Source organism: Lolium perenne, chromosome 7 (genome assembly GCF_019359855.2).
Source record: "Lolium perenne isolate Kyuss_39 chromosome 7, Kyuss_2.0, whole genome shotgun sequence".
Classification (NCBI taxonomy): domain Eukaryota; kingdom Viridiplantae; phylum Streptophyta; class Magnoliopsida; order Poales; family Poaceae; genus Lolium; species Lolium perenne.
Window position 1 is genome coordinate 13844402 of NC_067250.2, and position 72089 is coordinate 13916490.

Sequence of the window (72089 nt, forward strand, 5' to 3'; positions counted from 1 at the left end):
ACGGTGAGCTCAAAATTTGGGCCGACTCATCCATCCTCGGGCCTGGGCCGGCCGGTACGACCGTCCACCAATGTCTTAATTTGAGGATATAATTTTCCTTAGAGGAGCAATACTGCTAGCATTACATTAGGATAAGGTGAATATATGACTCTGTTTAAGGTATTTTACATTAATATATCAAGCAGTATTGAGTGATTATTGAACTTGTATTCCACTATAAGAAAATAGGAGGAAAAGGTGAAACTATTCTTGAATGTGGGCATGTTCATATCTAGTTTTGTGGTTCTGTTCATACAAATAGCACACTTGCTTCATTTGGCTGATCAAAGAAATTCATGGTAAATATGTAGTTGGTGTTAGTGTTGTGCTTGCTAGGTTGCTTGCTGGCTGCTGCTGCTATATATGTGCTTGCTTGCTGCTGCTGCTTCTAGGTTGCTTGCTTGCTTGCTGCTGCTGCTAGGTTGTTAGGTGCAGGAATACTCTCTGTAATTTTGATTTCACAAAAGGAGTTCATAGGAATGCAGCTAGTTCTTTGTAGTTTAGTTTTACCATTTATTTTGTTGCGTATGTAGCAAGCAAGGAAGGGGAAAAGATGTTTTAGTTCATAAAAAGAACAAGTTCATTCTCTGGTTTAGTTCACACTAATTAGCAGATACCTGGAGTATACTGACTTTGAAATTTAGTTCTCTGGTTTGAAATTTAGTTCTAACCGCTGATGCTAACAGTGTTCATTTTGATGTTTACAGCACTAGTTGTAGCAGCACCTGACCGCCACGTGCACCTTGGAGCAGCAGCTGGAGAAGCACGCCGCGCCGCCCTCGATCATCATAGCTTCTTTTTTTTAGAGGTGAGGTGCTGCTAGGTGCATGTGCTAGGTAACTCTTTTATTTTTAGAGTTCAAAGCTTACTGAATTTTTATTTTGAAAATTTGCAAGGGTTGGAGCAGGAGCAGGAAAAGCACGGCGCCGTCGCCTCGATCGCTAACGCCGCTGCAGAAGACCGCCGCCGCATCCTCCAAGGTAGCCCGTGACTTCGCGACTCACGGTGAGCAACACCTTAGGTCTCCCCGCTTGCCGGTGCTGGTGTGAGCTGCTGCTGGTGTTGGCTGCTAGCCGCCGCCGGCTGATGTCGCCGGTAGTTGTTGCTGGTGTTAGCCGCTGCTAGCTACTAGCTGTTGCTGCTTGTTGTTGATGCATGGTGCTAGCTGCTGCTGCTTGCTTGCCGTTGATGCATGCTGCTGCTTGCTCTTGATCTGTTGCTGCTGCTTGCTTGCTGTTGGTGCTCACTGGTGTATATGGTGTCATATTCTTGTGCAGGGATCGACAGAGTTGCCCATTATCGCCGAAATGTTGATTCATTTCCGTTTCGGCGAAATGGGGCACTCATATGTCCATAAATTAGCATAGGTCATGCCCAATTTTTCCGTGAAATCTTGCGCTAATTTTATGCATTTTTTCCTACTTAGTTCGAACATGGCCAACAACGAAGAGGCCGGCGGCAGCGGCAGCAAGCCGTTCTGGATGCTAACCGATGAAATTGAGGTGATGGAGTCACAACCTCGCCGCGACGACGGCGAGGATGATGGCCCCGATCCAGAGTACCGAGCGGACGATGCCGCCGAGGATGACACCAGTGATGGTGCCGCCGAGGATGACACCACGGATGGTGCCGCCGAGGATGACACCGGCGCACCGAAGAAGCTACGGAGGGAGCTGTCGCCCGAATGTGCTCAGCACCGTGAAGCAAGCATTCACCGAAGTGAACGCCACTGGCATCCAACGGCGCCCGATTTAGTCAAAGGGTACTGCCCAACTCGGGTGCATCCTCCGGAGCACGGTCTCGATCAACACCGAGAACCTCAGCATCCCGACCGAGCGAATTTGCGCACCCTCCTCTTCAAGAAGCTACACGAACGATACGAGTTCCCGGTGGACTGCTCGTAAAAGCGTCTCATGCGGAACAAAGTGCACAATGCCGCCCTCACGAAGATGAGCACCGCCCTCGCTAGTTGGAGGACCCGAGTGAAGAAAATGATTAATAATGGTGAGAGTTACGAGAAGATCAAGGAGTCAAATCCCTCGATCACCGAGCAAGACTACGCTGATTTCAAGATCAAGTGCGAGAGCGAGTCAACGTCGGATTCTAGTCAGTGGGGGAAGGACATGCGAAAACTGAACTTAGGCACCCACAAACTTGGTCCCGGCGGTTTTAGGGTGGCGCAACCGAAATGGGACGCCGCGGATGAGGAGCGTGTGAAGAACGGCCTCGAGCCCCTCCTCCCGCAATACACAAACAAGCAAACCAGGAACTTTCTCCTGGCCCGGTACCGTATTGACCCGAAAACAAAGGAGCTCACCACCACTCCGGATGTGAAGGAGTTTGAGGCTCTTCTGGTAAGGAATGCACCCGCTTAATTAGCTCCTTTATGGTTGCATTCTTATTGTTGAATCCAAATTTCTAAATGGTTCATGCATGTTCCTCCCGTAGGCTAAGGAGATCGCTACGGAAAGTGAAAAGGAAGCTAGTAGCGGCGCGGGGTCCACGAGCTCCTCGCAAGGTGCCCCTTGGGACAACCCTTTAAATAGGGCGTTGAATGCCCACAAGAAGAGGGATCCATTGAGTAAGCCGACGTCGGCTGGTCGTGTGGTCGGCGAAGGATGCTCTATGAAATGGTCGTAATACTATAAGTCGGGGAAAAAGGAGAGAAAGGCCACCATCGATGAGAAGGAGGTCGCACAGCTCAAGGCACAAGTTGCGCAGATCCCGACATTGGTCGAGGAGCAAGTGCGGCAACAAGTGCAACAAATCGTGGAGACCCAACAGAGGACGCAAAGACAGCAAGTGGAGGACCAAGTGGGCACGACGCTTAGCTCCCTCATCCCTACCTTGGTTGCCGGTCTGGGCGCGTGGTATGAGGGAGGAAAAAAGGGGCCTCCCCCGGTTCCCAGTTTCACGGGCAGCAACTCCCACAGCGTGGCGCCATCGGTGAGTCCGCAGGCGGCAACAATGGTGTCTCCGGCGGCGCCAACATTGGTGGCTCCGGCGGCGCCAACCTTGGTGGCTCCCGCGGCGCCAACCGTGGTGGCTCCCGCGGCGCCAACCTTGGTGTCTCCGCGGCGCCATTACTTCAGCTCAATGCACCCGTCGCTGCGGATAATACGCCGCCCGGCACCGCGCCAACAAGCGGCCACTCCATCAATTGCACGCCCGCCGCCGGGCGGTGCCTCGACCTTAGCCGAGCTGGACGCCATCACGGTAACCAACCCTTGGCCAATGACTTCCATATATATCCTTGCCTTTGACTAGCTAGCCATCCCTAACGCCCTACATGTTTTCCGCAGAGCTCCGCCGTCGACGTCCCATGCACTCTCCTGCAGTTTGTGAACGGCGAGTTGATCGATGTTGCCAAGGCCAAAATTGTTCAACCGAGCAACCGTCGCTTACACGGTAAACCCATGCAACCCGACGTGTATAGGATTCAACCGGTTCGGTGCTTAGCGGCTACGACGACGTGCTACCTCCCTTTCAACCCCATGGTGCCGACGAAGATGAGGTCCTTACCCTCCAAAGCATTGCTTCAATTGGTCCATGGTTTGGCCAAAGAGCCGTATTCGTTTGGGGGCGAGGGACACCACCCCACGTACAAGACCCCAGCCGTGCCGGCGCCAAGCCATGGCAAGACCACCCCAACGGTGCCGCAATCAGCTGATGTGGACATGGCTGATGTGGACATGCAGATGGCACAGATCCGAACGATGGTCCTGGACGAGGACAAGACGTTCGCCAACCTGGACTGCAACTTCGATTTTGGGGTGATGGACTACGATCTCGCAGCCAACCCTCTCAAGCTGCCGCCGAGGGGAAAACCTATTACAACAAGCGGCGCCTATTCTGTTCTCGTGAGACGCCTCCACCGCCGATTTCACCGAGACTCAGCCGATAGCCGAGGTGAGAAGTGTTATCAGTCCTAACACACTCGAAGAAGGCTTGCGAAGAGGAGAATGCAGTCCCAAAGAAAATGAAGCCGAAGGGACGGAAAAGAAAGAAGAAGGATGACAAGTCTGCCAGCCAGCCGTTACCTATCCGTGCTCAGGACGGGCCACCAGTGCCCAAGAATATAGAGGCGAGGGTGCATGTGTCGGGTGAGCGGATGCTAGTTCAAAGATTGTACGATGCTGCACCCGGTCCTATGCGATCTCTGGTTGACGGTGTTATGTTTATGGAGGAGCGGCGTCTCAGGGAGAAAGATAATGGATACCCAAAGGTATGTTGCCAAGGTGCCCTCGGGCCATGGCTTTGTCGATAGTGGCTTCGCGGAGAATATCTTCCTGCGGTATGATGACATCTTCGCCATGCTGAACAGCTTATCCGCTGCACTACACCTTCATTCGCCTATACTCGCCAGAAGGCGATGCGGATCATTAGAAACAAGATCCCGGACATCGCGATAGCCGACCCCTTCTACATGCGTGCCGTCCACTTGACCACCGCCGGAGACCGGGCAGTCGCGAGTGGATACCTCAAAGACTTCTTTCTAGCGAACCAGAATAAGTGTAACATCCTCCTGCCTGTATTTCCCGAGTAAGTCACCCCGGCCCTCACCGTACCGTTCTTAACTCGTGATTTTTTTAGATTTCAATCGTCATGTTCTTAAACATTATGTGTTCTACGCAGAGACAAAACCTGCACACTCATCTCCATAACCCCGAAGCATTCCGTGGCCACATACCTCGATGCGGACGGTAAGTCAACCACGGACTACACGAATGTCAAGGCCGTACTTGATGATGCTCTCAATGGCTACGTCAAAGCGAAAGGCAACATGCAGAGGCCAAATGTTAGGTACGGGAAGCATGTGTTCAAGCACCAAACAAAGTTTCCCTGCGTCAAGAAGCCGCCTTCTAGTAACAAGGATGCCTACTACGCCCTCTATCACATGGATAAGTTCATACGGGACCAGCAGCAGCTTACGCTACCTGAGCATCTCGTAGACCGGGCCAACAAATTGGCGCGGGTCCCTGACGACGGCATCAAGCAAGACTTCTTCCGCATCCAAGTAGAGTTTTGTGAAATCATCCATCAAGATGTCGTTAGAAGCGCGGGGGAGTTCTTCGCCGGCTATCAGCCGTCAAACAGTGACATAGACACAAAGCTCCAAATGCAGGGTGACGACTACCGCTCATGGATGTGCTTGAAGAAAGGCGGCGGTTTTATCCACGCTCCGAGAAAGTCTTGATGTGCGAGCCTAGTTATGTAGTTGTGAACTAAAGACGAGCTTCTGTTGTAATAAACTTTATCCAGCACTTTACTTGCTATTAATTACTAGTTCGGCTATGTTTGTGAACTTATATATATGGCTCTGTCGTTTTCCGCACTTGATTTGGTCGTTAATTTTGTTTGCATATGCCGATGATTAGAATGGTTGGTCACTTGTACACTTGGGGGTGGAGCGAGCGAGCCTGGTGTGATGGCACAAATATCCATGTCTTGTGCATCCTACCTGGCCTCGCTCACTCCATCCCTGAATGTTAAAATTTGTTTTGACCAACAATGTATGAGGCATTCCATTTAGTTCATAGTAGCTACTTATCTCTTGTTTGAGTTGGCACTTCTTAATTGCATTTGGCCGATGATTAGAATGTTCGGTCAACTATACACTTGGAGGAGGGGCTAGTGAACCTGGTGCGATGACACAAGTATCAATCTCTTGTGCATCCTACTTGGTTTCGCTTACCCCTTCTCTAAATGTTAATATTTGTTCCGGCCAACAAAATATGAGGCATTCCATTTAGTTCATAATAGCTACTTGTCTCTTATTTGAGTTGGCACTTCTTAACTGCATTGGCCTTTCTTCCATTTTAGTGCCAATGATTAGAATGTTTGGTCAACTGTACACTCCGGGGTGACGCCAGTGAGCCTGGTGTGATGGCACAAATATCAATCTCTTGTGCATCCTACCTGGCCTCACTGACGCCATCCCGGGATGTTCATATTTGTTCCGACCAACAATGTATGAGGCATGCCTTTTAGTTCATACTACTTGGATCGTTTTTGAGTTTGCTCTTATTCGTTGCAAACATCTATGAGCGCGTGCACTAATGTTTCTTTAGCTTGTGCATATGTACGCAGATATGACGTGGTATGTCGTGTACAAGGGCAAGGTTCCCGGAGTCTACAACGACTGGGAGGAGTGTCGGAGACAGGTTCACCGTGTTAGCGGTAACAGCTACAAAGGGTACACCACTAGAGCGGAGGCCGAAGATAGATACGCACGCTATTTGGCGGGAGAGAGGACGGAGCGGAGGAGGAACCGGATGAAGACCACTATTATCGGGATGGTGCTAGTAGTGACTCTAGCTCTCTTCTATGTGATTGTACTTTAGATGATCGATCTTGTCTAACCACTAGCTCATTTGCGACTTTGTAACCCCGTAACTTGCATTGTAACCTCGTAACTTCTCTAATGTGAAATCTTGTGAATCATGTGGGGCTAATGTGAAGAATTATGTATGGATAAGTTGTGCTGTTGTTTATATGTGTTATGTATCCTGTATTGTGCTATTGTACTGTGATATACAACCTGTATAAATACCTGTCAGGATACAAAAAAAAAATTCGAAATTCGTAGCAGTGGCGCACTAGTGGCCCATCAGTGGCGCACGTCCACTAAGTAGCAGTGGCGCACTGCGCTGGATCCAGTGGCGCACTGCCCTGTGATCCCCTCCGAGACTGGCAGTGGCGCACCAGGAACCTCAGCAGTGGCGCACGTCCTGAAGACAGCAGTGGCGCACGTCCACACGCAGCAGTGGCGCACCGCCTCGCTGAAACAGTGGCGCACGCGAAACAGTAGCAGTGGCGCACCTCGTCTAGATAGTGGTGGCGCACTGCCCTTGACCAACAGTGGCGCACCACTTTGGAGTAATAGTGGCGCACTGCTGGACATCTCAATGGCGCACCACGCAGTGCGCCACTGGTATCCAGGCTAGTAGTGGCGCACCCCTAGTGCGCCACTACTAAGAGTTAGCAGTGGCGTGATAGCAGTGGCGCACTAGTGGTGCGCCACTGAAGGCTATATGTGGTGCGCCACTGATTGCCTTTTTCCTAGTAGTGTCCCAACGGACGCGTGCTGTACGCGTATCAAGCTCTTTTTCTGGCGCCGTTGCCGGGGAGATCAAGACACGCTGCAAGGGGAGTCTCCACATCCCAATCTCTTTACTTTGTTTTTGTCTTGCTTTACTTACTACTTTGTTTGCTGCACTAAATCAAAACACAAAAAAATTAGTTGTCAGTTTTACTTTACTTGCTATCTTGTTTGCACTCTATATTAAAAACACAAAAAAAATTAGTTACTTGCATTTGATTTACTTATTTCAACATGTTTCCTTTTAATTTCACCGTAAAAGATATACCGGTGGGGCAAGGGTCTATAATTGGAAGAGATAATATAGAAGAATTTTTCACCCATGTTAGTATGCATGAAGATCTTAAAGATATACCCCTTGCAAAAGCTATCCCTACTTATGAAGATGCCTCTGTTTGTTTGGTACGCATGATGGAAGCTAGATTTATTAGTCTCAACCCCATGATACAACACATGTTTCTTACACTTTCTGATATGGAGAGGGGAGATAAGAGAGATTTTGTTCTAAAAGTCTTAGTGCGAGAATTTGCAGATATAGCTAGAGAAGCTATAAAAAAATTTAGTAAGCATGATAGGCTTGGCATGATCACCGATTTTAAAAGAACACTTGAAAATATGGATATGGATAGAATTAAGTATACTAATAATGTTAATAATGGTGGGGAGATTAAAGCACCAATACCATGTAAGCTCCTAGCAATGCATGAGGCACTAGAAAATAACTATGCTTGGCTTGTTCCTGAAAATTTGTTTGATGAGAGTAGCAAGCCCAAGACTAATGAAAAGGGAGCTGCTGAAACTTATGTATCCAATATACTATGCATGGTTGAGAAAACTCCACACCCCGCTGTAGATGCACCATCTCTTGACAATACTTGATATACACTTTCTGCGCCTAGCTGAAAGGCGTTAAAGAAAAGCGCTTATGGGAGACAACCCATGTTTTTTTTTACTACAGTACTTTTATTTTATATTTGAGTCTTGGAAGTTGTTACTACTGTAGCAACCTCTCCTTATCTTAGTTTTGTGCATTGTTGTGCCAAGTAAAGTCGTTGATAGTAAGGTTCATACTAGATTTGGATTACTGCACAGAAACAGATTTCTTTGCTGTCACGAATCTGGGCCAAATTCTCTGTAAGTAACTCAGAAAATTATGCCAATTTACGTGAGTGATCCTCAGATATGTACGCAACTTTCATTCAATTTGAGCATTTTCATTTGAGCAAGTCTGGTGCCTCAATAAAATTCGTCTTTACGAACTGTTCTGTTTTGACAGATTCTGCCTTTTATTTCGCATTGCCTGTTTTGCTATGCTTGATGGATTTTTCGATACCATTGACTTTCAGTAGCTTTTTGCAATGTCCGGAAGTGTTAAGAATGATCATGTCACCTCTGAACATGTAAATTTTAATTGTGCACTAACCCTCTAATGAGTTGTTTTGAGTTTGGTGTGGAGGAAGTTTTCAAGGATCAAGAGAGGGAGATGATACAACATGATCAAGCAGAGTGAAAGCTCTAAGCTTGGGGATGCCTCGGTGGTTCACCCCTGCATATATCAAGAAGAATCAAGCGTCTAAGCTTGGGGATGCCCAAGGCATATCCTTCTTCATCGACAACATTATCAGGTTCCTCTAGTGAAACTATATTTTTATTCCATCGCATCTTATGTACTTTGCTTGGAGCGTCGGTTTGTTTTTGTTTTTGTTTTGTTTGAATAAAATGGATCCTAGAATTCATTGTGTGGGAGAGAGACACGCTCCGCTGTTGCATATGGACAAATATGTCCTTAGGCTTTACTCATAATATTCATGGCGAAAGTTTCTTCTTCGTTAAATTGTTATATGGTTGGAATTGGAAAATGATACATGTAGTAATTGCTATAATGTCTTGGATAATGTGATACTTGGCAATTGTTGTGCTCATGTTTAAGCTCTTGCATCATATACTTTGCACCCATTAATGAAGAAATACATAGAGCATGCTAAAATTTGGTTTGCATAATTGGTCTCTCTAAGGTCTAGATAATTTCTAGTATTGAGTTTGACCAACAAGGAAGACGGTGTAGAGTCTTATAACGTTTACAATATGTATTTTATGTGAGTTTTGCTGCGCTGCTTCATCCTTGTGTTTGTTTCAAATAAGCCTTGCTAGCCTAAACCTTGTATCGAGAGGGAATACTTCTCATGCATCCAAAATCTTTGAGCCAACCACTATGCCATTTGTGTCCACCATACCTACCTACTACATGGTATTTCTCCGCCATTCCAAAGTAAATTGCTTGAGTGCTACCTTTAAAATTTCTATCCTCTACCTTTACAATATATAGCTCATGGGACAAATAGCCTAAAAACTATTGTGGTATTGAATATGTACTTATGCACTTTATCTCTTATTAAGTTGCTTGTTGTGCGATAACCATGTTTCTGGGGACGCCATCAACTACTCTTTGTTGAATATCATGTGAGTTGCTATGCATGTTCGTCTTGTCTGAAGTAAGGGAGATTTACCGCTAAAATGGTTAGAGCATTGCATAATGTTAGAGAAGAACATTGAGCCGCTAACTTAAGCCATGATCCATGGTGGAAGTTTCAGTTTTGGACAAATATCCTCAATCTCATATGAGAAAATTAATTGTTGCTACATGCTTATGCATATAAGAGGAGTCCATTATCTGTTGTCTATATTGTCCCGGTATGGATGTCTAAGTTGAGAATAATCAATAGCGAGAAATCCGATGCGAGCTTTCTCCTTAGACCTTTGTACAGGCGGCATAGAGGTACCCCTTTGTGACACTTGGTTAAAACATGTGCATTGCGATGATAATCCAGGTAATCCGAGCTAATTAGGACAATGTGCGGGCACTATTAGTATACTATGCATGAGGCTTGCAACTTGTAAGATATAATTTACATGACACATATGCTTTATTACTACCATTGACAAAATTGTTTCTTGTTTTCAAAATCAAAGCTCTAGCACAAATATAGCAATCGATGCTTTCCTCTTTGAAGGACCTTTCTTTTACTTTTATTGTTGAGTCAGTTCACCTATCTCTCTCTCCACCTCAAGAAGCAAACACTTGTGTGAACTGTGCATTGATTCCTACATATTTGCATATTGCACTTATTATATTACTTTACATTGACAATATCCATGAGATATACATGTTATAAGTTGAAAGCAACCGCTGAAACTTCATCTTCCTTTGTGTTGCTTCAATACCTCTACTATGAATTATTGCTTTATGAGTTAACTTTTATGCAAGACTTATTGATGCTTGTCTTGAAGTACTATTCATGAAAAGTCTTTGCTATATGATTCATTTGTTTACTCATGTCATTTACATTGTTTGGATCGCTGCATTCACTACATATGCTTACAATAGTATGATCAAGGTTAAGATGGCATGTCACTCCAGAAATTATCTTTGTTATCGTTTACCTGCTCGGGACGAGCAGAAACTAAGCTTGGGGATGCTGATACGTCTCCGACGTATCGATAATTTCTTATGTTCCATGCCACATTATTGATGATATCTACATGTTTTATGCATACTTTATGTCATATTTATGCATTTTCCGGCACTAACCTATTAACGAGATGCCGAAGAGCCAGTTGTTGTTTTCTGCTGTTTTTGGTTTCAGAAATCCTAGTAAGGAAATATTCTCGGAATTGGACGAAATCAACGCCCAGGGGCCTATTTTGCCACGAAGCTTCCAGAAGACCGAAGAGGAGACGAAGTGGGGCCACGAGGTGGCCAGACAATAGGGCGGCGCGGCCCAGGTCTTGGCCGCGCGGCCCTGGCGTCTGGGCCCCTCGTGTGGCCCCCTGACCTGCCCTTCCGCCTACAAATAGTCTTCGTTGCGAAACCCCCAGTACCGAGAGCCACGATACGGAAAACCTTCCAGAGACGCCGCCGCCAATCCCATCTCGGGGATTCAGGAGATCGCCTCCGGCACCCTGCCGGAGAGGGGAATCATCTCCCGGAGGACTCTACACCGCCATGGTCGCCTCCGGAGTGATGAGTGAGTAGTTCACCCCTGGACTATGGGTCCATAGCAGTAGCTAGATGGTTGTCTTCTCCTCATTATGCTTCATTGTCGGATCTTGTGAGCTGCCTAACATGATCAAGATCATCTATCTGTAATGCTATATGTTGTGTTTGTTGGGATCCGATGGATAGAGAATACTATGTTATGTTGATTATCAATCTATGTGTTGTTTATGATCTTGCATGCTCTCCGTTACTAGTAGATGCTTTAGCCAAGTTGATGCTTGTAACTCCAAGAGGGAGTATTTATGCTCGATAGTGGGTTCATGTCTCCGTGAATCTGGGGGAGTGAGAGAAACCTCTAAGGTTATGGATGTGCTGTTGCCACTAGTGATAAAACATTGATGCTATGTCCGAGGATGTAGTTATTGATTACATTACGCACCATACTTAATGCAATTGTCTGTTGTTTGCAACTTAATACTGGAAGGGGTTCGGATGATAACCTGAAGGTGGACTTTTTAGGCATAGATGCATGCTGGATAGCGGTCTATGTACTTTGTCGTAATGCCCAATTAAATCTCACAATACTCATCATATCATGTATGTGCATGGTCATGCCCTCTCTATTTGTCAATTGCCCAACTGTAATTTGTTCACCCAACATGCTATTTATCTTATGGGAGAGACACCACTAGTGAACTGTGGACCCCGGTCCATTCTTTTACATTGAATACAATCTGCTGCAATACTTGTTCTACTGTTCTCTGCAAACAATCATCATCCACACTATACATCTAATCCTTTGTTACAGCAAGCCGGTAAGATTGACAACCTCACTGTTTCGTTGGGGCAAAGTACTTTGGTTGTGTTGTGCAGGTTCCACGTTGGCGCCGGAATCCCTGGTGTTGCGCCGCACTACATCTCGCCGCCATCAACCTTCAACGTGCTTCTTGGCTCCTACTGGTTCGATAAACCTTGGTTTCTTACTGAGGAAAAACTTGCCGCTGTACGCATCACACCTTCCTCTTGGGGTTCCCAACGGACGCGTGCTGTACGCGTATCACCCAGCACCTGTGCGGTGTGCTTGCTGAGCAGGGCACCCTTGCCCAGTTCTCGTGTCCCGGCGCCCATGCTCAAAATGGTGTCGCCGAGCGTAAGCATCGTCATATTCTTGAGACTACCCGTGCTATGATGATTGCTTCCTCTCTTCCGCCGCATTTCTGGGCTGAGGCTTTCGCTACGTCGACTTACCTCATTAACATTCAGCCTTCTGCTGCCCTTCAAGGTGGCATTCCTCTCGAGCGTCTTTCTGGTTGCTCTCCAGATTACTCGACACTTCGTTTATTTGGTTGCGTTTGCTATGTTCTTCTCCCTCCTCGCGATCGCACCAAGCTGACCGCTCAGTCTGTTGAGTGTGTTTTTCTCGGATACAGTGATGAGCATAAGGGCTATCGCTGTTGGGACCCCGTTGGTCATCGGATGCGCATCTCTCGTGATGTCACGTTTGATGAGACGCGTCCCTTCTATCCTCGTCCCACCTCGGGTACTTACCCGGTGGATGATATCTCTTTTCTTCTTTTTCCGGATGCACCCCCTGCTATCCCGTCTCCTCCCCCTCCTAGTCCTGATGTACCCCCTTCGGCGCCATTCTCTCCTCCGTCTAGTCCACCTAGTACTCCTCGTTCTCCAGCTTCGGATCCTTCTGATGCTGTCCCTTCTTCCTCTTCTTCTAGTGAGTTGTCCTCCGTTGATGATCTTCCCCCTTCACGGCCTATCCGTCAGCGTCGTGCTCCAGCTCGTTACTCTCCTAGTCAGTATGGTCTCTCTGTCGTTTCCGAGCCGACTTCTTATCGGGATGTCGAGCGTCATCCTGAATGGAAGCTTGCCATGGCTGAGGAGATCGCTGCGCTTGAGCGCACTGGCACTTGGGATCTTGTTTATCCCCCTTCTGGTGTTCGTCCTATCACGTGTAAGTGGGTCTATAAAATTAAGACTCGCTCTGATGGATCTCTTGAGCGCTATAAAGCGCGTCTTGTGACTCGTGGCTTTCAGCAGGAGCACGGCCGTGACTATGATGAGACTTTTGCCCCTGTGGCTCATATGACTACTGTGCGTACCCTTCTTGCTGTTGCTTCTGTTCACCGCTGGTATGTCTCCCAGCTTGATGTTCAGAATGCTTTTCTTAATGACGAGTTGAGTAAGGAGGTTTACATGCAGCCTCCTCCTGGGTATTCTGTTCCCGATGGGATGGTTTGTCGTCTTCGACGTTCTCTCTATGGTCTCAAACAGGCCCCTCGTGCCTGGTTTGAGCGCTTCGCCTCTGTGGTGACTGCTGCTGGTTTCTCTCCTAGTCTTCATGATCCAGCACTTTTCGTTCACACTTCTCCTCGTGGACGTACTCTTCTTCTTCTTCTCTATGTTGATGATATGATCATTACTGGTGATGATCCTGAGTATATTGCCTTTGTCAAGGCTCGTCTTCGTGACCAGTTTCTTATGACTGATCTTGGTCCTCTTCGCTATTTTCTTGGCATTGAGGTTTCCTCCACTTCTGATGGCTTTTCTATCACTCAGGAAAAGTACATTCAGGATCTTCTTGCTCATGCTGCTCTTGGGGATGAGCGCACAGTCGATACTCCTATGGAGCTTAATGTTAAGCTTCGTCCTACTGATGGTGATCCTCTTCCTGATCCCACCCGTTATCGCCATCTCGTTGGGAGTCTTGTTTATCTTGCTGTCACTCGTCCTGATATTTCTTATCCTGTTCATATTCTGAGTCAGTTTGTCTCAGCTCCTACCACTGTTCACTATAGTCATCTCCTCCGTGTTCTTCGTTATCTTCGTGGCACGATCACTCGTCGCCTTTTTCTTTCCCCGTTCCAGCTCTCTCCAGCTCCAGTGCTATTCAGATGCTACGTGGGCGAGTGATCCTACGGATCGTCGTTCGCTTTCTGCTTACTGTGTGTTTCTTGGTGGTTCGCTTGTTGCTTGGAAGACGAAGAAACAGATCGCAGTTTCCCGTTCGAGCGTTGAGGCTGAGTTGCGGGCTATGGCTTTGTTGATTGCTGAGGTGACTTGGTTACGGTGGTTGCTTGCAGATTTTGGGGTCTCTGTTACGACACCCACTCCACTTTTGTCTGACAGTACAGGTGCTATCAGTATTGCACGTGATCCGGTTAAGCATGAGCTAAGCAAGCACATCGGTGTTGATGCTTTTTACACACGTGCACAGGTACAAGATGATGTTGTTGTAGTTCATTATGTGCCTTCAGATTTGCAGTTGGCGGATTTCTTTACGAAGGCACAGACTTGAGCGCAGCATGATTTCTTACTCTCCAAACTCAGTGTTGTGGATCCACCATGAGTTTGAGGGGGGGGGGTGTTAGATGTATATATTTATCTATTGTAGTTTCCCCATATGTTAGGGGGCTTTCTGCATATGTTCACCTGTACATGTACTATATATTGTGGCCTTTGGCCCCCTGGTAATACAACAAGCATATTGCCCTAACATGGTATCAGAGCCCCAGGTCTCAAGTTCAAATCCTGGCTTTCACATGGTTTTCGCAATTAAGCCTAAAAATTGCTGTTGCCCCCCTTTTTAGCCACCGCTGTTTCGGTGTGCTCTTCTTCTTTCACGTATTGACTGTCTCTTCTCCCGTCACACACGAGTGAGGGTGTTGTGAAGTGTATATGTGGATTGCCTAGCCCTTTCCATCAGTTCGGACTTTTTGGTTCAAGTGGCTAGTGCATGAACCTTAACAGTTGCCTCGGCGTACGAGAACCACTTGGGCTAGTCGCCCACCAACCTTGACGAAAGAGAAGCGTCACGCTACAACTACCTGTCGACTCTCCAAGGCAACACCCTCATGAGGGAAGACATAGACGCCTCCGTCAGCCAGTCAGAAAAGCGGAGCTTAGGTTTTCACCCGGATAGCCCAAGCCATTGTCATTGGGAGAGGAAGTGGAGCTCCCCCGATGATGCCTCCAAGGAGGGTAGCGACGTTAGAAGACGCCGCCATCACCGACACCGACCCGAGGTTGAGGCTAGGTTTTCACCTAGATCAAAACACGTTTGCAGATCTAAACATACAAGGCATCCAAACTGAGCTCGTTGCGCCGCAAACATTTGTCATCGACCACCAAACAACACCGGTGGAGACCCTGTAGAACACCTCATGGTGTGAAGAACCACCAATGCAACAACCATTAGCGTCTTCGTGACTACCGGAGGATCCCTGTCCATTTTGGAGCCCCCCACCCCCCCGAGTTGCCAGAGGAGGCAATGTCCACGAGTAGCGCGCGGTCCATGGGCAGTTATGATGGCCTTATATATACACACAAAATGTAGTTCATATGTATCTTGCAATATGAATTATTTGCCTTTTGATAATTCTAGAAATATGAATTCAATATATGTGGCATTACAATTGGCAGGGGGGGCAAAACGACTAAACACTGTTGAACAGTTCTAAAAATGGCTCCCGATGGACTCTCTTAACAAGCAAGAAAGCTCTCCCCCATTGAAAAAAAAAAGTACATACAGAAAGCTCTGTCAACCTCATTGAATATAACGTTTACCTTTTCTTGATAGATTCGGGATGTTTTGTATGAAAAAAGAAAAAGAATTGGCAAATGGCTTTGCACACGCCGGCGCGGCGCCGACCATGGCAGGCAGGAGAAGGCGCCAGCACGGCCACCCAATCCGTGGCCGGCACGTCACCACCGGTGGCCCCGCGGCTAAGCAACGACGGATCCTTCCTCCCTCATATTCGAATCAAATCGAAGTCCCCGCTCCGGCCCCTTTCCTTTCACCCAAACAGAGGGAGAGGTCTTCCCCCTATTTAAGCCGCCCTTCTCCTCGCCCCACCTTGCTCTGTTCCGTTCCATTCTCCCGCACGCTTTCCCTTTCCTTTCCCGTCGCGCCGATTTCGTCGGAACCGGCCAACCATATCCGCCTCCCGACCCTACACGTGCGTCCCGACCGGCTCCGGAGAACTCGCGCGCGCCGGCGGCCCGATCCCAGCCGGCCCCCGCGCCGGCGGCGGACATGGCGCGCCGCGGCGCCCTCTTCGCGCTGGTGCTCCTCGCCGTGGCTGGGGCGGCTGCGGCCGAGCCGGAGCGCGCGTCCGAGGAGGCCTCCCAGCTGCAGGTGCTGCCGCGCCCGCTCGTCATCGAGCTGCCGACCGAGGAGGACGCGGCGGCGGAGCTGCGGTGCGCGAGCTGGAGGATGGCGGGCGAGGCCAACAACCTGGCGCCGTGGACCGCGCTGCCCGACGAGTGCGCGCCCCACGTGCGCCGCTACCTCGCGGGCCCCGCCTACCGCTCCGACCTCGACCTCGTCGCGAGGGAGGCCTCCGCCTACGCCCGCGCCGCCGCCGCCGACGCCTACAACGCCTGGGTGTTCGACGTCGACGAGACGCTGCTCTCCAACCTCCCCTACTACGCGCAGCACGGATACGGGTAAACTCATCCACACCCTCCACGGTTTTCAAAATTAGTACAGGGCAGGGAGTTCGATTCGTGAATTGGGGATTGCTCACAAACGTGCGCTGTTCGATTTGAAATGGTCCTGCAGGCTCGAGTTGTTCGACCACCTGGAGTTCGACAGGTGGGTGGAGCGGGGGGAGGCGCCGGCGATCCCCTCCAGCCTCACCCTCTACAACGAGGTCCGCGACCTGGGGTTCAAGACCTTCCTGCTCACCGGCCGCAGCGAGGGCCACGAGGGCGTCACCGTGGACAACCTCAGGAAGGAAGGGTTCCACGACTGGGACAAGCTCATACTCAGGTACTACATCGCGCGCGCTTCACCGTCCTGCCTGCTAATGTTACCATTGCACATTGCTACTTTTCACCCAGCTTTGGTTGGAGGAATTCGGCTAGCACGTGATGATTATCTTCGTAACCTGACTAGCTCATGGCCTTTTGTAGCACAACTAGAGACTTGCTCCTCAATGCTTCTTTGGCATTTCATTGACATGTGTTATGTTCCAAATATTTAAGTGCTGTGTATGCGCTCTTCACAATCATTAATGATTAGGACATCCACTGAAATACTACTACTACTCGAAAGTACCTAAATTGCCAAATTCAGTCTCTGCCAAAAGAAATCCTTGTTGCATTCTTTCACTTGTTCGTTATGCTTTATCGAGTACTAGTGAATACTGCTAGGTCGTTGCTTCAGGCCTAAATTTGGTGCCAGCTCAGCCCTTTTATCCAAATGTTCATATCGCGCGCGTTACGACAACCTGAGAATAACTTAAACGTCCCTGCATAAGCATTCTTTTAGTTGTTGATTATTTTCTAAGTACTGCACAGTGAGTCCTACTAGGTATAGGTTCGTCAGATCTGTATTTAGTGACAGTCCTTCCATCCAAATGTTCATATGGCATTACGACAACCTGAGGAATAAGTTAAGTGCGAAATTTGTATGTTGTGTTGCTGAATTAACAACATTTTATCCTCTCGATTGGGTCAACTGAGCATTCGACATCCAATTTGTTTGCTTGAGCCCAACTAGTGTTCCTCATTTCTGCATAATAATGGAATTCTGAAACATCTCTCTGCAATGTCCAGGGCACCAGCTGACCGGAAGAAAACGGCGACGGACTACAAATCAGAGAAGAGAAAGGAGATGGAGGCGGAGGGGTACAAGATCCTAGGGAATTCCGGCGATCAGTGGAGCGACCTCTTGGGCTACTCCATGAGTGCCCGTTCCTTCAAGCTCCCCAACCCGATGTATTATATCCCCTGACGGAACGGACATGCTGGGCGTGTGAGAAATGCCGTGTTTATTTGATGCATTTTCCATGCTTGCCAGATTGAACCGTGTACTGACTGCGAAACAAAATTGAACATGATACTGAGATGAAATGTATACTGTACAGAAGCTTCACTAAATTTCGTGTAGCACACATTGAATTTGCAAGCTGAAATCTAAAGGATGAGATGTGACTTTGAGGACACATTCTATTAAAAAGGCGTCGAATCAATGGAACTCTTCTGTAAAATATTCAATGATGTTGATCAGTAAAATATTTGAACTGGTCTAATATATTTCTAAATCTCCTGTGCACATAGTTTACCATAAGTTTCCCTACCTCCGCCAAACAGTTGTTCCGAAGAGATTCGATTTGATGGTCATCAGCACGGCTTGGATGCTATGGAAGCAAAGGATCGCTAGGGCCTTTGGAAATGAGCGTGAGCAAAAGAACCTCCACCAAATGTTGGTGGAGATCAAGGAGGAGTTCTAGCTTTGGGAGATGGCGAAGAGAGGAGAGAGTAGCATTCTAGCGCGAGAGTAGGCCTTAGGCGGAGGTGAGGGGTTCTTGTGTGAGTGTCTCACAGCCTGTTGTTCGCAACAGTTCAGCTGTTCTTGTAATTGTTTTGCTTCTTCTTCTATATAAATATAAGGCACGCTTTGCGCATGCTCCCGAAAAAATTTATTTATACTATAGCACTGCACCGTGCAGAAGGGGACCTTAAATTTAGGAACACTTAGGATGGTATGAGCGAATTGAGGGAGGAGGCTAATAGGATCGACACAAAGTTAATTTCTTTAGATGTGGAACCAAGTGAATTCATGTGTATGACACCAAGCAAGATGACAAGTAAGCAACGATACAACAAGTAAAGGATAGAAGTAGTCGCAATGGAGACATGGAGACATGATTTCCGTAGTTCCTTTCTTGTTAAGAGAAATATATTAGGACATGATGCCAATGTGAATATTTTGCATAACATTTGTGAATGATTAATTGCTTATAATTATGCCATTATTGTCTGAGAGAGAAAAGATAAAGTGCACCCATGAATCTAGGTCCATTGCTTAGGTGACATGTAACTTTCGCTCCTATCCTCTTGCAATTTAGAGGATCGAGACATCTTTACATTTATTGTTTACTTTCAAGTAATCAACCTATCTCTTTATTTAAATTGTTCAATGCATAGATAACTAAAATTATTCTCATGAAGTTTGATACATATTACTTCCACTTTAACATGTGTTGTTTCAATTCCATACACTTGGGGGTTATCAGGCGCCGGCGGGATGACATGCCCCGGCGTGGCGCTCAACCTGCCATCATGGAGCTATTGCTCGCCAGTCTTCGGTACCAATTCGCATGGGGGCAACCCATCGCCGAGGAGCTCGACGTGGCGTTCGACATCACCATACAGGGGAAGGTCAAGCTCATGATGCGCGGTGTGGAGCATAGTCCAATGAAAATTAATGATTTCAGCTCAGTCATACTTGATAGCATTTTTGTGAAGAATTTATTTTAAATCACCATACTACTAGTTTGTTATTTTTTCATAACAACTATATCACATATGTACAATTACTCGATATGAAAGTTTTCTATTTTTATGGTATATCCAAAATTGTCTTAAATTTGGCGGCCATTTCGGTTCTGCCTCACGAGCTCTACGAGATTTTCTTTTTTGAGAGCAAACACATATTTCATTAATAGAAAATCAAGTTACATAAGTAAATAAACTTGGAAACTAATAGGCGGACGGGAGAAAACATGTGTAACTTTCCATAAAACTATCCCTAGTGTTTCCTACACCCGTTGAAGCTAGCAGCCGCCGCCAAACTCCAACGCCGCATAGACGCGCGTTAGAAGAGACACCGAGGCTCCAACATTGCCATATACAAAAGAGCACCATCGCCAATGATGATTTGCATTGTGAGTCGATGAACAAGCCCGCTGCAAGCAGCGAGGCACATGTCGTTATGGCACGTTGACTGGGAGACGTCCCCGTGCTACCTTGAACCAACATCTGTCGCATCCCATCGACGGAGTCGAGGAATAATGACAAATCCATCACCTCCAGACCAACATCCTCGCTCTAGAGCATCCACCTCGCCCCACCCCCAGCGCCGCCGTGGATACCGATGAATGCCAATGACACGCCGAGAAAGAGATCTCATTGGATCCAAAGAAAGACGAGAAGACCAAGCATCCCATCTGAAGGATCGAAAAGCACACGATGTTATCAACTCCAAGACGCTGATGTGAAGGTTGTTGCTGGTAGGGGAGTTGGGTTGAGCAAGATTCATTCGCCCGGACGCCGCTCCTACCACCCAACGACACACCACATGAGACAAGCCCTAACTACAAACCGAAAGAGCGGGGTCCCCTCCCCTCCTGTCGTGGAGCAGCAAGCAGAGGGAGAGGGGGCCAACGGTCACACCAACGGTGATTTGGGATCTGGGTTGCCGCCGCCCTCTCGCCAGACGAGAGAGGAGGGAAGTGGTTAGAGTCGATCCGGGCATATGCAAATTACAACATTTTCTGAGAAAAATAAATTATTGGAAAAGAACCACCAAATTAATTATGTGTGAAAGAAAAACAATGCCGTTATTTGATTTTTTTTAAAAAGCAAAGAACCACCAAATTGTGTGCGGAAGGAGAACAATGCCAGCATTTGATTTTTTTTTTAAAAAAAAGCCAAGCGTATATGTCATACGCTGAGGGTAATCAGGTGACAATGATTTTTAACCTTTGATCATTGTTTGAGTTGCTTATCGTGCAGTGCCGCACAATCAGCCACCGTCTCACCATGGTGTGCTCAATCAAGAGCACATCCACATGTTCATCTCCCTCGCTTATAAACAAGGGAAAATATATTCATCTTCCCGATGTGGGACTAAATACTTTTCAATAAACATAGTTCCTCGAGAGTATGGAGCCAGGCAACGTGATGGGCTGCCTCCTGGTATGGTCGCTTCCTGGGTTCGTGGAGTATCGGACGCTCGAGCGCGTCCCTGGCAGAGCCCGGCCCGTCTCAGATCCTATGTTAACATAATAATGTCTTTACCCTAAAAAAAATACTGTAGAATAATGTTTTAAATTTGTTTTTTAAGAAACACGGTACAAATGCAAACGTTCATATACGAGCGCATACACTCACCTTTATCTTAAGTGTCTTATGAACGCGCGCACACACATCCTACTCCTATAGGTATCTTCGGAAGACTGGTGGATTGGATCTTAAAATTAAAGAAGTCACCACATGCGCCTCGCTATCGATGGGAACGTCACATCCCACTTAATGAATATTTCGTCTTTATGAGACACACAGATGTTAAACCTGGGGTTTGAACTCTAGTGAGCTGGGGTACAACCACCCTTCTAACCACTCAACCACAAATTGGTTCTCAGGTTTGTTTAAATTTTTATGTACAAATACAATAGACACTACTTACATATATTTGATAGTGTTTTATAACTTTATATATGTTTAAATTTAGAAAAATCTAAAAGATTCTTTTATGGAGGGAGGGAGTAGTAGTAGTTTTTTAAGAAACTGAAATTATGAAGAGAAAGCGTGCCGTGCGCTGATAGGAAGTTTGGCGAATGGAAAAAAATAGTTGCCAGGTTCAGTTTGCGGTGGGCCTGACAACTTTCTTTTCTTTTATTTAGTTTTGTTTTGATAAAAATTACGGCCTTTGGTGGTCTGGATGATGGGTTCAGATCCTATCGCGTTGGCGTTACAAAATTTGGACGTTTTGCACCCTAGCTCGGTCATAAAAAATGTATTCTAGTTCATGCAGGGATTTCTAGATTTAGCGCCTTTTTCCTCTCGTTGCATATGCTCTTGTTATTTATAATGTATTTTAGACACATTTTTGAATATACGAAATAAAATATTTGCGCATAGATCTCTATATCGTACATTCTCACAAAGTCGCTTAATGAAAACTTAATCTTTATGTGATCGGAAAAAGAAAAAAAAATCGGTACCAAAATAAGGCTTCCACGAGGTTTTTTTTGTTCTTTTTTTTTACACATGCTACAAAAACATCGTTTTTCCACGAAATTTCACATGCACACGTAGAATGTGAGAATCTTTCGAAATTTTGAGTAAAATAAACATATGCACCATGGAGCTAAAGTGAGTTCGATATATGTATGATACTTATCTAAGTACTCGCGTTGATATGCGCCTCCGCTCTGTCATCGCGGGTAGCGGAAACCATGGACCGCACGGAAGCCCTAGCAGAGGACACGCTCGCCGACATCCTCGGCCGCCTCCGGCCGCGCGACCTCGCCGCGTCCCGCTGCGTCCGCAAGGCATGGCGCGCCATCGTCGACGACCACGGGCTGCTGCTCCCTCACGTCCTCCCGCGCTCGGTGCGCGGCCTCTTCGTCAATTACAGCGACCATGTGCGGCCGTGCTTCTTCGCCGGCCCCTCGTCGACTCGGCAGCTGCCGGCGACCATCGACGGTGATCTCAGCTCCTTGCCCCATTACGGCGGCGGCGGCGGCTGTAAGCCAATCGTGGATCAATGCAACGGCCTCCTGCTATATCGTGACCTGAGGACCCTCTGCGTGGTCAACCCCGTCACGAGGCGTTGGGATGATCTTCCCTGGGAGGATGTCGGCTGCGATGCGTACCTAGTGTTCGACCCTGCTGTGTCATTGCAATATGAGGTGTTCTCGATCCCGCACTACCCTCAGAAGGTTGTCCTGAACTCGCCCGAGCCAAGTGATGATTCTGAAGACGACTCAGAAGATGAATCCACTGAATCATCGCCTGAACTGTACGGGGACAAAGATGATTTGTCGACGACAGAGAGTAGCGACGATCAAGAGGACCCACATGATCTGATTGAATGCCCACCATCATCATGGACGCTGAATGTGTTCTCATCCAGTACAAGACTTTGGCAGAAGAGGTCGTTTGTCCGCGAAGCTGAGACACAAGGTACGGTTACTAATATGGTACTAGATCCGTTAGAGCCAAGACCTTTGTGGTGGGGACGCCCGGCGTGTACATGTAGTGCCTATTGGCGAGGATCACTCTACGTGCATTTTTGTGGTGCCTTTGTTATGAGGTATATAATATATTATAGTGCATCGTCGTAATTCTTATACGAGTACTAGTTCTGTTTCTGGCATGGAAACGTTCTTAACATTCTTTATAAAAAAAAAAAATGAGACCCCCAGGACTAGCCCTTGGCGGCATTGTATTAAGTTTCAGAAGCGCACAGAAGTGCCACGGTGCGTACGCACTCGCGAGTGAGTACCGAGACTCGAACTCGAGCGGGGGGGCTTCCCAGGTATCATCACCCTGGTAGCCATCTGGGCTAGGCCTCAGTTGCTAACATTCTTTATGAATGACTTGACATTTTTGCAGGTTATCTTTATCAGACGGGAGGTATCGAATAATAAAGACTCCAATAGATATCGAGGAATGCAAACAAGCGCGATCTTACATTGGGAAATCGGAAAATGGGGTGTACTTTGCAACGATGTGTGATACATATCGACTTCAGGTTTGAACTCTTATGGAATCAAATGAACGGGTAGACTGGGTGTCGAAGCACAATATTAATGTTAAGCCAGCAGTAGGCTTGCACCGGTCAAGTAGTCTAGTCAGAACTAGAAAAACTTGGCTCTTACATGATGATAATGACGCTGAGGACAAAAACAGAAGTCTTATGAGAGAAAATTTGGATTGGGACTCCGATGATGATAACGTTGTGAATATTGAAGAGTTCAATGAAGGCTATGCTGGCTTTCTTGGGTTTCACCCGTACAAAGAGGTTGTTTTCTTGGAGTTGGAATCATGGTCCAGAGCAATAGGAGTTGCTTACCATTTGAATAGCTCAAAATTTCAGTATCTTGGTAAACTACACCCTAGAGGAAGTGAGCCTAGCTCAACTGGTTGGGGGAGTGGATGTACAAACCCAGCACCTGAGTTCAAATCCTCACGGACGCGAATTAAGGTTCCTATTTATACTTAAGGCCCAGGCTGGTCCTGGTACTCATGCAATTTATCTTGAGGACTATGCTTTAATCTTAACCAAGATTAAAAATCTTAGTACTCATGCCAAATGGCTGTGTGCATCCCTAGTTGGTGCAGAGGCCGGGAAGTGAAATTCTCCCCATTTTTAAAGACACCGCTGAACATTAGCTTCAGACGGGTGCTATCTGGTAATAAGTGGACATCATGGTTACACTTATGCCAAAGATTAATGATGGTAAATTTAAATGATGAACCAGACTGTTTTATGTGGAAACTAACAACTAGTGGGTTGTTTACAGTCAAATCTATGTATGAGGATCTTATGAATGATCATACACCATACTTGCGGAAATATCTTTGGAAAATGAAAATCCCCCTGAAAATCAAAATTTTTATGTGGTTCCTGAGTAATAAGGTGCTTTTGACAAAAGATAATTTAGCAAAGAGACAATGGATTGGGTGTACTAAATGTGTTTTTTGTGGAGAGCAAGAGACGGTAGAACACTTATTCTTAACATGCCCTTTTGCTAAATTAATTTGGCGAACTGTTAATTTTACTCATAATCTCCCTCCGCCAACCAATATTACAAATATGTTTGGAAATTGGTTAAATGGAGTTGAGAAACAATCCAAGGCTTTAATTCGCATTGGTGTATCAGCCTTATGTTGGTCAATATGGAGATGCCGCAATGATATAATCTTTAACAACAAGAAAAATTTCAATTTTTTACAGGTTATCTTCTCCATGGTGCATTGGATCCAACTTTGGGCTCTCCTATCACCACCAGAGCAGCGGGATGTCATGGCTTCTGGATGCACACGGTTCCAGATGGTCGCTCAGGATATCTTGTGCCGGGCTGGCTGGCAGCATATTAGTCGACTAGAGGATGCTTAGTCGATTCATGTTGTTCTCCTTTTTTCGCTGGTTGATTCTTGTATCGACTTTACGCGATCCTTGAGATGTAATAAGTACTGAACAAAGACTAATGTTTCTCAATAAAAGGCTGTGTGCATCACCACGATGCAGAAGCCGGGTTTTTCCCTTTTCAAAAAAAAAAAAACTCATCTGGCATATGCGGATCATTTCCTTACACCCCTTGCTTGACTGGGCATCTTCTGAAACACTTCTGAGAGTTGCATTCAGACTGCAGATAGTCTAGAGAATTATCATTTTCGCGGGTTAAATTATGTACCCGAAAAGATTAAGATTAGAATTCAGCTGTGGACCTCTCGTGGATATTTGCTCTCTGTTCTTAAACACGCAAAAATACTTTTGTGTGCTTGATTCGACAGTATGCCATGTATTTATCTACCCCAATTGCTTAGTGCATGAAGGGAAAAGTGTGAGAGTGCAGGCCCTCACACTTTTTGACTTTCTCTTTTTTATATCTCTCAAAATATTACATATTTTGATTTGATTTTTTTCCAAGTCACTAAAAAATAACAGATGGAATGGGACAAAAATAGTTCGGAATTTTTTTGTGCAATTTCAAATTTCAAATAATTTAAAATTCAAAAACATTCTTGAAATATATATATACACAATAAAATAAAAAATCCAAAATATTTTTCCCACGTTCCAATTGTTATGTTTAAGTGATCAGAATTTTTTTTGTTCAAACAATGTGTGGTGTGAGAGATACAAAAATGAGAAATTGTTTGAGAGGGGAACAAAAAGAATTTGCACGAATCTTGATGCAGAATACACGGTATGGATACGGGTGCTCACCAAGCACCTGCTCCAAAAGTCCACTCTCGTGCATGAATTATATTTACTCTTAACAATGGCGCGGTGCAATGCAGTGAAAACTGATAGATATTGCTCTGGTTTTCACTAGCCATAGATATCAGTTTAACTTAGAATTCGCGATGCAACCGTTCTGCAATATATAGGGTAGCTCCTTTCCACTTTTATAATGGTCTAGCTCAAAATTCGCATGATTTTCCTTCAAAGCTTGAATTCTTAGTTGTATATTTATTTTCTCCTTCAGCTGGATCGTTTTGCTTTGCATAGTGAAAGAGGAACGTTGGGTGACATTTTGTCCGAATCACTAATCCGTCCGGTTGGTCTTGTTGGAATTAATCATCTAAGATTTTGAATGAACGCGATTGATTTTTTTTGCATCTTTCGTGTAGTCAGTTCTACTTTGCAGCAACGATTCTACTGATCAACCGACATTTTTTTTCATTAAATACTTCCAAGAGATGTGCTTATGTGCTTTCCAACATTAGAATTTGCACAATTTCCAAAGCACTTATAGTTGCCTAATTTGTAATATTAGTGCATTATAATGGTACGACTTTTTTGCTTTTTTATGAAAACGCATAAACCATTTTTTGAGGTAAGAATACATATATTAATAAACAGCAGCAGGCCACCTCATTAAAAATCTTTCAGTCTCCTTAGGTACCCTGATAAAAAAAAAGTGCGTAAGAAACCTGCTGCTCAGAGATTACAAAGTGTTCAAACGGTCATACAATCATTTGCTATCAAGTCCAACACACATGCTGGAGGAGCATCACGTAATATACCACTAAAGCCCGATTTACCGAATTGCACCAACACATGCGCGACACCATTGCTCAAGCGGTCCACCTTCGAAACTTCAATATCTTGATTGATACGGCACCCGACACGGTATACTGTAGTGTATGTACAAATGTTTTCCACGATATTGAAGAGCAAGTTTCTGTTTTGCATTATTTTGGTGCTAGAAGAAATATGCAGGAAGGTTTTGACATGTATCTCGTTTCACATTCACTAGTAGAAAAAGGGGTTTTAGTTGGTTGGTAACGGGCTTTAGTCCCGGATTCGCAACCGGAACTAATTATGCGAGACTAAAGGCCCCCCTTTAGTCGCGGTTGCTTACGAACCGCAACTAAATGCCCATCCACGTGGGCTGCGTACGTGCGTCGGGGTGGTGTACCTTTAGTTCCGGTTGGTGTGACCTGTGTGCAGTGTGCAGCCCAGCTTTTTCAGACCATTATCATATCCTGGGTACAACGACTTTTTGCGATCCTCTAACATGCGATCCAAATTCTCCCTCTCTTTTTCAGTTTCGTAGCCTCTCCGTGCATCAGCAATGGTCCGACCAAGATCATCAGCGGGCTCATCACGTGCCTCTTCTTCACCTTCCCCTTCACCATCCCCTTCTGCTTCCCCTCCTTCAGCATCCTCCATGAAAGTATCACCGAAATGATCATGATAGTTGTCATCATCCCCCTCTTCATTTTCTTCCATTAACCCCTCTTTCTCCATGCTTGGTCCAACAATTATAGTTTGACATGAAACCGTGCCGAAGCAGGTGCACGTGAACGACTCTTGAGTAAGAGTAACCCTTCTTATTCTTACAGTCAGCACATGGACATATAACAAAAACCCATGCTTGTTCGTATTAGCCACTGCGAGGAAATCATTCAAACCCGTAATGAACTCGCCCGAGAGTCGGTTACCGTACATCCATTGCCGATTCATCTACATTATTATTATATAAAGTATATAATTAACCATCATGTATTTGTTAAACTAACTAGCTAGAAATAACAGAAATTAAACTATGAACTACACATGCATATTTATCAATGACACATGAAAGGTTCAAGTTGCTAACCGCGATCGAGGAGGAAAAATAAATGAGAAAGCTTAAGTGTGGCTCGGACACTTCATATCATGTTTGTTTTATGTGAACACAAGTGGCATCATGCTCTCGGGCATTTCATCGAACACCTCTTGTGCATAAGAGGAGAAAAGTCAAACCCACCACCCCTTGTGAATAAAAGTGGAACACCAAGTGGCTCACACTTGTGCTGCATCAGTATTTATAGTTTTAGTCCCGATTGGCCTGGCCAATCGTGACTAAACGTTCTCGGGCCAGGCCTGAGCACCTTTAGTCGCGGTTGGCCAGACCAACCGGGACTAAAGGTCCGCCCGTACACCAGCTGTCGATCGAGACCGTTGGGTCCAGAGCTTTAGTCGCGGTTCTCCTGCAGAACCGGGACTAAAGACCCCAGTAGTAGCGGTTCAAAATGTTTGGAGACTAATGGATGGTATGGAAGCCCTATTTTCTACTAGTGATTGCATTTGCTGCATGAATGGGAGTACAAGAGATAAGCCCAGAAATTACATATTTGATCCAGCCATATGCTACCAGGAGAATACTTCAACTTGGGATCTAAATCTACACTACTTAAAAAGAACGAAGTTCCTCCGTTTTCTGCCACCAATTTCGTCGTCGTCGCCCTCTTGGGCCTGGTCGAGCTTCATCTTCGCCCCTTGGGCCTGGCCCATATTCATTCTCCACTTCCTTCCGAGCGACCCCGCCGCCGCTCCCTCCTGCCATGGCGCGCCGCCTCCCTCCGGTCCCAAGCCGCTGTTCCGCCGCCTCGGTCCAACCATTGTGGCCTCTCGTGCAGCCGTGCAGGGGGTGGCCGGCATCCTGCGGCGGCACCCGCTGCCCACGCTGTTCGCGTGCGGGCTGCTGCTCTTCATGGGCGTCGAGTACACCATCCCCGATTCCCCATGGTCCCGGCCGCCGCGCCGCCGCTGAACCTCGGGTTCGTCGCCACCACCACGATGCACGCCCTCCCACGAGCTATCAACCCAACGAGCTAGCTACGCCTCGGCCCCTACCAGCGAGATCCGCTGCCGATCTGGGCCCCTGTGCTGCTGCCTCACGAGATCCAGGTCTCCACCGCAAGGTCGAGCGCCGGGCGCCTACAGATAGAGGAGAACCAAGTCGAGATCAAGACCTTGAACCATTACGACCTCAATTGCTGAAGTGTGGAGTCAAGACGGTTTAATTGCTATTGTGGATGTCACGCTTCAATTACTGCACGTACTTGATCTAGGCCTCTAGGGAAGACGTCAAGGTAGAAGCATAGAACATTATACCGGCGATCAACTCAGTCAACACAGGATACTGAATTCAGGTATAAGCCAATCGAAAGACATGTTTTCAATTTTTCAAGACTTCGTCCAAGTGAAGTTTTCATTAACGTGATTGAGCAGTCTTAACCGTATAGGAATCATACATAAACAAGCAGCAATGTCCGACAAAATTACACGTCCAGGAATCATTGTTGCTAGACTTTTAATAGAGTTTCCCTTCTCCATATTAATGCGCCTGATTTGTGTTATAGATGTTTTGGCTTGACACTGCCTTCAATTATTTTTAATACTATTTTCTTTGCAAAGCCAGAAACAGGCTTAACTCAGACTATTCTAGCGTTGGGGTTGTGGCCGGCTGGCTGGTGCCGCATCATTCCAGGTTTGACCTCCTCCGTCGAACCCCCCGATGGATCGCCCAAAGTAGTGTTTAATGTTGTGATTATTCTTGGAATTGCGTGGTTTGATCGGGTGGGTGGGTGCAACGGCGCTGGACTACAAGGCGAACAAGCCGATGGTGATCGACGACATGTAGGTGGCACCTCAGTAGGCCAGCGAGGTCTGCATTAAGATCGTCTTCACCAAGCTGTGCCACACCAAGAGGTCCATGGCGAGGTGGTGGGTTTTGGTATCTGCAGGCTGAAAGGATCTTGCTCGTGGAACCTCTTTCAGAACTGTTGGCTATAAAAACTGAAGTAATCTCTATCATGTGTTGCAGATTCGGCCATCTATCATTTTCTTTGTGCTTGTTCAAGGTGTGCAAACAGGTAGGCCCAAATTCAATTGATTGTCAAAATGCTTTACCATTAGCTTTTGTCTCGGTTTTGTTTCTCATTCTTGGTTACATGTACATCTTTTGGTTCTAATTCTCAGTCTTGAACTAGCTCTGATTTCATAATCTTCAACTAGCTCTGATTTCAAACCTATTCTTACCAGGCTATGGGTTGTATTCGTTAGTTCACAAGAGGTATTACAGAAGACTATTGTGTTTGTGCTGATGCCTAGATCAGGTACTTCCAATACATTATTGGTTTGCAGACTGTAAGTACTCATGTTTGTTAAACCTGTAGAAGTGTAAAACTTCAGAAGAGGGTGAGTGCATACAGATGGAAGCGTCATATCCAATGTTGACTTGTTATGTTTCTTGGACCATATATATAAATTTGTTCTTGCTGGTATGTGGATTTCCTAATATTAGGTGCTAATTTCTTGGTCATTAGTGTTGTATAATCTGAAGAGAAACAATAATAATCAGCTTTGCTATATTTTTTAGATTCTGCAATGGTGCATAGAGGTGGTCCAAATTTACTCTAATCCTTTCTCAATGTATACTGATGGCGGGCAGATTAGTTCAGGGAAGTAGTGATTCCAGTGATGCTGATGTCAAGGACATATTGGATGAGGGGACTATTGGGAAGAGTGAGAACGGATTGAGGATGAATTCAGGTGGTGATACATATGCCGAATCTATTTTACTACTTCAGAGAGCGCAGGAATCTCTTGACAATGGTATGTCTGAATTCTCACCCAGTTTATCTTCATTCATTAACCAATTCCTGAATAGTTTGTTCATTCAGACAAATGTGGCATGCCAACTGTCTATATGAACCAAAAAAAAATTGGGTGCAGTTCATCGTCCTGCGTTTGTAAGAAGTGTAAGATCAAACTGATATTTATTCTTGATGCTTGAGAAATACAAGTCATGCTTCAGTTATTCTGATGTTTTTTATTTCGTTTTCTGGAAAAACCTAAATCTGTTATATGAACCATCAATAATTGACGTTAGAAATGATGCTGGTAGGGAATTTGTATTACTTAAAAAATTCTATGTCTAATATGATCTGTTTGTTCATAAATCTAGTTGATTTGATAAAGCAACCCAGGAAAGGGTCTTGTTGTTGTTCGTCGATTCTGCAGCAAGGGAGCTCTGAAGCTGCTCCCGGGAGTGCATCCATGGCAGTTTTTCTTCGGCTGCCATCCAAGATGGTCGAAGGGCGACCACTCCCACCCTCTTCATCGGCAACGGTTCTCTCCGGCCGACGATTGAATGTGAAGAACAACCTACAGGCTGCCATGCCAAGATGGAGGCACATCTGCTCCGGTACAGTTAGCTCCCGATGCTTCACCCCAAGTGGTTGGAGGTGCATTTGGCTGTGCCGTGGTGCTCCGTCCTCCGCGTATATTGTCTGGACCTATTTGTAATTTCGACTTTTAGTGGTCCTTCTTGTATTTGTTGCACCACCGCTATGAATGAAAGCTTCTAGGTCCCTTTGGGACCTCCCCTGTTCAAATTTTTTTTTACCTCTGCAGAAGGGCTCCTATGCTAATCATTGCTCCGTTGTGTATTGCAGAGATTCAAAACTCTGTGGTGGTCAGGAAGGAATCAACTGATGATTTTGATGCACATGATGATGGATGGAGCGAGTTTCTCCACCTTGAGGAACCTGTGGAGGAGGGAAAGGGAAATGATCTCGAGTCAAAACTGGAACAGGCATCAACACTGATCAACGAGAAAGATTCAAGAATACTTGAACTGGAAGCCCTCGGCAGGACAAGGGTGTGGAGATGTGCAATACAAAGTATCAACAACCTGATCTTGATCAACTTCTCCAGGAGAAGATGGAAGCCAAGATTCAGTGCATCATCCTGACGAGAGCTTCTCAACCCTGGGCACCCTTGGCCGGGGACCGAAGAGCTCTCTATGAGCAGCAGAAATGTCTGCTCAGTGACTACAAGCAGCTCGAACTCAAACTAAGTCCATCAGAGAACCGGGCAGCGATACTAGGAGAGATGGTAGAGAATTTGGAGGCGCAAGCCAAAAGAGCTCTCAGCGAGTCTTGATTTTATTTTTGGTTCTCTTCTAACATTTTTATGATCTTTTTTTACCTTGTTGGACTGTTGGAGTACAGTTGCTAAATAGTTAACAAATTTGATTAGTTTGATATGTGGAATTCAGTGGCGTAAATATAAGTTATCACGATTTTTTTTACCAAATGATGTGTTTATTGGACCGAGTCATAATGAAACACTTAGCGGTTGCTTATATTTTAATAATAATTTAAAAATATTTTACCAAATGATGTGTTTATATTTTAATAATATTTTGGTTTGCTTATATGCATCGTTGTCCCGTGGCAACGCACGGGCATATTACATCATTGCCCTTTGAGAGACACATGAAATATAACGTAGACGGATTATTTTGCACAAACATACTGAGTTGTACCATGCTCTACTCTGATAGAATATATCGCAGCGAAGTCTTCAACACTTGACTTCAAGTTTGTCCCCCAACAAGATTTGATATGCACAAAGTATATATAGAGCTGAGTCCAAAGTAGGATTTACGAGCTCGAATTGATTCCTTACAAATGGCCACAAAACCAAATTCAAGATATTTGTTGTCTTGATAGCCTTGAGTGCTATTTACTGAGTGATATGGCATTTACTTGTGTGGTTATTTCAGATGTTCTTCACTTGGCATCCACATTGTCGGTGCCTAGGCAGCATGAATACGAACTGGATTTTAAAAAGAATTTTCGTTTCCTAGCACAAATCATATGTTTTTAATATTTTAATTAGTTCAAAACTTATTTAGCATTTGATGCAACGCATGCAAATATAGTGAAGTCAAATAAAAAGTCAAGGACGTATGATGTTAAAGCGTTTGAATTCTATCTGTGAAGGAAATTAAATGGTTAAATGGAAAAGTCTGATCAGTTGAAAAATTGAGAGAAAAAATGCTTAAAAATGCTTAAAAATGCAAGCATTGAAAAAGTTGAAGATATCCAAGTTATAAAATATGTATTGCGCCAAGTAGTTTGGAAGCCTCCGTGAGACAGATTTTTTCTCTCCCGTTGCAACGCACGGGCATATTTACTAGTCAAGAAAAAGATAGGTAATCTCGTTTCAATTTTTATGGAATTTGTTCACCACGACTGGGAGTATTTTCGGCATGTACATCTGCATGGTTCTTTTGGAGATCACGTCCACCGGAAGGAATAAATGGAAATGAGCCAGAGATTTGCAAGGAGAATCCTTTCCTAGTGTGCGGCGGGATGGGGACCACTTGCTGAAGCAACTAGATTTAGATGTGCGCCTTGGCGCACGACCCCATAAAATTTACGTTGCTTTACATTTTATAAAAATAGAAATAAGATCAAAAAATGGTTATACATTTTGTACTGGTTTATTTTCAAACGCATCAAGAGAATAAAGTTTAAATGATCTGTAGACAGACCCTGAGAGGTAATTTTAGTTCTAGTAGGGTCTCCATAAATATTAGTTAACTCACGCAAGCTTACTAACAAACAAAAAATATGACATAGCCACGCGGATCAGGAAATATCATGTAAATTTTACGATAGAACCAAAGGCAGGCAAACAAAAGTCAGTTTGCGTACAGACGCGAAGGAAACATGAAAATATGAGTAGCTACTCGCGAGCCAGTTTGAAACATAACATATATCGATAAATAATATTTTAGGTACATAAGTTTTTCTACTGGAAATAAGCCAGCGATGTGTTATGCACGAGACGCTAAACAGTAGAGGTAGAAGTTCTTTTTTTAGTTTTGCGGGTGGGGTAGAAGTTATATGCAAAGAAATACAGCACCAAAGGTAACCAACCAAATATAGATGCAGCTCATCACAAGAGCACTCCTTGGCGCACAATCCCGTGATCCCATGACTTCACACCAATTTTTATTTTATAAAACACTAAAAAAAATGTGGGACACCAATAATTTGCTTATATCTATCACAAAACAGTGGCAAACTTCACACCAGTCTTATATTAGGACAAAAGAGTGTATATTACAGTTAGCATTAATGTATCATAAAACAGTGGCAAGCTATTTTTGGCTAGGTCATAATCTTCTTTATCCATGAAGAATTCTATAGAATAAACTGAGCCTGCTTTTAACACATCCTTGAACTGGTTATATAGTTGCATTCACCATAATTAAAGAATGTGCAGTTTGGTCCACCGATGTAGTTGAACAAATCAAACAATCAAATTATAGGGGTAGGCTATGGTCCACCGCTGTCATTTTAATCAATAAAATATTCTTGATAACCACACAGAAGTGAAAACAACGCAAACTACAATGAGGTAACTAAACAACAGTCTAAGTAACTTCATAATCCCATCTTTGACAAGTAATCACCCCGCAGCAGATGTAGCGCCTTCAGCACAAACCTAGAACGCTGAAATGTGCCCTTTTTCTTCTGGGGAAAGAAGATAAATCCTTGTATAATGTTAGATGATGAATGCACAGAAGGCTAATGCAGCGCTGGTATGTATATGGAAGCTGAATATTAGCCGACTGATACACAGATTCCTTGATGTGCTCAGCAACAAAGATGCACTTGGCGTTCCTGGTCCCGCTCAACACAAATATCCACTTGCACATGAACTCGCCATCCTGGATAACCAACCCGCAGACCTCTATTTCTGCAAGCACAAAACAAATCCAGTTTTGTTCATTAGTCCTCCTAAACTCTCATGGACTTGCACAGTACTCCGGCAACCTAAGTTGTTTGCAAACACTAACCAAACCATAAAATTTGTTTTCCAAAAATGCAGGCAGCATAAAAGAATAGACACACATCCAATCTTTGTTTCGCAAAAACAAACAGTAAAGAGATAACTGAAAAGAAAAGAACAATGGTTGACTTTGAGAGAAAACGACCATTATCAGGCCAAATATGTGTTGGACAAAACTAAATATAGTGAGATACTTGCAACCAAACCAAATAAAAATCATGTCGAATTAATTAAAGCCAAGGACTCCATTGGAAAGGTACTAACTGAGTGCGGAGGAAGCGAAGATTGCAGATAATGCCGAGAAGGGTAGAATGTTAGGGTTACTTCAAAGCATCCTCCGCCAGCGTGCTTGTTGTCGTACTTGGGACATAGAAGACCCAGCTTCTTTAGCATGGCTTCCAGAAGCTCATCTGTTGGAATCTTTACAGTCTCCATGTAAGCTGTTATGGAAATACAAATATTATTTGATCATGAAGCAGAACGGCGAAAGAAGGTAGAGCAACATGAAGTTAGGAGTATGTATATGAATAAGTATTGTAAGAACTAAAGAACACATGTTAAGAAGTTTAGGATTGAAATGGATAGAAGTAAAAGTTAAAAGAAGATGAGTTAAGTATTGTCCAGCAGCGTGCTGACTTGTATATACCATATGGTTTTATCAGCTATATAGTTTTGTAGGACGCAAACTTCGGATATATTAAATCGGTACAAATCGGTTCAAATTACTGATGTGATGTTACTATGACACAATTGAATATTTACCTATAGCTTAGTTTTGTTTTTAATTTCTGGAAATGCTCAGATATGTGTTCAAGATTGTGAGTTGAAATTGGTTGCTGCATTGCTGGACTATATTAAGGGGTGCGCCAGAAGAAGCAGGAATGTTTCGTGGATGATAAGCAAGCAAGCGATGAACAGAATCTGACATGCGAAGGTTTCCGTGAAGCTCGATGAAGGCCTCCGTGTCTTGCGCGGAAGAATCGACCTGATGAAGCAGCACCTGAAACAGTAGATGACGGTAAAATTAAGAGAAGGCGCTAAAAAGTAAGAATGCGACGAATATATAGGCATATTGATCTTCATAAATCACAAATAACAGAGTCCAAGTTACACGGCGGAACTAACAAAAGAAGCAAATTTCAGCGAGATTTCAAAGGATTAATGGATACTTCAAGTGTAAATACAGAGTCCAAGTTCTGAGTGGAGTTTCACTCTTGTTTGAACAACAAAGTACAAAGGTGAGTAATATGACATAAGCAATTAATAATGAATGATAAAGTAAACTTGTGTGCAAGAAAGCATTATGTAAATTTCTATTTCGAATTTTGAAATGCATCTTTCTAATTTCTTATTCCGATTGTACTGAATTATAAATCATGTAGCGTACAATCCTTATTACTCGCTATTCCGTCACGAACAAAAATGCATTTCAACCTCTCTATATAGTAATATGTACACACTGTGTTACGATCTCTAGCGCATTATATAGCTTCTGATATTTTATTGGGTCAGAATTCAGGCAGCACAAGGTACATGTCGCCTACTCAGTCTCTCTTCCCCATGACCTTGATGGTGTCTCATCAAGCAAGCTACAACGGAGATTCACCTCTATGAAAACAACGTTCAACAAAGCTTGTAAACATTCAATAGCTCTAGCTAGGGCGAGCAGAACTTGGTAGCAAAACTGGAATATTGAACAATTTAAGAGCTAGCAGCTCACGTACATGTTCTTGATTGCTACTACCTCGTTCAATGAGCTTTTGAAACAAAATCCAGCAACGTGACAATTTTTCCATGTGAGGTATATAGTGTAATAATTGACCAGCGATGGTGCAGTGGAATAGTCTTTTCAAGCCAAAAAAAATCATCTTTCCTGGATACTGTACCCTTTTTAAATTAACCTGCAAAAGAAGCAGCAGTAACTTTCCATAGTTTAGTATCTTAAAATTGGTAGTAAAAACAAATTACGGTGGAAGAATTAAATACAGCTTCATAAGTCTTTGATCAGGTCATCAGGATCACCTATGAGGCAGCACTGATGATACCATCGCTCGTGCCTGGTTGCTCTGCTTCCTTCCCGATCTGCATCTTCTGGCAGCACTGCTCAAAATAGCCTCTGAAAATTTCAACAAATTCAAATGTTGATGGGCCCCATATGGAAACCAATGACAAAAACTAAATTGTAAAGAGAGGAGAACAAAGAACTCAAGAGGAAAAGAGAAGGAAAAAATAAGAAACAGAAAGAGGAGAAGAAAATAATCATCAAAGAGAGAAATAGAATAAATGAAAAGAACATCACCTGAGCCAAAACAATCTGTGCTGATGGGTGGCATCCTCTGGCGGCAAGGGTGGAAGAAGCACAGAGGACCAGATAGTTGTGCTTCTGGTAGATGAGGACTCTGGGAACTGCAAGATCGATTAGCATGTATTATAATAAAATGAAGTGACATTGGTATAGCCTGTGAAATAGAAGGAACCAAAATCCATGTTTAAATTCATAAAGAATCATGAAAAATGAACGGACTGGACAGAAAATACAATACAAATCCAAGTTCGATTGTTTTGGTGTTCATCCTAAACCTAGAAGATTTAGCAGAAGACAAACAGGTGAATCACCATAGGTGAGCTGTTATATATGGTGATCAATTCACCTTATGCTATATCATTACCAATTGCCCTTAGTCACAATGATTGTTAGTTAAAAAGGGCTATGAAGGTACCGTAGCACCACATGGGAAAGCACTAAACTTTTGTAATGAAATTGCCAGAATAAAAATGCTACCAACCTAAGCAAACAAACACATATTGAAATTGAAGCAAGCAGAGAACACGGGGACCATAGGAACTCCATGATAGTAAAAGTGAGGTGCATCCACAGGAACATACACCTGAACGACGTGGCTTAGAAGAAACTATTAGTGCTAGAGAATAACATTAGAAGGTTACCTGAACATACAGACCAACAAGAAGTGTTGTAGTAAGATCAGCAACAACTCCAATGCTCAACACAGTAACAAATCTCAACCTCTCAGCAATGTATATGGTACCATTCCAGAAATCACCATGCACACAACAATGTATATAGTATGACACATACCAGAAGACTCCCTCTAGAAAATTTCGTTTCATTATCAGTAACGATTTTTTTTGCATGAGTGGAAAGAATATTTAGAACGGGTTATGATAACCAAAAGGAAGATCATTAAACTGTGAGAAGAAAATGAAACATGAAGATAAAAAGAATAATATTTAATGAGAATTGCTGAACACTTCAAAATTCTAAGAATCAAATGGATTATGGTGACAAAGGAGAAAACATCTACTGAAAAATTGGACAAAATTTTCGAAATTCATCGAAGAAAATGAATTATGATGACAAAAAAGACCTAAAGGTGATAGTGTGAGAAAATATTGAATTTACCAGTTGTCTTTTAGCTTTCTTGGAAAAATTAGCAACTGCATCAAATCCAACATGGGCAAAGAACACTACTGTGGATCCAGATAACTTTATGCATCACTACAGCAAGTCCAGCACACAAAAAGTACAAGAAAATAGTCATCTGAGCATATCATGACTGCATCGTACTGAAATAGTTTGGGGAAAGTACCAATCAATGGGAATAATGCCTCATATCACAAGAAATCCAAGAAACGACAATCAATCTTCATTGGCTAGTCTCCAATGAAAATATGCAAATCCACCACTCTAATCTATGACAGGCTTGAAGACTATTGATGCAAGGAAGAGTAGGCCACAAGATTGAGTTGGTACCTATGCATACGACATGGTGGCATGGAGTGATAATGCCGCGCTGAAGGGGTCATGAGGGCGCATATTTCCAACAGAGTAATCTGCAGCTGTAAATGGGATTAATCAAAATTTGATGACCTCCCTTGCAGGTACAACATTAAACATGTATAATTAATCTTCTTCACATAGTAGTAGTAGAAGTGATTACCTACAATTGTAACCTCTTGCAGCTTCTGCACATTACCAATCTGTACAGAACTAAAAACCACCAAATTACACAATAAGAAAGTGGGCACTGACAAGAGCATGAGCGTCATAAGTATCACTACAGTATTTAAGGTTTTAAACTGTGGGCTTAACAGGTCATTTGGACATGATGGAATTTTCTAAAGATTAGTTAAATTAAAGTTGAAGACAATACAAAATATAGGTTTCATTAGAATTGATAGTGATGAAAAGGCAAAGGGCCATGCAGCAACATTCTGATGTAAAAGATCTTGCATTTTTAATGCTTAATTTCTGAATTTCTTCAAGCTTGGTACAGAGGCTGCATGTAGCATTTGCATCCTGGTTCTCTCATACCTGCATGAGCAACAAATGATAAATCTAAAATGTGTAACTTAGAGTTTTTGATCCAGAACTTTGACAATATGAAATATCATTTTGTTTTCACCTAAAAGGAATCTACCAACGGAGTAATAAAGTGTATGAAGTTCTCTCTGACAAGAAAAATAGGCAAAATGGAATATTTACCATGCATTGATGTAACATGCTACATATTAGGCCTTGAAGTGCTGCCACACAGAGAACTTATCCATAAAATGGACCTCATATCTCTAATGAGAAGAAAGCCAACACAAGAAAGCCGTTGATCGTATTTAGTACTGCATCTATTGTCCATGTTACAACCTGCACAGAAATATGTACGGAATTAGCGCAACGCCTGCAACAACAATACCCACTTGATGAGAAGGTCCACCGCAAGATATGACTATGCCATACACGAGTAAAATTATGGAACCGAATAAGCAACTAAACTTGTTTACCTTTCTATAGGCACAATATAGGTGTATAGAAGTGCTAACCAAAATATAAAATTTGTTGACCAAACAACTCGGTATTGATTGTGTATCTCAGTTCAACCAAGAATCAGAAAACAATGAAACAAAATATAACATGAATCTTCTTGGAATTTCGTCAAACACCTTGAAGGCATATGTGCATATAATCTGCTCAAACATATATGATTCTGGGAGAGAGGGAGAGAGAGAGAGAGAGAGAGAGAGAGAGAGAGAGAGAGAGGAGGAGGAGGAGGAAGAGCATACCCTAGGCACCTGAAGACATGACATCTCCTGCCACTGCAGGCCGCCATGGTAGCCTAATAGGAGAGCTTGGAGGCAACGACCTGAGTTCTTCTTGTTGCCACCTCAAACCCTAGCACCTCTGTCTTGTGCAGGATCCTCATGGCGCCCTCCATGACGAAGAAGAGGCAGGTGACAAGGTATCAACTTGTCAATGCCTATGGATTGTAGGCTAGGGTTTAGTTAGAAGTAGAGGGCAAGTAGATCTCGAAGGTTTCAGCCGAAAAGTACTCGACGATTATGAAAACTAGGGTTTGTAACAATGATTCAATTGCCTCTTCGTCCCTCGACTCCCCTTTTATATAGGAGGCGGAGCCGAGGGTTTCGTTTTGTACAAGTTACAGAGTCCGGGACGGTAATTAACTCATCCCGCCAGTTTTACAAATAACACTTCCTATTACAACTCTAACTTTCCTTAATATATCTTGAGCTCCCGAATCTTCTTTATTCTTCGGGTATTGGGCCTTCAGTAAACCCCGGGTACTATCTTCGGCAGGCCCATTTGGGATGCCTATGTCAGTAGCCCCCGAGATTTTGCTTGAATCGTAGAGTCAGGGAAAATCTCCACTGTTTATTTTTACTCGAGAGCTTTAACTTTTTTATATTTCTTCACATAAAATTCTATATTGTACAGGGATACTGGTAGTTGGGGCTAGTTCATCTGACGGATCAGGTACTAGTTAACTGCTCTAGTGGCAATCCGCAAAAACCTACTTCGAGATCACGTCCCTGGACATGATTCCGGGATACTGGTGTAAACTTCGACAGGTGCCGCTTAAGGTCTTACCATTCTGTCGAGTCCCAGTCAAATTTATCGAGTACCTAACGCGTCCGTTAGGATTTTTCTTCGTATCTGTTGATACGGATAAAAGTAGCAGAGCGCAGTCTTCGGCGATGCCACGCCCAGCAGAACGGATCTGGGGTCTTACCTTCGCAAATTTGCGGCATTCAGAAATTGATCGCAACTTTGGCGTTCTGAGAATATATTGTCGAGTGCTTTTCCGGCTGTTGGAATGGCACATTTTATCGAGTCAAATATGACTTATATTGCTCTCCCGATGGGAGTATATGTAGAGTTAATTATAACTCGAAATATACTCTCTTGCTTTTCTATCTTTTCTTTGTTAATTTCATCGGGCACGCGAACAGCGTTCCCGATGGGAGTAGCCCCCGAGGCTACAACCAAAAACTTGTGCTTGGTTGTAGGCTCAACATTTTAGTCCACCTTGTCGCTATATTGTCATTATTTCCCAATATGATCTCTCTTCTTCTTTTTTTTTATCTCTCGGGTGCGCGAACAGCGCTCCCGATGGGAGTAGCCCCCGAGGCTACAGCCAAGAACTTGTGCTTGGTTGTAGGCTCCCGCAATTTCTATATTGCCATACTCGAAATTTTACTTTTTATCGAAGTAGCCCCCGAGCATTTGGGCAAAAACTTGTATTTGATCAAAGGCTCCCGAAGTATTTAATAACTTCTCCTGTCGCCAATCTTCTTTTATTTTTCTTGTCGGCATGCTTCCCTTAACCAAATTTACTTCATCTCTGTTAATAGTCGTGATTTTTCTGCTTTGTGGGTCCATTGTTTCCACCACGTTGACACGTCGTGCAAGTGGGGGACACACGTCCTCCGCTTTTTCTGGCGCACGTACAGTAACGCCTATCTCAGTAAAAATACCTTTTTACCCTTTTATCTAGAAGATCTTTTTTCACCACACGATTTCTTCATCCAACGGTGCATTGCTTCGCCTGATTCTTATATAAACCTTTCTTCAACCTCCGTTCACTCCTTCGCTTGCGCCGCACATCTGTTCCCCTTTGCAAAAACTTCCCCTGCGCCCAACTCTCTCTGATCTTCCGCACTTACGAACATTGCTTTTTCCATTGCCGTTGATGCCACCGCGCACGCGGCTCACTCGCCACAGCACTCCAGAGTCCAAGATGGCCGCCGAAGATCTTGAGTGGGAGAGATCTAAAATCTCCAACCAGGATGTCAACACGCTGAAGAGGCTTGGCCTGATGAAGAAAGAAGACGCCATCCGCTTTCCCAGCGAAGAAAGCTACCCCAACCCTCCAATGGAGTACCGGGTTAGTTTCGTTGATCACCTCATCCGCGGCCTTTCGGCCCCAATTCACGATTTCCTCCGCGGCCTTCTTTTTGTTTACGGGATTCAATCGCACCCGCTTGACCCCCAATTCCGTCCTTCACATTTCCATTTTTATCACACTGTGCGAATGCTTCCTTGGAATCCCTCCTAATTGGGCTCTGTGGAAACGCATTTTCTGCCTCCGCCGCAATGGCTCCCACAACGCCACCTATAACATAGGCGGCGTTGTTATCTGTGTCCGAACTGACGTTGATTATTTCGACGTCAAGTTTCCTGATTCTGTCCAAGGATGGCGCAAAAGATGGCTCTACATTCACGAAGAAAGTGCCAACTCTGTGGAACACAACATAATCCCTTTCGACGGGAGTGCCAAAATTCAGCGCCGCCGTTCCTGGGACGCTGAAGCTTCCGAAGAAGAGAAAAAGGCGACAGAAGCACTTATGTCTCGTATTCATCAACTTCAAAATACTCGAGGCAAAGAACTATCCGGTGTTCAAATCACTGCCTACTTCCTTAGGATTAGAGTGCAGCCTCTTCAGGCTCGCAAAAATCCCCTTTGGACGTATTCTGGTGAAAACAACGCCAATAGAATCTCCAGTGATCTTTCTGCAAAGGACTTGGAGAAATTGATTCGAAGAGTTTCCCGCCTGGCCAAGAAGGATCCTATTCCCTCCTCTTGTCGCGTGGAACCATACAGCGCCGCCAATCCTCTTCCCGAGGTATTTTGTCTTTTCGAGTTTCTGTATTGTTCCGAACTTTCCCTGCATCTCATTAATTTTCCTGTTGTCGCTATTTTCCTGCAGAACCATCCTACTATGGCTTCCCTTCCTCCTCTTCCTGAGGATGGAGAAGTCGAAGAACAGGCTATTGTTGCCGAAGACAACCAAGGTTCTTCTCTTCCTGAAAGTGAAGTCGCAGGTTCTCACAAATCTGCGGCTTTCCATGAAAAAGAAGTTGAATCTGAAGCCAGCGAGTCGACGCAATCCCTTCCTCCTGCTGTTTCCCCAAGGAACAAAAGGAAAAGGAATGATGGCGAGGATTCTGGCACTTCTAAGGCTGAAAAAGTTATTCCTTCTCATCCGAAGGCAGCTTATGATCCTTATATTGAATCCCTCGTCAGCTCGTAAGTCACCTTTATTTCTCCCTTTTTCTGTACTCGAGGTGTTTATCTTGTCTTGCTTTTTATGCTGCCGATTTTTGATCAACAGTGATGACGAGCAAGAAGTACCAACTGTTGACGTGGCTCCTCGGACAAGCACGTCACATACTGTACTTGCCTCAGACACGCTAGTTGAAGGAGAAGAATCGTCGCCTCCTCAACAAAACGTCGTCACCACAACTCCGCCAGCAAGCCCCCTTGCTCCTTCACCAAAAAGGACAAGGATTGAAGCGATTGTTGAACCTGCCCCTCAATTGGGCAGCTCGTCGACTCTGCTCTTAGATGATGTAAGTTTGTCGATATCTATATTTCCCCTATTTTGCTTTTTTCACGCCTTCACTTTCTTTTTCATGCCGATGTTTCTTTTGCTGTATTCTTCTTTGACAGCCCATGATCAAAGAGCTTATCCGCATCGGATCCCAATTTATTGGGTACCGTGAATATGCTAGCAGAGCCGAAGGTAACAACTTTTATACTTGCCATTTTTCCTTGACTTTTTGCTCCCGTTGCTTGTCGCGGTTTTTGATCTTTCTTCTTTTTTTTTATATTTCGACAGAGAAACTTGCAGAGGCCAACAAACGTGCCGACGCACTTGCTCAAAAACTTGAGCAAAGTGAGGCGGCTCGTAAGAAGGCCGAACTTGTTGCTAGCGAAGCCAAAGCCGAGGCTGATGAAGCCAAAGCAAAGGCTGCTAGTGTCGAGGAACTGCAGAAAAGACTTGAGGATACTGAATCTGCCTTAAACGAGCATAAAGCTGCACAAGCTTGTCGTGAGCAGGGGATCCTCAAACGCCTGAAATCACAAAGTCGACGCACTCACAGTAATATTATTGATCCCTTCTATTTTTTATGAGAACCGCTGTTTCTTGTTGTTGACCAACGTTTTGTTTCCTTGGCAGACCAAACAAACCAAGATTTTGATCTGGAGAATCCTGTCAATGACCCTCTCCTTGACGCACTTACTTATCTGGAGCTTCATGGGTCCGAAATTCGTGAAGGCGTGGCCAATGCAAATGCAGGATTGTCGGCGCTGTTCCCCTACTTCTTCCCGAAGAAAGAGGAGCCCCCGACTTTCCTTACCCTTGCCAAGACTTTCAATTCACCAGAAGATCTTGGACTAAAGATGCGTCAGAGAACATGAAGATTCTTTGTCGAAAGCACTGTTGCTCTAGTTGCTGACAGCCAACAAACTGTTGATTGGACGAAAGTTGGCGACACCGAGCAAATAGAGCAATCCAGATGGAGGTCCCTGATTAAGGCAGCCAAGCCCAACACGAAGAAAATCTTGGCTTATCTCGGGATCAAACCAGCTTCGACTCCCAGCTCATCAAGGCCGGAGGTCTAGTTGCATGCCTCTTTGTTTTTCTCTCTGTTTCTTTTGCTCTTGTCGCCAAAGTAGTTATTTGGTGACACGTACTTCGTTAGCTCCACTGTAAGGCCTTTGTAATTATTCCGAAAGATTAATGAAAACTCTATCTTTTGCTTGTTGATTGATGTTGTCTTTTAAATTTCAGTTGGTATTCGATAACTACACTCCATCTTCCACTCCTTCCAATGTTTCGCCTTCTTCTTCTCGCTCAAAGAGAACTCTTGCTGATGCTACACCTGTCGAAGATTCCTTGCCGCGAGAATTGGATGAACTTCGGCAGCAACTTCAGTATGCAAAGAAGCAAACACTTGTGATGATGGAAAAATCTCGCAAGTCATCTGAAGCCGAAAAAATTGCACTTCAGCAAGCTCGTGAGGCCGTAGCTGCCAAGGAAATCGCTGCTTCCGAGGCTGAAAAGGCGACTACTCGAGAAAATTTCATGCTCGAGTTGATGAATGAAGCTAGTGCGGATATGTCGGGTATGCTTGTTTCAACCTCAATATCTTCCGTCTTCATGCTACGTCTCTTAAATTTTTTTGCTCCGTTGTTTTAATAGGTTCCTTTACTGATGCTGTTGCCGAAGAAGAGAGGGTAAATACTAGGACGAACCTCCTCGTTAATCTTTCCCTTGATCATGGTTCTTTGTTTTGGGCTACCCCAGAGAGGACCCGCCAGATTGTCAGATTTCAGGATCGCGCTTCTCAAACTCGCGACTTCCTTGACTTCTGTACCAAGACCCTGTCCATGGTTTATAATTCCATGTTTCCTCGGAACGTTCAACCAAAGACTCTTCCCGAGTTAATGGAGAAATTCAAGGATGCCCACAGGATCCATGATTTTGTCAAAGCTCAACTGGTAGCTGGCGCCAGATTTGCTCTTATCATGCTTCAGATCTGCCACTCAAATCTTGACCTGACCCAAGTTGTTGCGAAAGTTCATCAGAAAGTAAAGCGCCGAAGAGTTGGTGTCGACGAATTAACACGAAGGTTTACTTTGTAGCCGAAGAAATGATTGAAGACCTTCTTCGGATGGATGCTGACTTTTTTGCCGATGGTCATTATGCTGACTTTCTTGGCGCTGCTCCTGAAGAAAACAGAATTACCCTTGACGACATACTGAATCATGATTAATTATTTTCCTTTTGTAGATAACTCTTCTTTGTAACCCATGACTGTGATTATATTGTGAAGCAATCATTATATTTCTATATTTGTCTAGCCCCCGAGTGTTTCGGTGGCTATTTACTGTATTTGTATATTGCGAGGTTTTGAACCAAGGCATTTATTTAATATGTATTGATGGCGAATACCAGCCCCCGAGCTTCTTTATTGAGTACTATTTTGTATTTGTATTGACTCACGAGGTATTTTAGTACCAAGGCAAGGCTTTTCTTTGTCGATGAACTATATTGAAATTCGTCGGGTCAAAGACTTTGAGCATGTCGATAAAGAAAAGTTATATTGACACTATCTTTATTATATTGCAGCACCGCGAGCCCGCCTCATTAAAAACCTTTCCCGGCCCCACTCGGTGCCCCGAAAAAGGAAAAGAGTGCGTCTGAAAACTCGCGGGCGTTTCAGTACATTGAAGTTTTACAAGTACTATATTTCGACTCTATGCGTAGAACCGCCTGAGTTGCGCCACGTTCCAGGGGTTTTGCTCCTCCACCCCTGTCTTCTTGTCCTTTATCCTGTATGCTCCTCCTCCGATTACTTCCGTGACAATGTAAGGGCCAAGCCATGGTGACTCGAGTTTTTCATGACTTTTTTGCGTGAGCCGAAGAACTAGGTCTCCCACCTGAAAAGATCTTGGCCGCAAACGTCGACTGTGGTAATTCTTCAAGTCCTGTTGGTATTTGGTTACCCTTGATAGTACCTCGTCTCGAGCTTCGTCGAGTGCGTCGACGTCGTCTTCCAATGCTATCTTGGAAGTTTCTTCATTATACCCTGTGACTCTGGGGGAGTCGTGCTCTATTTCTATTGGCAGTACTGCCTCTGCTCCATGGACCAGGAAAAACGGGGTCTCCTGTGTCGCTGTATTTGGTGTTGTTCGGATGCTCCACAAAACACTTGGTAGTTCGTCTGGCCAGGTATGTCGAGCTTTTTCCAGTGGTCCTAACAGGCGTTTCTTGATGCCATTGCAGATGATGCCATTGGCTTTCTCGACTTGCCCATTGGTTTGAGGATGTGCAACTGACGCGAAGTGCAACTCGATACCCACTTCTTCGCAATAATCTTTGAATTCGTGGGATGTGAAGTTACTGCCATTGTCTGTGACGATGCTGTGGGGCACTCCAAATCTGAAGACGAGTCCTTTTATGAATTTTACTGCGGATGCTCCATCTGGTGAATTTATCGGCTTCGCTTCTATCCACTTTGTAAATTTGTCGACAGCTACTAGCATGTACTCCTTTCCTCCTGGCCAGGATTTGTGTAACTTGCCCACCATATCAAGTCCCCATTGGGCAAAGGGCCATGACAATGGTATTGGTGTTAGTTCTCTTTGTGGAGAGTGGGGTTTTGCGGCAAACCTTTGACACGCGTCGCAAGTTCTTACTATTTCCTTAGCGTCCTCGATTGCTTTGTCAACCAAGAGAATCCTGCCGAAAAACCTTGGCTGCAATAGCTCGACTACTTGCGTGGTGGCCACATATTCCTTCGTGTACATCCTTCAAAATTATTCTTCCTTCTTCGGGTGTGACACATCTCTCGCAGGACGCTGAAATACTTCGCTTGTACAATTCTCCTTTGACCACCGTGAAAGCTTTGGAGCGTCGAATTACTCGTCTTGCCTCAACTGGATCATCGGGTATTTCTTTCCTGAGGATGTACGATATGTACGTCTGCATCCATGGTATCTGTATCACCATGACCAGGTCCTGATCTTCTTCTTCTTCTTCCTCTTGCTTTTCCTTGGTAGCCCCCGAGGGTTTCTTCTCCTTCTTTTTTGATTTTGTCGATTTTGTAGATCTCTCTGTTATCTCTTCCCAAAATACACCCGGCGGAACTGCAAGGCATTGCGACCCGATGTTTGCAAGAACGTCGGCTTCGTCGTTGCTCAATCTGCTAATATGATTTACTTCGCATCCATCAAACAAGTTTTCGAGCTCGTTGTACACCTCCTTGTATGCCATCATGCTATCATTGACTGCGTCACATTGGTTCATGACTTGCTGAGCCACCAATTGTGAGTCGCCAAATATTTTTAATCGAGTTGCACCGCAAGCTTTCGCCATCTTCATCCCGTGTATGAGGGCTTCATATTCTGCTTCATTGTTAGATGCGTTAGGGAACGTCATCCGAAGGATGTACTTCAACTTGTCGCCTTCAGGTGATATGAGTACTAATCCTGCGCCAGCTCCTTCTAGTCTTTTTGACCCATCAAAGTTCATGGTCCAGGTTCTCGACAAATCTGGAGGTCCTGTGTTTTGCAACTCCATCCATTCTGCGATGAAGTCCGGCAGAACTTGCGACTTGATTGCTTTTCTTTTTTCATACGTGATGTCCCGAGGGGAAAGTTCTATTCCCCAAAGGGAGACACGACCCGTAGCTTCTGGATTGTTTAGTATATTTGACAAGGGAGCTTCATTGACCACTATGATCGGGTGTGCCGAAAAATAGTGGCGCAATTTTCGTGCTGTTGTGAGCACTCCATATGCTAGCTTTTGGTACTGAGGGTACCTTTGTTTTGATGGCGATAAAACTTCGCTGATGAAGTATACTGGCCTCTGTACTCCGTGGAGTTTTCCTTCTTCTTCTCGTTCGACAACTAGCACCGTGCTCACCATTTGGGGCGTGGCTGCAATATACAGCAGGAGAGGTTCCTTTTCCTTCGGCGCCACCAGAATTGGTGGTGTCAAGATTGTGCGCTTCAAATCCTCGAAGGCTCTATCGGCCTCTTCGTTCCACTGGAATTTATCTCCTTGCTTTATTAGAGCGTAAAATGGTAACGCTTTTTCTCCCAACCTGGCGACGAATCTGCTCAAAGCTGCGACTCGCTTGATTAGTCAGTATTTCTTTCAACTTTGTTGGCTTCCTCATTGTTATGATAGCTTGTATTTTGTCGGGATTTGCTTCAATCCCTCTTGCTGAGACTAGAAATCCCAGAAGTTCTCCTGCTGGGACGCCAAAGGAACACTTTGTCGGGTTCAGCTTGAGGCAGAATTTGTTGAGGTTGTCGAAGGTTTCCTTGAGATCCTCGATCAGTGTTGCCCCCTCTTTTGACGTTATGACGACATCGTCGATGTACACTTGCACATTTTTCCCGATCTGTGTCGCCAGACACTTCTGCATCATCCTCTGGTATGTTGCTCCCGCATTTTTTAAACCGAAAGGCATTGTTCTGTAACAAAATACGCCGTAAGGTGTTATGAACGCTTTTTTGGCCTCGTCTTCTTCTTTCAATCTGATCTGGTTATAACCAGAGTATGCGTCCAGGAAGGAAAGACGTTCACATCCAGCCGTGGAGTCGATAATTTGATCGATCCTCGGGAGGGGAAAGTGATCCTTTGGACAATGTTTGTTGAGACACGTAAAGTCGACGCACATGCGAAGGACTGTCATGTGTTTCTTTGGCACCATCACTAGGTTAGCTACCCATGTGGCTTCTGTAGATATCTCTTTGATAAAACCAGCTTCCTCCAGTCGATTTACTTCTGATAGCATAGCTTTGCGGTTTGGTTCCGAAAAACGCCGCAAAGGTTGTTTGATTGGTCTCGCTAATGGATCCAAGTTTAGGTGGTACTCGGCAAGTTCCCTGGGTACTCCTGGCATGTCAGCTGGACACCATGCGAAGATTTTCCAGTGCTCACGGAGGAACTCGACGAGCGCACTTTCCTATGCGATATCCATGTCGTTTGCGATAGATGTCGTCTTTTTCGAGTCTGTCGGGTGAATCTGCACCTCCTTAGAATTTTTCTTGGTATTGAAAGTTGATTCTTTATTTGGCCTTCCAACGTCTGGCAGTACGTCGTAATCGGTCATGCTTTTTGACGCCAAGTACTCAGCTTGCATCCCGAAAGTTTCTGATAGCCGATGAAAATCCTTGTCGCATTTATCGGCTAAGGCAAAGCTTCCTTTAACTGTGATTGGCCCCTTTGGTCCAAGCAATCTCCACAACAGGTATGTATAGTGTGGCACCGCCATAAATCTAGCATATGCTGGTCGTCCCAACAAAGCGTGGTACTGCGACGGAAAATCCACGACTTCAAATTCCAGCCTCTCGATTCTGTAATTTTCTCGGGTCCCAAACTGAACGTCGAGATTGATCTTCCCCAATGGATAACTTGGTTTCTCCGGTGTGATGCCGTGGAACCTTGTGTCTGTTGGTTTCAAGTTTGCTAAGGATATGTTCATCTTCCTCAATGTATCTGCATACATAAGGTTTAGGCTGCTGCCGCCGTCTATGAACACTCGGGAGACATCAAATCCTGCGATAACTGCTGGCAGAATAAGTGCTGACTGCCCTGGCCGAGGGACTTGCTGCGGGTGATCTGCTATTGTGAAGCCAATATCTTGTCCTGACCAATTAAGGTACTCAACTGTTGGTGGAGGCATTTTTTCTGCCATAAACACCTGTCGTGAGATTACTTTCTGAGCTCTATTGGACGGCCTTCCCTTCTGAATCATTGACACCGCTCCGTTGGAGTTAGGATCAACATAAGGTGGTGGTGGAGGTGCTGCCGCTATTCTGAGCTGATGCCGATTGTCGTCTGTAATCGCTGGAGGAGGCGGCAAGTGAATCTCGCTTCTGGGTTCTCGAGGATTTCTCTGTGTTGCCCGCGCGTTAGCGTTCTCTGCATATCTTAGCATTGCCTGAAAATTTCGACAGTCTTTCTGCAGGTGTCCTGACTGTCTTTTACCGTTGCTGTCGAAGAAAAAGTGCATTTGACACGGCCCATTCATCATCTCTTCAGGGGACACGAAAGGCCTTGGGAACCTAGGCCCGCTATTTTGTCTGTTGTTGCGAGAATCATCCCTGTTATCGCCTCGCTGTTCACTGCTTCTCTGATAATCATCTCTGTTGCTTCCTCATGTGTTTGCCCGAAAACCTGCCGAAATATGCCCTGGAGCGTCATAGTTCGGGTACTGCCGAGGAAATCGTCGCCTCGGTTGATAATTTCGACCACGGTCCTCCTCTGGCGACCTGTGCCGTTTGTTGTGGACAGCGTCTTCTCCATCTGCCCATCTGTTTGCTATCTCCATTAACGCAGAATCGTCTTTGGATTGGTCCTTCCTAAGTCCTCGACAAAATCTCCACGCCTGATTCCTGCGACAAACACATCTATTGCTCTCTCGTCAGATATATTTTCTGCCGAGTTTTTGATGATATTCCACCTTTGAATGTACTTTCTCATTGGCTCATCTGGCTTTTGTCGACACGCTCTCAACTCCTCTAACGACGCAGGTTTTTTGCACGTGGATCTGAAGTTCTTGACGAACACATCCTCGAAACTTTCCCAGCTGTCGATAGATCCTGGAGTGAGTTTCTTTATCCAAGATCGTGCGGCTCCACTCAAATGCACCTGGATGCTTTGCATAGCTGTTGCCCTAGTTCCTCCTGTGAGCTTCACTGTCTCGAGATAATCAACTAGCCAATCCTCTGGATCTTGAAGGCCGTCGAATTTCTTGAAGTTGTCGGGTAACTTGAATCCTGAGGGGACTCGAGTTTTTCGGACTCTCCTCGTGAAGCATGGCAGGCCGCACATATCTTCGTCATTAAGCTCCGGAGATTGCCGATGATCCCTTCTGCTTTGCCGCGCTCTGTCGACCCTTGCTTGTGCTGCTGTGTCTCTTGCTCCACTTGGTCCTTCAAAGTCTTGCCGCTGTTGCCGCTGCAGTCGTGGACTATTTTGCCGTGCCGCTCCTTCGGGAGGCGTTGATACAAACGCTGTCCCCATAGCTCCAACTCCTGCTACCGCCATATTGTATAGTGTTTCCCTTGGATCACCTGGAGGTGGTTTAGATGCAAGGATAAAAGCATGTGTCGCCATATACCCAGCCTCTGGTGTTTTAGGGATGATATTTCCTCTTGTATCTATCAACATGAAGGACATGTCGAGGTTTTGGACCAAGTGCTCTCTTTCTGCCTCGGGTATATGTTGCAACCTTGATCTCGCTCTGTTCCGAGCCTCCCTGTGGCTATCACCCGAAGTTCTAGATTGTTGACTTAGATCTGCCCTTCTCCTGCTGGATGCAGAAGCTGCCTCCTTTCTCCTGTTTAACTGGGCTGTCTGTTTTTCCAATTCTCTGGCAGCTCGTGCGAGCCTATATTGATATGCTTGTAATTCCTCTGGTGTGGCCATGGTAGCCATTGGTTCTGTGCCGTTCATAGCTCTCGCGGCTCTGTCCCACGCTGCTTGTGAAAGTTGAACTCTATCTCACGGCTCTGGCCCGACGTATTTGTTGCCCAGGCCTTGTCGTAGGTTGGAGGGATCGACGTATGGATTTCCCAGATCGTCGAAAGCCTCAGATGTTTCCTCTTGATCCTCAATGGCATAAATCTGATGATATTTTGTATTCAGATCTATGTTGGGGTTGGTGACATCATCGTTGAGATTGATGAAGACCTTGCCCACTGTGATAGATTTGTCGATGAAGTCGTAACTGTCGACATCGCTTGAGCCATCGCTTATATATGAGTCCGCAGATGACTCAAACGATATGTCGTTGAAGATCTTGGCGAAGTTTCTCTCTTGCTCGGTGTCGACGTAGCGTGTCGACGAAGTTTCTTCTTCTCCTGACTCGGTTGACGATGCATAGCTTGAAAAATCGGAATCGACCGCCGACGATCCCGACGAAATCGGAATCTCGACACGATACGATCCTTCCTTCTCGACGCGAAAGTGAAACCTTCCGAACGTCATCTCCATGGGCTCCGCCAGATACGCATATGCATCCAAACGGGAGGGTGGGTGAGGAATAAAATCGACAAGACCAGCAGCGATCTGTTTACCTCGATCCATTGTGTTGCTTGCGGTTGACGATGTCGAAGATCTTGAACGTGCCATCGAGATCAGATCCTTACGCCTCTAGTTCCCACAGACGGCGCCAATTGACAAGGTATCAACTTGGCAATGCCTATGGATTGTAGGCTAGGGTTTAGTTAGAAGTAGAGGGCAAGTAGATCTCGAAGGTTTCAGCCGAAAAGTACTCGACGATTATGAAAACTAGGGTTTGTAACAATGATTCAATTGCCTCTTCGTCCCTCGACTCCCCTTTTATATAGGAGGCGGAGCCGAGGGTTTCGTTTTGTACAAGTTACAGAGTCCGGGATGGTATCTAACTCATCCCGCCAGTTTTACAAATAACACTTCCTATTACAACTCTAACTTTCCTTAATATATCTTGAGCTCCCGAATTTTCTTTATTCTTCGGGTATTGGGCCTTCAGTAAACCCCGGGTACTATCTTCGGCAGGCCCATTTGGGATGCCTATGTCAGCAGGTGAGGGCAAGCAGCTTCTCCCGCTGACCTCCAGCGGCTCCTCACGGCAAGGTGCGAGCGGCGAGCTGTGTAGGCGCATGGAAGTGAGGGGCTAGAGGAGAAGGTGGTGGTGGCAGCAAGGATGAAGGAGGCTGGAGGAGAAGGATGAGGGGATTGGTAGAGGAGGCAGGAGAACCCGCCGCCATCGACCAGGACAGAGCTCGCTCGGGGATTGGGGGAAAGTGCGCTAGGGTTTCCTTCCGTGGGATGTCTCTTTTATACCAGCGCGGTAAAAAACGGACGGCTCAGATTCGCCTAGGGTAAAATCAAGGGCTAGTCAAATCTGATTTACCTAAGACCCCCATGGGGGGCATCTATTATACCTTTAGATACAATTGGTGACGGTGCACCAGGATATTTTAATAGAGTCCTTTACTTGCGTGTCTATCAGATTCAGTTTGAGTTAGAGATAGGTTTTTCCTTAGCTTCTTGGAAGTCAAGTTTTGTGGAGTCGGCTGCTATATAAAGCCAAGTTGAGTCCTTTGGAATTTTTAGGTTGAATTTTATGAGATAAAACACGTGTGTGTTTCGGCCGTCGCGCCAAGGGTGAAAGTCCATGTGTGTATCTGTTCAGACCCATCAAATGTCCAGGGAGTGCCAGTAAAACCCAAATCATGTAGATCACTGTGCGAGAGAACTTCACGGAAGTCAAACATCAGTCTCTCCGAGCGTGGCGTCCGCGAAAAATGCTCCTCTAGCCACATTGCCTCATTGAAATCACCCAGCGTTAGCCATGGTTTGTCAGACCGTGGCTTAATTTGGTGAAGCTTCGACCACATTTTATGTCGATCCTGGGGTTTAGGTTCGCCATACACAAAAGTGCCTCTCCACATGTGTTCAAAAGGGCCACCACTAATATGAATATCTATGTGCTGATTACTGAAAGACAAGAGGTCTACCGTAATATCCTTAGTACAATACAGCGCAAGGCCACCTCGTTTTCCTTCACCCTTTACTTGATAGCACCCTTTCATACCAATACGATAACGAATATTTTCAACTCTCTCCTTACTTTGCCTAGTCTCGCAAATGAAAACTAGACATGGCTTATAAGTCTGTACGAGACAGACTAGCTCTTGAACGGTCCGCGAATGCCCCAAACTGCGGCCATTCCATCCTAATGTCATCATTGGGCTCGGCGGTCCACCTCGAAGGTGGCCGCCGATGATGCCAAATCATTTGTGAGGTTGCTTGTTCTCCTCTGCTTTGTAAGGTCACGTGGATTAGTGTAACCTGGAGGCGGAGGAGGTGTCTCCGGGTCCTTATCAGTTTCAGTGGTTGAATCACTCTTATCCAAATTGGCATTCTCAAAGGATCCAAGATCAAGCTTTTTCCTAGCACCAGAATGCTCTTTATCATCCTCCACCCCTCCATTGGGCCGGTTTTCAGAGGGCTTTCTCCAGAATCACCTATTTCCTCCTCATCATCCAGAAGAGCATCCTGAGAGGATCTCTTTTTTGGTTTTGGGTTAAGACCTCCACGGCTAGCAGAACCTCCACAAACAGGAACTCGCGGAGCAAAGCGGCGAGGCTCCACCGATACAGAGGCCCGACGAATTGCAAGCATCCACTCCCCATACTAGAGAGCCTTGGCCTCCCAAATGCCATCACCACACTCCTCATGATCATGCCCAAGCAGGCCACAACGCTTGCAGAAAAAAGACAGCTTCTCGTACTTCACTGCTAGCCTCTTCTGACATAGGCATCCCCAATAGGCCTGTCGATGATGGTACCCGGCGTTTACTGAAGGCCCACTATCCGAAGAATAAGAAGGTTCGGAAGCCCAAGATATTGTTAAGGAAAGTTAGAGTTGTAATAGGAAGCATTATTTGTAATCTTGCGGGAGGAGTTAGAAACCTACCCGGACTCTGTAACTTGTACAATACGAAACCCTCGACTCCGCCTCCTATATAAGGGGGAGTCGAGGGACGCAGAAAGGATCGAATCATTGTTTTCTCAAACCCTAGCTTTCATATTCGTCGAGTACTTTTCGGCTGAAACCTTCGAGATCTACTTGCCCTCTACATCCAACTAAACCCTAGTCTACAATCCGTAGGCATTGACAAGTTAATACCTTGTCAATTGGCGCCGTCTGTGGGATCTAGAGGCGACAAGGAGCTGATCTCGATGGCACGTTCAAGATCGTCGACTTCATCAGTAGCAAGCAACATCATGGAGAGAGGTAAACAGATCGAAACTGGTCTCGTTGATTTTATTCCTCACCCGCCCTCCCGTTTGGATGCATATGCGTATCTGGAGGAGCCCATGAAGATGACGTTTGGAAAATTCCACTTCCACGTCGAGAAAGAAGGATCGTATCGTCTCGAAGTTCCGATTTCGTCGGGATTATCGGCGGATGGTCTTGACCTCTCAAACTCAGTATCATCCGTCGAGTCAAGCGACAAGGAGATTTCGTCGCCACGCTTCATCGGCAGCAAGGCAAGTGAAAAACTCACCAAAATCTTCAGCGACATGTCCTTCGAGTCATCGGCGGACTCCTATATAAGCGATGATTCAAGCGACACCGATAGCTTCGATTCATCGACAAATCCATCTCTATTGGGAAGGTCTTCACCAATCTCTATGATGGTGTCACCGAACCAAGCAAAGCGAAAACTCCAAAATATCACCAAGTTTATGCCATTGGAGAAGCAAGTTGCGATCAAGAGGAAACATCAGAGGCTTTCGACGATTTGGGAAACCCCTATGTCGATCCCTCAGATCTAAGGAGAGGTTTGGGCACTAAATATGTCGGGCCCACACCGCGTGCTAGAGTTCAACTTCCACAAGCAGCCTGGGATAGAGCTGCGAAAGCTTTGGATGGCTCTGAACCAATGGAGACAAGCTACGATCGAAGAACCGCAAGCTTATCAATATAGACTCGCCGTAGCCGGAAGAGAGTTAGAAAAACAGATACCGCTTTGAATGTAAGAAGGGAGGCAACTTCCGCATCAAGCAGACGACGAGCAGAATTAAGTCGACATTCAGAAACTTCGGGAGATAGTCATAGAGAAGCTCGGAGGAGAGCAAGATCTCGGTTGCAAAATATACCGGAAGCTGAAAGAGAAACTCTAATCCAAAACCTCGACATGTCCTTTATGTCAATCGACACGAGGGGGAATATTATCCCAAAAACACCGGAAGCAGGGTACATGGCGACACAAGCCTTCATCTTAGCGTCCAGGCCACCTCCCGGAGATCCAAGGGAAGCGCTGTACAACATGGCCATGGCAGGATGTGGAGCCATGGGAGCAGCGTTCACAGCCACACCTCCCGAAGGAACTGCAAGGCAAAATAGTCCGAGACCTACCGCAGCAGTGCAAGATCCACCAAGAGCAAGTGGAGCCAGGGACACAACAACTCAAGCCAGAGTTGATAGAGCGCGACAAGAAAGAAGGGAACGTCGGCATTCACCAGAACTTGCTGAAGAGGACATGTGTGGACTCCCATGCTTCACACGACGGGTCCGAAAAACTCGAGTTCCATCAGGATTCAAGCTACCCGATAGTTTCAAGAAATTCGATGGCCTGCAAGACCCTGAGGATTGGCTTGTGGATTATCTCGAGATAGTAATATTGATAGGCGGGACCAGAGCGACAGCCATGCAGAGCATCCAGATACATCTGAGCGGAGCCGCCAGATCATGGATAAAAAAGCTTTCCCCAGGTTCCATCGACAGCTGGGAAAGTTTCGAGGACGTGTTTATCAAGAATTTCCGATCAACCTGCAAGAAACCTGCGACACTAGAGGAGTTGAGGTCATGTCGACAAAAGCATGATGAATCAATGAGGAAGTACATTCAAAGGTGGAACATCATCAAAAACTCGGCAGAAAATATATCTGACGAAAGAGCGATAGATGCATTTGTTGCAGGAGTTCGACGAGGAGATTTCGTGGAGGACTTGGGGAGGACAAACCCTAGAACAGTATCAGCTTTAATGGAGATAGCAAACAGATGGGCAGATGGCGAAGATGCGGTACATAACAAACGACATAGGTCCCCAGAGGAAGATCGCAGTCGAAATTTTCAAAATAGACGTCGATTCCCTCGTCAATTTTCAAGTTACGATGCACCTGGCCAAATATCGGCTGGCTTTCGGGGAAACAATGGAGGAAACAGTAGAGATGACTACCAGAGAAGTAATGCACATCAAGGCGACAATAGAGATAACAGGCAAAATAGCGGGCCAAGGTTCCAGAGACCTTTTGTGTCTCCCGAAGAGATGATGAACGGGCCGTGTCAGATGCATTTCTTTCTCGATAGCAATGGAAAAAGACAACAGACACTTGCAAAAGGATTGCCGAAATTTCCAGACAATGTTAAGATGGGCAGGACATGCAAATGCTCAGGCAGCACACAGAAATCCTCAAGGACCTAGGAGTGAGATTCACTTGCCACCTCCTCCCGCGGTTACGGATGAAAATCGACATCAGCTCAGAATAGCGGCAACACCTGCCCCACCGCCCTACGTCGATCCTAACTCTAACGGAGCGGTCTCGATGATTCAGAAAGGCAGGCCATCCAATAGAGCTCAGAAAGTAATCTCGCGACAGGTGTTTATGGCAGAAAAGATGCCACCACCAACAGTCGAGTACCTTAACTGGTCAGGGCAAGATATTGGCTTCACAATAGCTGATCATCCACAAGTTCCTCGACCAGGGCGATCAAGACTGATCTTACCAGCAGTAATTGCAGGATTCGATGTATCTCGAGTATTCATAGATGGCGGCAGCAGTCTAAACCTTATGTACGCAGATACGCTAAGAAAGATGAATATTTCCCTCGCAAATTTGAAACCAACCGACACACGTTTCCACAGCATCACACCAGAGAAGCCAAGTTACCCACTGGGGAAGATCAATCTCGACGTTCAGTTTGGGACCCGAGAAAACTACAGGATAGAGAGGTTGGAATTCGAAGTTGTGGATTTCCCGTCGCAATATCATGCTTTGTTGGGGCGACCAGCATACGCCAGATTTATGGCAGTACCACATTACACGTACTTGCTTTGGAGGTTACCTGGACCCAAGGGACCAATCACAGTCAAAGGAAGCTTCGCGCTAGCCGATAAATGCGACAAAGATTTCCATCGACTATCGGAAACTTTCGGGATGCAGGCAGAGTACGCAGCGTCAAGGCTCATGACTGATTATGATGTGCTGCCAGACGTAGGGAGGCCCAACAAGGAATCAACTTTCAATACAGCAAAAGATTCTAAGGAAGTGCAGATTCACCCGACAGATCCGAAGAAAACGACGTCCATCGCAACGAACATGGACCTCGCATAGGAAAGCGCGCTCATCGAGTTCCTCCGTGAGCACTGGAAAATCTTCGCATGGTGTCCAGCAGACATGCCAGGAGTACCCAGGAAACTTGCCGAGCACCACCTAAACTTGGATCCTATTGCGAGACCAATCAAGCAACCTTTGCGGCGTTTTTCGGAACCAAACCGCAAAGCCATGCTGTCAGAAATTGATCGACTTAGAGAAGCTGGTTTCATCAAAGAGATATCTACTGAGGCCACTTGGGTAGCTAACCCAGTGATGGTGCCGAAGAAAAACACGAAAGTCCTTCGCATGTGTGTCGACTTTACGTGCCTCAATAAACATTGTCCAAAGGATCACTTTCCCCTCCCAAGGATCGATCAGATTATCGACTCCACGGCAGGATGTGAACGTCTTTCCTTCTTGGACGCATATTCTGGTTACAATCAGATCAGATTAAAAGAAGACGACGAAGCTAAAACAGCGTTCATCACACCGTATGGCGTATTTTGTTACAAAACAATGCCCTTCGAGTTGAAAAACGCGGGAGCAACATATCAACGGATGCTGCAGAAGTGCCTAGCAACACAGATCGGGAAAAATGTACAAGTGTACATCGACGACGTCGTCATCACATCAAAAAAAGGGGCAACATTAATCGAGGACTTGAAGGAAACTTTCGACAACCTCGACAAATTTTTTCTCAAGTTGAACCCGACGAAATGTTCTTTCGGCGTCCCTGCAGGAGAACTTCTCGGTTTCCTAGTTTCAGCGAGGGGGATTGAAGCAAATCCTGAAAAAATCCAAGCTATCGTAACAATGAGGAAGCTGATACGTCTCCGACGTATCGATAATTTCTTATGTTCCATGCCACATTATTGATGATATCTACATGTTTTATGCACACTTTATGTCATATTCGTGCATTTTCTGGAACTAACCTATTAACAAGATGCCGAAGTGCCGATTCTTGTTTCTGCTGTTTTTGGTTTCAGAAATCCTAGTAACGAAATATTCTCGGAATTGGACGAAATCAACGCCCAGGTTCCTATTTTGCCCGGAAGCATCCAGAACACACGAGAACCGCCAGAGAGGGGGCACAGGCCCACCAAACCCTAGGCCGGCGCGGACAAGGGGGGCCCGCGCCCCCCTATAGTGTCGGCGCCCCTTCGACCTTCTGACGCCGCCTCTTCGCCTATATAAAGCCCCTGGACCTAAAACCTCGATACGAAAAAAAAGCCACGGTACGAGAAACCTTCCAGAGCCACCGCCATCGCGAAGCCAAGATCTGGGGGACAGGAGTCTCTGTTCCGGCACGCCGCCGGGACGGGGAAGTGCCCCCGGAAGGCTTCTCCATCGACACCACCGCCATCTTCATCAACGCTGCTGTCTCCCATGAGGAGGGAGTAGTTCTCCATCGAGGCTAAGGGCTGTACCGGTAGCTATGTGGTTCACCTCTCTCCTATGTACTTCAATACAATAATCTCATGAGCTGCCTTACATGATTGAGATTCATATGATGATGCTTGTAATCTAGATGTCATTATGCTAGTCAAGTGGGTTTTACTTATGTGATCTCCGGAGACTCCTTGTCCCACGTGTGTAAAGGTGACAGTGTGTGCACCGTGTGGGTCTCTTAGGCTATATTTCACAGAATACTTATTCGCTGTTATGAATGGCATAGTGAAGTGCTTATTTATATCCCTTTATGATTGCATTGTGTTTTGTATCACAATTTATCTGTGTGCTACTCTAGTGATGTTATTAAAGTAGTTTATTCCTCCTGCACGGTGTAATGGTGACAGTGTGTGCATCGTGTAGTACTTGGCGTAGGCTATGATTGTGATCTCTTGTAGATTACGAAGTTAACTATTGCTATGATGGTATTGATGTGATCTATTCCTCCTACATAGTGTGAAGGTGACAGTGTGCATGCTATGTTAGTACTTGGTTTAGTCGTGTTTATCTGTCATGCACTCTAAGGTTATTTAAATATGAACATTGAATTGTGGAGCTTGTTAACTCCGGCATTGAGGGTTCGTGTAATCCTACGCAATGGTGTTCATCATCCAACAAGAGAGTGTAGAGTATGCATTTATCTATTCTGTTATGTGATCAATGTTGAGAGTGTCCACTAGTGAAAGTCTGATCCCTAGGCCTTGTTCCTAAGATCGCTATCGCTGCTTGTTTACTGTTTTACTGCGTTACTACTGCTTGTTTACTGTCCTGGGCAAAGCACTTTTCTGGTGCCGTTGCTACTTATTCATACCACCTGTATTTCACTATCTCTTCGCCGAACTAGTGCACCTATTTGGTGTGTTGGGGACACAAGAGACTTCTTGCTTTGTGGTTGCAGGGTTGCATGAGAGCGATATCTTTGACCTCTTCCTCCCTGAGTTCGATAAACCTTGGGTGATGTGACGCCCCGGAACCGGTACCATGAGGATTCCAGCGAACCCGCCGAAATCCGCACGATATCGATTCAGAGACGCCCTCCGACACGACGTGTGCGACGAATCACACACGTGATGCCAGAGGAATTAACACGAGCGGTAACATTACAACAGGATTACAATAGAGCCCACAAGATACATATATTATAACAACGACTCCAACGAGTCAAGATACAAATATACAATACAAAGATCCAACTCATACAGAAGATTGAATACGTCCGGGTACGGACAAGATACAAATTGGACTAAGAGTCCTGAAGATAACCAGTGGCGTCCATAACCCTGCCCAGGCCAAGCCGGAAGGGTAACCTTGCTAACGTCGTCATCTTGTACCTGTCAAAGTCGGGCCATCGGTTGCCGACAAGAGGGAGGAAGCAAAAGAGAAAGGGGAAAAGGCGAGAGTAAGTACCAAGGAACGAACTCCGGCACGTACTTAGCAAGACTAGAAATGGCTATGCTCGCCGGGCGAGTATAATATATATATCGCCGGGGGCTATATGGTAGGTTTAGCGGCAGCAAAACTATAACCAATAGAGACACGCTACAACATCCGTCTAATCAGATAAGATAAGAGAGCGCACAAGGTAACAGATAAATACTACACAAACATAACCCAGCCGATTACACATATCCCCTCCAACAATTGCGAAGAGGCAATGTAAAAGGCACTCAACGGTGGACAAGTTTTATTAGGTATCGGTTGTAGTAATGCTATATTACTACGCAAGTTATTATTAGATTGTTAACAACAAGTATAAGGTGTAAGTTGTTCTATGATCAAGCTATACAATTCCAAGTCGTCCATAACCGCGGACACGGCTTATCGATAAGATGTACACCCTGCAGGGGTTGCCCAAATGTAACCATACGCATGCTCGACCCACTTACGACAGGTGGATGTCTCACAACAAGACCGTTCCCAGTTCAACAAGAAAGTCTAGGGGGGCCACCCGACTAAGCTACCCGTGACGAAGTCCGGCCGTACTCCGAGACGGACTCAGGGTTTGCGTCGGCGGCTAGGCGTGCAAACCACACGCTTCGCTAAACGTCCCGCGGGGTACAGTACAGAATATAAACACCCGAAGGCAACATGAAGTAAACACCCGAAGGCAACAGGAAGTAAAGCATGGCATACATGGCATAGGCAAATAAAACCAAGGTTGTGGCCCCCTTTTCAACTGACTTGAGAAAAGGTAATGGGTGAGGGGGGGTCCCAATAATCGTCCCCACGCATGGGTAGAGCGCTCAATCTCGGAACAGATAACAAGAACTCGGGTCCTAGGGGACATTAGCAAGTCAAAGTTCCGATGCTTTCGCAAAGGGGCTCACAGATGCCTCTGCTTACAATTTTAGTTGTTAACAATAAATAAAGCATGTGTATCTCCAACAACTGATATAGCATGTGATAACCTCCCAACAACCCAACATATCCCGATAACAGATCGAGATAAATAACAGAGCCTAAACACGCCTACGACTCGCAAGGCTCAAACATCAAGCAACGGCTATGGGTAAGGAATGATACATATATGATTATTATGGTAAACAAGTGGAATAGGACACGTGACTCGATAAAGAAGCGCAACATAAGGATAGCAATGCGAGGGAGAGTGTATAATAGGTGAAGAGAGAGGGCTCGCCTGTGAAAAGTTGTTGAAGAACTTGTCGTATCTCACAACACCACTTCGTGATCCTATCCGGGAAGAAGCAAATGCTGGACAAATAACGGATGTAAATCTTACTACTACGGCAAAAGAATCGGCATGATCATGATATGATATGCATGACATGGCAATTATGATGCGATGCAACTTATTCAATTAATCGGAGTCGGAACCCCGGACAAACAAATTAGGTTGTAGTTGCATTTTCTACCGGCAAATTTAAGGGTTGATTAGCATGGCATAACATAGAAAGGGTGCGCTACTTCAATTTTAATCGGAGCGAGGAACCGTAGCCGGTAATTTCCAAATACTCCGCGTTTAATTATTAGGTGCGATGCAAACTACAATGATATGACATGATGCGAAATGCAAACAAGCATATGGATGTCATATTCAAATTCCTTGTATTTTTCTGATCAAAGTTCATAAACAAAACATTCGCATTTGAATTAGTATCCAAATAGTAGTAGTAACAGATTTGTATATATAACAAAATAAGAGAAAGAAAGAAATAGACAGGGATGGAAGAGCAACGAGCAGGCCACTGGGCTACTGTTCTGATTGTGGCAAGGAAATAGGATCGTGCTACTCTGAACCGTATCTGACGGAGGCACACTTGACTGAGAAACTGAATACTGTTGCGCGCGTCTGTGGAGAAACGAAGATGGCGACTGGAATTAGCAACGCAGAGTAGCGCGTGATGGGGAGTGCGTGGCCAGCGAGCAAGCAGCAGCAAACGTGCCCGTGGCGTGCAGTGTGTGGTGTACGTGTGCATGGAGATGAAACGCGGCCGCGTGCGTGAGGAGCAAAGATGGTGCCAGAGGGCTGGTGTACGGGATTTGTACAAGTACAGGGTTCAAACAATCTGAAGTGTGCGCCGTGGATAACTGAATTTGACCACTCGAAACTGAAGATCGACAGCGCCGGGTTTTCTGTAGATTCGTTTCTGCACGGAATTTAAAGTTGTTGCCGCGACGAAAATGGGCAGATATGGGTGAGTATTTGATGTATTTGAGTACGAGGAAGATACCAAGTTTCGAATGGAGGTGGTTTGGGTGGATTTGGTGCACCGTGGCGACGGCGGTGACCGCCGGAAGACGAGTCTGCGACACGGCGACGAGCAGCGAATCTGAAAAAAAACGTTTCTGGACCAATCTTTGGAAGAAGATGGCGTCGCCGTTTCTGCGCCGATTTGAGTGATTCAAGGACGAAGAGAAAGAGGGAGATGCGGGGCATCCAGCGGTACCAAGAACGAGTGCTGAGGTGGACAGGATCGCCGGCGATGATCATCGGAAGATGGCACCGTGAAGCAGATGAAAAGGAACACTTTTATCTCGTTTTCGCTCGATCTCGCTCAGATCCTCTCAAGATCGTCGATGCAGAGGCGTTAGATGCATGCAGGGGGTAGGTGTGCTCACCCTGGTGGTAGCCCATGAGGTAGGAGGGCGGAGGAGGTCGTTGGCGACGAGAAAGGAGAGGTAGCCGGGGCGTAGGTGAGCAGAACTTGGCGATGCTGCTCTGGTCTTGGCGCGTCCTGCTCCGTGGCGACGTCCAGGAAGAAGAGAACGCAGAGGGGAACCCATTCCCGCGCTCAGGTGAGCTCGAGGTGGCCCATGGCGACGGCGGCGCAGGCTAGACGGTGGCGCCGGTGTTGCTCGGTAGGGTTTTGCGGGCGCAGAGAGGAGATGGAGACGGGGTGGCGGCGGCTTGGAGAGGAAGAGAGGGAGATGGGGCTAGGGTTGGAGGTATGGAGTTGGTGTTGCTGCATATAAAGTGAGGAGGGGAGCCGGTGGATGGTGGTGGAGGGCGACGTGGAGCTGCAGGGGTCTCCATTGCCCGATACGGAGCACGTCGTCTCCGTGTAAAGGTAGACGAGGAAAAGGGAGCTCACCACTTCGGTGAGAAAAGGTCTTGGGCCACTTGGTGGGCTGCTGTGAGAAGGAGAGAAAGGAGATGGGCCTGCCGGCCAAAATATTTGATACTCAAAATAAAATAGTGTTGTTTTGTTAGAGTTTTGCTAGAGGGAAGAAAAGAGGAGGGTTTCTTACACCATATGAGCGGAAAACAAATTATTTTTGGGTTTATAAAATAGTTTTATTTTATTTTATTTTATTTGGTGAAACCATGGATGATATGATGCATGATGCACAAAAGAAAAATGAACAACCAAATCTAATGGGGGTACTACCCGGGGCCGTTACAGGTGATCCACTTAAGGGAAAACTTGCTGCTGTTCTACAAACCTCTGCTCTTGGAGGCCCAACACTGTCTACAGGAAAAGGAGGGGGGGCGTAGACATCAGAAGCCAACAAAGTTGAAGGAAATACAGCAGCTAACTGGGCGAGTCGCAGCTTTAAGCAGATTCGTCGCCAGGCTGGGAGAAAAGGCGTTACCATTCTACGCCTTAATCAAACAAGGAGAGAAGTTCCAATGGAACGAAGATGCAGATAGGGCCTTCGAGGACCTCAAGCGGAAAATTTCGACACCACCAATTCTAGTAGCGCCAAAAGAGAAAGAACCGCTCCTGTTATATATTGCGGCTACACCTCAGGTGATCAGCACAGCGCTAGTTGTCGAAAGAGAAGAAGAAGGAAAACTCCATGGAGTGCAGAGGCCAGTATATTTCATCAGCGAAGTATTATCGCCTTCAAAACAGAGGTACCCGCAGTACCAAAAGCTAGCATATGGAGTATTCACAACCGCAAGAAAGTTGCGCCACTATTTTTCGGCGCATCCGATAATAGTGGTCAATGAGGCGCCTTTATCCAACATACTCAACAATCCAGAAGCCACAGGCCGTGTCTCCCTTTGGGGAATAGAACTTTCTCCTCGGGACATCACGTATGAAAAAAGAAAGGCAATAAAGTCACAAATTCTACCAGACTTCATCGCACAGTGGATGGAGTTGCAAAATACAGGACCTCCGGATTTATCGAGAACCTGGACTATGAACTTCGACGGGTCCAAAAGGTTAGAAGGAGCTGGAGCAGGGGTAATACTCATATCACCTGAAGGCGACAAATTGAAGTACGTCCTGCGGATGACGTTCCCAAACGCATCTAATAATGAGGCAGAATATGAAGCCCTTATACATGGGATGAAGATGGCGAAAGCCTGCGGCGCAACTCGACTAAAAATATTTGGCGACTCACAATTGGTAGCTCAGCAAGTCATGAACCAATGCGATGCGGTCAATGATAGCATGGTGGCGTACAAAGAGATGTATAATGAGCTGGATAAACTGTTTGATGGATGCGAGGTAAACCATATCAGCAGGTTGACCAATGATGAAGCCGACGTTCTCGCAAACATCGGGTCGTAGTGCCTCGCAATTCCCCCAGGTGTGTTCTGGGAAGAAATAACAGAGAGGTCCACGAAGCCGAAGAAACCAACAAAGAAGGAGAAGAGCGAGAAACCCTCGGGGGCTGTGAAAGAAGCATTGGAAGAAGAAGACGAGGAACAGGATCTAGTACTGATGGTACAAATCCCATGGATGCAAGCGTACATATCATACATCCTAAGAAAGACAATACCCGATGATCCAGTTGAAGCAAGGCAAGTTATTAGGCGATCCAAAGCTTTCACGGTGGTCAAAGGAGAGTTGTACAAACGCAGTATCTCGGGTGTGTTACAACGATGCGTCGCACCCGAAGAAGGAAGGATAATTCTGAAGGACGTACACGAAGGAGTATGTGGCCACCACGCGAGCAGTCGAGCTATTGCAACCAAAGTTTTTCGAGCAGGATTCTACTGGTTGACAGCAATTGAGGATGCGAAGGAGATAGTACGAACTTGTGACGCATGTCAGAGATTTGTCTCAAAACCTCACTCTCCGGCAGCAGAATTAATGCCAATACCCTTATCTTGGCCTTTCGCTCAATGGGGTCTCGATATGGTGGGAAAATTACACAAAGCTTCGCCAGGAGGATACGAGTACATGTTGGTTGTTGTCGACAAATTCACCAAGTGGATAGAAGCAAAGCCGATAAATTCTCCAGATGCAGCAATAACAATAAAGTTCGTGAAGGACATCGTTTTTCGATTTGGAGTACCTCACAGCATCGTCACAGACAATGGCAGTAACTTTACGTCAAAGGAGTTCAAGGCGTACTGTGCAGAGGTAGGCATCAAATTGCACATCCTCAAACCAATGGTCAAGTCGAGAAAGCCAACGGTATCATCTGCAACGGCATCAAGAAACGCTTGTTAGGACCACTGGAAAAAGCTCGACATACCTGACCAGAAGAGTTACCAAGTGTGTTATGGAGCATCCGAACAACACCAAATACAGCAACACAGGAGACCCCGTTTTTCCTTGTCCACGGAGCAGAGGCAGTGCTGCCGATAGAAATAGAGCACGACTCCCCCAGAGTCACAGAGTATAACGAAGAAGTTTCCAGGAAAGCACTGGAAGACAACGTCGACGCACTCGACGAAGCTCGAGACGAAGTATTGTCAAGGGTAACTAAATATCAGCAGGACCTGAAAAATTACCACAGTCGACGTTTGCGACCAAGATCTTTTCAAGTCGGAGACTTAGTTTTGCGACTCAATCAAGAGCGCACTGAAAAACTCGAGTCGCCATGGCTTGGACCCTACGTCATCACGGAAGTAATTGAAGGAGGAGCGTACAGGATAAAAGACAAGAAGACAGGGGTTCCCGAGAAAAACCCCTGGAACGTGGCACAGCTCAGGCGGTTCTACGCTTAGAGTCGAAATATAGTCCTCCTCTGTAAAAATACAATGTACTGAAACGCCCGAGAGTTTTCAGACGCACTATTTTCCTTTTCGGGGCACCGAGTGGGGCCGGAAAGGTTTTTAATGAGGCGGGCTCGCGGTGCTGCAATATAATAAAGATAGTGGAGATATACTTCTTATTCTTCGACACGCTCGGGGGCTCAATGCCTTCAAGTCACAAAATATATACAATATAGATAAACTAGACTTACCGAAATATTTCGCCTTGGTACAAGATTACCTCGCCAAATAGAATATCGGAAGCTAAATATAGCGTACTCGTCAAAATATTATTGCTTTGGTCTGAAAACCTCGCAACAAAAATATAGAACGTGACCACCAAGACATTCGGGGGCTCATGACCATTGATAGTAAAATATATATACCTTCTCGCAATAAGAGAAAAATCTTCGAGATAACAAAATAGTACAAACTCCAGCCAAAGGCTCGGGGGCTGGACGATCAAAAATGAAAACAATACATACTTACAGAGTCGACAGCTTTACAATATAGATCATGTTTACAAAGGTGTATCAATGGTGAAACTACAGCAAGAAAAAAGGAAAAATCCTCAATGGATACCTAGCACATGGTCTATGGTTACTTGTTCATTGGAAGGACGAGTACTATGCTCGGCATAGCTACCCTTCACGAAGAATTCAGCGTCCATCCGAAGATGTTCATCCATCATATCTTCGGCTACAGGAGTCACCAGATCATCAATCTTGCTCATATTTCTCTTTTTCTTCGACATCTTAGCCAGGCACGTGGGAACAATTTGATCCATGGGCAATTTTGGATGGCAAATCTTTATCATCATCATAGCAAATCTTGCGCCAGCAGAGAGTTGAGCCCGCACAAAGCCATGGATTCGAGGAGCATCTCGAAATTTTTCCATTAATGCAGGAAGAGTTTCTGGCATTTTGTTGCGAGGGAAAATGGTCCCGTAAACTAAAAATAAGGTCTTCGTACAGAAATCAAGGAAATCACGGACCTGACCCGCGCGATCTTGGAATCTGACAATTTGACGGGTACGCTCGGGAGTAACCCAAAAGTTTGAACCATGTTGTGCGATGTTTGAGCAAAGCATTGGATCGAGCTTCAACACGTTGATCTTCGGCAGCAGTATCCAAAAATGAGCCTGGTACATCGAAGAAATTGATAAGGAAGGAAAACTAGCAAAAATAACGTCCAGCATGGTTATAAACAAGAAACATACCTGTCATGTCCAAGCTGGCATCAGTCATCAGCTGAAGCATATAATTTTCTCGAGAGGAAGCTTCGGTAGCCTCAGCAACAGCAGCATCCCTTGCAGCAATGGCTTCTTGTGCCTGTTGAAGAGCAATTTTTTCTCTCTCGGATGCTTGTCGAGATTGTTCCATCATTGCAAGAGTTTGTTTTTTCATGGATTGGAGTTGTTGGCGCAACTCTTGCAAATCTTGCGACAGATATTGCCCAGAAGAACCGTCGACAAAGTTGTCATTGACCAGCGTTTTCTTCGAGAATGAGGAAGCAGGAGAAGTATCGGCAGAACGAGGATCGGCAGAGTAGTTATCAAATATCAACTGGAAAAGAAAATTCCAATATCAAAGGATTGCACAAGACAGAATTCCATTGATCTTCAAGAAATTTACATGGATATTACATAAGGAGTTCTTCAAAAGTACTAAGGAAATTATCGCCAAAGCTAATATGGCGACAATAGCTAAAGAAACAAGAAAAATAAAAAGAAGGGGCATTCAACTAGACCTCCGGCTTTGATGAGCTAGGAGTCGAAGATGGCTTGATCCCGAGATAGGAAAGGATTTTCTTCGTGTTGGGCTTTGCCGCTTTGATCAGCGATCGCCATTTTTTCTGCTCTATCTGTTCTGTGTCGCCTACTTTCGCCCAGTCGATGGTTTGTTGGCTATCGGCAACTAAGGCAACAGTGCTTTCAACAGCGACCTTCATATTTTCCTGGCGCATCTTCATCCCAAGATCTTCAGGAGGATTAAAGCAATTGGCAAGAGTAAGGAAAGTCGCGGGTTCCTCTTTCTTCGGGAAGAAATAGGAGAAGAGTCGCGACAACCCGGCTTTAGCTTCATCAATGCCCTCGCGTGCTTCTGTTCCATGAAACTCAAGGAACGAAATGGCGTCAAGAAGAGGATCATTGTCAGGATCTTCAAGCTCAAATTCCTGAGAAGTTTTATCTGTCAAGATAAAAAACTTATTAATCAACAAACAAGTGAAGGAAAGAAAGTCCAAAGGAGATGAAGTGGTTCAGATACTTACTGACAAAGCGACGGTTTTGCAACTTTATGCGCTTAATGATCGCTTCCTCGCGAGCAGATTGTGCGGCTATATGCTCGCTCAGCGAGGTCTCGGCATCGTGAAGTCTCTTCCTAAGATCTTCGACACCAGCGGCATCGGCCTTAGCCTTGTCAGCCTCTGTTCTAGCTTGGATAGCATCTGATTCGGCCTTCTTACGAGCCTCTTCACTTTGCTCTAATTGTTGAGCAAGTGTACTGGCACGTTCGTTGACCTCCGCCAGTTTTTCTGCCAAGAAAGTTAAATATAGTTAAAAACATCGACAACAAAGGAGTAAGAAAGCAAGGGCAAAAAGAAGCAGCAAGGCATTACCTTCAGTCTTACTCGCATACTCACGATACCCAATGAATTGGGCACCGATACGAATAAGCTCTTTGATCATAGGCTGTCAAAGAAGGACAAAGAAAGAAAATATTGGTATGGGAAAAATATGATGGCATAAAGAAGCAAATGGAGGAAATATAGACAGTGACAAGAAAATTAAGAACTTACATCATCCAAGAGAGGGTTAGAGGAGTTACTCAATTGAAGAGTAGGCTCCGGGATTGTTTCAACCCTTGCCCTTTTCGGTGAAGGGACAAGGGGGCTTGAAGGAGGAGTAGAAGCGTCGAAGTTTTGTTGAGGAGGCGAGGATTCCTCTCCTTCAACTGGCATCTCCGAAACAACTAGAGTATGTGACGTACTCGTTCGAGCAGCCACATCAACAGTTGGTACTTCTTCCTCATCATCACTGCGATTAAATGTTGGCAGCATATAAAGCAAGATAGGAAAAAATCTTCGAGTGCAAAAATAAAAAAAAGGGAGAGAAAGAAGTGACTTACAAACTGATGAGGGCCTCAAGGTATGGATCATAAGCTGCCTTCTGATGTGGAGGAACAGCTTCTTCGGCTTTGGAGGTGCCGGAATCTTCGACATCATTCCTTTTCCTTTTGTTCTTTGGAGAAACAGCAGGAGGAGGAGATTGTGCTGATGCAGTGCCTTCAGAGGCAGCTTCCTTTTCAACAGATCCCGCAGATTTTCGAGAATCTGCGGGTTCATTCACAAAAGAGGGGGCATCTTGGTTGTCGTCGGTAACAACGGCCCTTTCCTCGACTTCTCCACCTTCAGGAAGGGGAGGAAGCGAGACAAGATTTAGATGGTTCTATATAAAAACAGGGGAAGATGTCAATAAAAAGGAATTACAGGAAAATAGCAAGGCAATAACAAATCAACCGACAAAAATTACCTCGGGAAGCGCATTGGTGGCGTTGTACGGTTTTACACGACAGGAAGAAGGGACAGAATCTTTTTTGCTGAGAGAAGAGATTTTTCGGACAAGCTTTTCTAAATCCTTGACCTCCAAATCCACCGACAGCCGATCTACGTCCTCGTCGCCAGCATACTTCCAGAGAGGATTTTTGCGAGCCTGAAGAGGCTGCACTCTAGTTCTAAGAAAATACGCTGTGATTTGGATACCTGACAATTCTTCGCCACGAGTATTTTGCAACTCATGGATGCGAGTCATCAAGGCCTCTGTCGATGATTTTTCTTCCTCGGTAGCCTCTGCATCCCAGGAGCGGCGGCGAAGGATTTTTTCGGCACCATCGAAAGGAGGGATGTTGTCTTCAGCGCATCCATGGTTTTCCTCTTGAATATACAACCACTTCTTGCGCCACCCTTGAACTGAGTCAGGAAGTTTGACGTCGAAGTAATCGACAGTGGGGCGCACAGAAATAACGATGCCGCCTATATTATAGGCGACATTGGGAGAGCCATTACGGCGACAGAAGAAAATGCGCTTCCATAGCGCCCAGTTAGGCTGGACGCCAAGGAAGGCCTCACAGAGGGTGATGAAAATGGAGATATGAAGGATAGAGTTGGGCGTGAGGTGGTGAAGTTGAAGACCATAAACAAAAAGCAATCCACGGAGGAAAGGATGAATGGGGGCGGAAAGACCGCGGATGAGATGGTCGATGAAACTTACCCGATACCCCATTGGAGGAGTTGGGTAGCTTTCTTCACTAGGGAAGCATAGCGCCTTAGGCTTCTTGCTAATCCCTAGCTTCTTCAAGAGATTGATGTCCTGGGTGGAAATCTTGGACCTTTCCCACTCCGCGCTTCCCAGATCTACGGCAGCCATTGACGATTCAGGCGTGTTGCGCTTGATCAATCGACGAGGCGGCATCAACAATGGCGCAGGAATGCAGCTTGGAGAAGAGGAGCTTAGGAAGTTGTAGATCGCAGGCGGAGGTTTTGCAAAGGAGAGCAGGAGAGCGGCGTGAGCGGAAGTGCTCGAGGAAGAAGAAGGAGATCTTATATAGAGGTGCGGCGAAGCGGCGGACCGTTGGATGGAAAAAATGTGTGGCAGATGATAACCACGTGGAAACAAGGGTAAAAAAGTATTTTAACACTGGAGCAGTTACGATACGTGCGCCAGGAAAAGCGGAGGACGTGTGTCCCCCACTTACACGACGTGTCAAGATAATGGATAATTTGGGCCCGCAAGGCAGTGGGAGAAAACTTCTCGCCATTTTTGGATTCACAATCGTGGCTATCGTCAGCAATACCGTCACCTTGTCAGAGAGAAAAATTCGACTCAACAGCTGCATAAAAAGGCGATATGAAAAAATGTTAGAGAGCCTTTGATCAAATACAAGTTTTTGATCAAATGCTCGGGGGCTACTCTGAAAAAAATGAAAAGATCAAGAAAGACAAAATAGAAAAGGCATGAGCCTATGATCAAATACAAGTATTTGTTCATAGCCTCGGGGATTACTCCCATCGGGAGCGCTGTTCGCGCACCCGAGAAATTATAAAACTTCGGGAGAGAAAGAAAATATAGCGGCATAAGGCGTGGAGCCTACAACCAAGAACAAGTCCTTGGCTGTAGCCTCGGGGGCTACTCCCATCGGGAACGCTGTTCGCGTGCCCAATGAAATTATAAAAAAGAAAGAAAGAATGAAAAGAAGAAAGATAGAAGAGCAAAAGAGTATATTTCGAGTTATAAATAACTCTGCATATACTCCCATCGGGAGAGCAATATAAGTCATCTTTGACTCAATAAAATGTGCCATTCCAACAGCCGAATAAGCACTCGACAATATATTCTCAGAACGCCAAAGTTGCGATCA

The 72089-nt window shown here is 45.4% G+C and overlaps 1 protein-coding gene, 2 long non-coding RNA genes and 1 pseudogene across 4 annotated transcripts; 2 read left to right on the forward strand and 2 right to left on the reverse strand.

The window, feature by feature from the left end:
- Positions 1-15983: 15983 nt before the first annotated feature.
- On the forward strand, positions 15984-18008 carry LOC127311378 (acid phosphatase 1). The gene is made up of 3 exons (XM_051341801.2): positions 15984-16598; positions 16714-16923; positions 17712-18008. Exons 1-3 carry the CDS (start codon positions 16186-16188, stop codon positions 17887-17889), a joined length of 801 nt encoding a protein of 266 aa, XP_051197761.1. The 5' UTR covers positions 15984-16185; the 3' UTR covers positions 17890-18008.
- A 10068-nt stretch (positions 18009-28076) lies between these two features.
- Positions 28077-31734, forward strand: LOC127313751 (uncharacterized; annotated as a pseudogene).
- Positions 31735-33890: 2156 nt separating this feature from the next.
- On the reverse strand, positions 33891-36453 carry LOC127313750 (uncharacterized). Of its 2 annotated transcripts, none has more exons than XR_011748904.1 (4): positions 36051-36453; positions 35253-35326; positions 34651-34766; positions 33891-34233 (listed from the first exon to the last, which is right to left on the reverse strand). It is a non-coding gene; the product is annotated as an uncharacterized lncRNA (long non-coding RNA). The 2 variants fall into 2 exon arrangements; XR_011748903.1 differs by having other exon boundaries at positions 34591-34766.
- A 23915-nt stretch (positions 36454-60368) lies between these two features.
- Positions 60369-63663, reverse strand: LOC127311377 (uncharacterized). The gene is made up of 2 exons (XR_007857691.2): positions 63354-63663; positions 60369-61985 (listed from the first exon to the last, which is right to left on the reverse strand). It is a non-coding gene; the product is annotated as an uncharacterized lncRNA (long non-coding RNA).
- Positions 63664-72089: the final 8426 nt, after the last annotated feature.

Coding starts and splice junctions, on each gene's coding strand:
- LOC127311378 (XM_051341801.2), top strand. CDS start 16,186: ATGGCGCGCCGCGGCGCCCTCTTCGCGCTGGTGCTCCTCGCCGTGGCT. Junction 16,599..16,713: donor TACGCGCAGCACGGATACGG/GTAAACTCATCC, acceptor ATGGTCCTGCAG/GCTCGAGTTGTTCGACCACC. Junction 16,924..17,711: donor TGGGACAAGCTCATACTCAG/GTACTACATCGC, acceptor TGCAATGTCCAG/GGCACCAGCTGACCGGAAGA.